At 36.5% G+C, this 72,089-nt stretch overlaps 3 protein-coding genes across 4 annotated transcripts; 2 read left to right on the top strand and 1 right to left on the bottom strand.

Moving 5' to 3' along the window:
- Positions 1-15,880: 15,880 nt before the first annotated feature.
- Positions 15,881-17,545, bottom strand: LOC145099994 (uncharacterized). 2 transcript variants are annotated; one of them, XM_079037442.1, is made up of 5 exons: positions 17,105-17,545; positions 16,929-17,016; positions 16,753-16,823; positions 16,547-16,603; positions 15,881-16,449 (listed from the first exon to the last, which is right to left on the bottom strand). In XM_079037442.1, exons 1-5 carry the CDS (start codon positions 17,210-17,212, stop codon positions 16,204-16,206), a joined length of 570 nt encoding a protein of 189 aa, XP_078893568.1. In that variant the 5' UTR covers positions 17,213-17,545; the 3' UTR covers positions 15,881-16,203. The 2 variants fall into 2 exon arrangements, with proteins under 2 accessions (XP_078893568.1, XP_078893569.1); XM_079037443.1 differs by having other exon boundaries at positions 15,884-16,449; positions 17,111-17,542.
- Positions 17,546-41,192: 23,647 nt separating this feature from the next.
- LOC145101178 (uncharacterized) lies at positions 41,193-43,320 on the top strand. The gene is made up of 2 exons (XM_079038348.1): positions 41,193-41,425; positions 41,819-43,320. Exon 2 carries the CDS (start codon positions 41,896-41,898, stop codon positions 42,979-42,981), a length of 1,086 nt encoding a protein of 361 aa, XP_078894474.1. The 5' UTR covers positions 41,193-41,425; positions 41,819-41,895; the 3' UTR covers positions 42,982-43,320.
- Positions 43,321-43,891: 571 nt separating this feature from the next.
- LOC145101179 (uncharacterized) lies at positions 43,892-45,178 on the top strand. The gene has a single exon (XM_079038349.1). It carries the CDS (start codon positions 44,012-44,014, stop codon positions 45,074-45,076), a length of 1,065 nt encoding a protein of 354 aa, XP_078894475.1. The 5' UTR covers positions 43,892-44,011; the 3' UTR covers positions 45,077-45,178.
- Positions 45,179-72,089: the final 26,911 nt, after the last annotated feature.

The following is a 72,089-nucleotide window of genomic DNA, read 5'->3' on the forward strand; positions in this document are numbered from 1 at the left end:
AATTTGGACCGATAAAGGAAGCATTTTCCTTTCAGCACATACATTTGAAACTCCCATGATTTTTCAAATTGTTTCTAATAATATTATAAATAAGTTACCTAAACATAAAATTATAATTGTTTGAAAAATAAATTTGATTCAAAAACAAAAAAATATATACAAACCGGGTTTCACCACATACATTTGAAAGTCCCATGATTATTCAAATTGTTTATAATAATATTATAAGTTACATAATGTTATATCAATATAAAAAATCTACCTAAACATAAAATTATAATTGTTTGAAAAATCACTTTGATTCAAAAGCACGAAATATATACTCGATTATATTTTATAAATGAATTCATTTTATAATGACATTTTGAATCATGAAAATACATATACACAAACTTTCTATATTAAGTACCTAACTAAATTTATGATTTTAGGATTTAACAAAAAGTTATTCAATAAAAACTTGATTTTTTATAGCAACTTACGAGATTACTGAAAAATAGAACTATTGAACAATAAATTCTCTGGATAACATTTTATTTTTATTATTTAATATTTTATTTAACAAAATGAAATTATTGGCAAATAAAGAAATGAGTTTAATTAAAATTATCATCCCACATTGATTGTGAGAGTAAACAAGATAATATATTCTCCTCTATAAATAGGAAAGATTGTGAAATATTTTAAAGGGACTAAGTCATGAGATCTTCCTTGCATCTAACTTTGTAGGACGTTGAGTGTATTCTTTGGTGAGATTGTCTTTGTCGACAAGTGACCAATTAAATTTCAGAATTTTGAAAATGATTTTGGATCATATCTTTTAGATTTGGATCGAGTTTAATAAGGATCTGAGTGTCTTCTGGCTGAGTTAGGCGAACTCGCTTCCATTGGAGGCCGAGTTTAAGTAACATGTCGCGTATATGGTTGTGTTAGCCAAGTTTTACAACCCTGTATGTAATACAATTTAAAGTTTTAACCTTATAAAACACGTCACTATTATCATATGTTCTACATAATTATGGTAATATTTATGATACAATACATTTTTTTTACTATTTGAGATAAAAAGTTGAACATATTATCATATGTTGTACACAATGATAAAATTTAAGATAGATAAAAAGATGTCTCTGTTATCGTATTTTCTACATAATGATAATATTTAATATAAACGTTTTAATTTAATAATAAATTATTATTTAATAGATAACAATAAAGATTTATTTATTTTTAAAAATTAAATTTTTTTCTATTTTAATCATATAACTTTGTATATGCAAAACAACTTCAAGTTCCAACCTTATCTCTTATAATATAGTTCAACATAATAACAATACTAAAAATCATTTTTTATATTTTTTATGAAATTATTATTTAATTGTTAATAACAATGATTTAGTTATTTTTAATATACAATATTTTTTTTATATCCCACGCAACGCGCGGGCATTTGTCTAGTCATACATACTTATAAAGCTAGCATTTTTTCTTGAATCTTATGCATTTGAAACCCCCATTCTTTTTTCTTTTCACCACATTCATTTGAAACTCTCATGACTTTTCAATTTCTTTATAATAATAATAATTTGGTAGTTAGGTTAAATAAATATCAAATATAAAGTGTATTCATATATAAAGTAAATTTCAATATTAAAATAATATCTTTAATTCTACTTATACAATTATGTTTTTTAACTTTTAACATATTATACTTAATTTATTACTTTTAATATATTGTTGGATGTAAACCATTATCGTTTTAAAGGTATAATTTTTGAACAATTTGTATAAAATACTTAAATTATTAATTAAAATATAACATTATAGGCTCAACTTAAATATAAATTTTATTTAACTTAAACAACCCAAAGATTATTCTATAAATAGTTAAAAGTGATAAATTGTAGTGTCTTTGTAATAATGATTGTAAGTTGGTTAATAAGGTTAAATAAATATCAAACCTAAAGTGTAATCATAAATAGACTAAATTTCAATTTTAAAATAATATCTTTACTTCTATTTATAAAATTATGTCTTTAAATTTTAACATATTATACCTAATTTATTAGATTTAAAATGTTGTTGCATGTAAACCATTATCAGTTTAAAGCTACAATTTTTGAGCAGTTTGGACAAAATACTTAAATTGTTAATTTAAATATAACATTACAGTGTCAACTTAAATATAAATTTCAGTTCCACTAAAAGAACCAAATAATATTTTGTAAATAGTTAAAAGTGATAAATTATAGTGATAAACGCAAAAAACTAAATTGTAATATCAGTTTAACTAAAATATTTCCTAAATATATTTATATAATCATTAAAAAATTTCAAATAAATAGCTTAAAATAACTTATAATAATAATAGTTAAAAATAACTCTATATAAATGATTATATTGTTACCTTTAAAATCAAAAAATAATGTTTGATGTTTTAAATAATTATAATGATAGAAATCAAAACATTAAGCAAATATATTTTAAAAAATTAGTTAAAAATAACAACTATAAATAATATTAAACCATATATAATATTTAATTTTATTGATATGTAACTCGCGAGTAGAAGTCATTCAAACAATTGAGATTATGACGTTATAATAGATTTATATATTATCATATAATTCAAAATAGTCAATATATTATATTAAATTAATATACGAATTATTATATCAAATTTAACAACAATGTTAGTGTTATATTTTAACAAATATATATTTGTAAAGACTTCAACTATATAGGTGTTTCTGTGCATTACAATGTCAACTCAAATATAAATTTTAGTTTCATTTAAAAAAAACTAAAGAATATTTGGTAAATAGTTAAAAGTGATAAATTGTAGTGATAAAAGCAAAAACTAAATTGTAATTTCAATTTAACTAAAATATTTTTTAAATATATTTTTATAATCGTTAAAAGTTTCCAAATAAGTAGCTTAAAATAACTTACAATAACAATAGTTAAAAACAACTCTATATAAATGATTATATTGTTAGCTTTAAAATAAAATAAAAAAAACAATGTTTGATGTTTTAAATAATTATAATGATAAAAATTAAAACATTAAGCAAATAAATTTTAAAAAATTAATTAACAATAAAAACACATATAAATAACATCAAATCATATATTATATTTAATTTTATTCATGTGTAACTCGCGGGTAGAAGTCATTCAAACGATTGAGATTATGAAGTTATAATAAATGTATATATTATCATATAATTCAAAATAATCAATATATTATATCAATTTAGTATATACAAATTATTATATCAAATTCAACAACAACGTTATTGTTATATTCAAAAAATCATATATTTGTAAAGACTTCAACTATATAAATGTTTCTGCGCAACGCGCGGGTATTCGCCTAGTTATATTTATAAAAGAAACATTCTTCCTTTCACCACATCAATTTGAAACTCTCAACTTTTCATATTTCCATATAATATACTTTCTAATTTAAATATGTTATTAATTATAAATATTATCATAAATGGAAGACTTCTTGAATCATCAATAACTTCATTATAGTGTTAAACGCATAACATAAATTAATATCAAAAAAATTTAAAAATATAGTGTAAAATTTAAAACCTAAAGTTAAATATTAAATAAAGTTAAAAAAAACTCAATGTATAGTTTTTTACAAGAGTTAAAAGGAAAATATTAAATATAATAAACATAAAAAACATAAATCTAAAAGTAAAATTAACTAAAACATCTCCAAAAACTATTTTTTTATAATAACTGAAATTCCGTTAAGGTTTTTAAAAAAATAATAATTTATAATAGTAATAGTTAAAATAACATAAAGTTATAAATTAAATTATATTACATCACAAACAATCATCATGGTAAAATTAAAATGTCATCTTATATTAGTTAATTAAAATAGATAAGAAATATAACTAATTTTATACACACATAAAGCTTTTTCTTTTCACCACATCAATTTGAAACTCCCAACTTTTCAAATTTCCCTATAATATATTTTCACCACATAAAGAATCTCGTGTGCGGAAATCATGTATATGATGCACTGCTACCGTACCGACTCCTTTCCCTTCGAAGAAGAAGGACCTGAAACCAAAACTGAAAATCGTAAGCACAAAGCTTAGTGAGTTCCCCCATCATACCACATACCATATAACATACATACTGTCTAACATATCCGGGTACTGGACTACCCCTTCGGTCTCTTTAAACCGGTAATTGCCTAGCATATCAGGGTGCTGGCCTACCCCTTCAGTCCTACGGACCGGTACCTAGCCCAACATACAAAGGTGCTGGCATACCCCTTCGGTCCTTTCGACCGGTACCGGGGACTATTTCACCCCCTACTCTACCACATAACATCCTAGTGCATAAACATATAATCATATACTACCTAGCTTATCTGGGTGTTGGCATACCCCTTTGGCCCTATCGACCGGTATTGGGGTCTATCCTACCCCTCCTATCACATATCCCATAACATCATAGCATACTGGCATATAAACATAACAGATAGTAACATACCAGATAATTATCACAAAGACAATTATCTCTACTATAACTCTTACCATTGGGTCGGCCATGGTGCCTTAGACCCACTTTTACTGGAAGGTAACTCACCTCAATATCGTGAAGTAGCTGAACTATCCTCGGTGTTGGGATCAATTCTCCTCAAACTCATACGCATAACATTTATTTAATTACTCTTTCAAACTTATAACCCTTTTAAGGGTCAACTCTGGCCAATGGTCAAGTCAAAGGTCAACACTCTGGTCAAAGTCAACCTTCTGGTTCAATTCAACATTCTGGTTGACTCAACTCGCCGAGTTGGTCAGTCAACTCATCGAGTTCCATGATTCAAAGAATCTCGAACTCGCGATCTAACTCGTCGAGTTACCCTCTAACTCACCGAGTTTCTCCTCATGAAAAAATTGGGACTTTCTGTTTGAACTCGTCGATTCCTTCCTTGGACTCGTCGAGTTCTCATTCATACAGAGTCGGGGTATTTCACTCACAACTCGCCGAGTTCATCCTTGAACTCGTCAAGTTCCTCTTCATGTATGTTGGGACATTTTGTTCATCAACTTGCAGAGTTCATCCTTGAACTCATTGAATTCCTCTTCATACAAACTGGGTCAATTTGCTATCAACTCGTTGAGTTCATCCTTGGACTCGTCGAGTTCTTTGATCTTCAAGTCCATAAACACATCCAACTCGACGAGTCATCTTCTAGAATCGACAAGTTTGTTCAGTAACAAAAAGGTTAGGGAACCATAACCCAACTCGACGATTCCCTCAAAGTCTAATTCCATACAGCCAATTTTAGTCGGGCCTAATGCATCCAAAACATAGATCTGGCCTCTTAGGGTCGATATAACACATAAAGTTACAAACTTTAAGTTTATGTATGGGCTATTTAGCTTAAATAGCCCAAAAGAGTGGTTCTTATGATGCATGGGACTCCCATGGCCATAAATTTGGCACCTTTATGCCATGAAGTCCCTCAAAGGCTCTGGATTTGAAGTATTAGCCCCAAACCTGCTTGCATCCATGAATGGTTCCAAAAATGGCTCCTTAAAGCCCTAAACTACTCCATGAAGGGATATAATAGATGAATAGACAAGGTATAGACTTTAAATCACCAAGAACACACAATAAAGTCTCAAGAACACTCAAAATGGATTAGGTTTTCGTGAATAAGGCTTGGAGGTGATGGGGGCTGTAGTTGAGGCCAGTTAAGGTGTTTAAATAGGGTGTAAACCCTGAAAATTAGGGTTTCACTCTGGCAGCCCTACTCGTCAAGTCGAGCCCTCTCGACTCGTCGAGTAGGCTTCAATTTCGAGTCCAATCCTTCATTCCTACTCGACGAGTCTGGGGCCTCCGACTCGTCGAGTCCCTTTGCAAAAATGAAAGTTTTAATCTAAAATACATACTAGGAACCGGGCGTTACATTGAATTTGCGGGTGTTACATTTCCCGTAAGTAGCCTTTTAGTAGGGTAATTAATAATAATACTTTTATTTATTAGGCTTAAGGGTTAAACTTGATTAGAGTGTATGCCCTAGGTTATAATCGTAGTTCCTAAGGAATTACTAGTTCGCTATAATTCTATAACCAATAGTTATGATACCATTTCTATCACACCCTCGGTCGGCGGCGGAAGCATCGGGCTGTACAACGATTCATAGTGGTACACAATTATTGAATACATTGAACAATACACAGAAGATATAACACAACCATTACTTTTACATAATTTTTTCTGGTACAAGCACATGACCTTAACTTGACAAGGACTAAACAATAAGAGAACATATAAGGCTTCCATTCACTTCCTTGATAACTGATATTGCCATATTTAAACATATTTTTAGGCAATATTTAAGTACATTTTTATATATATTTTGGTCATTTGCATAGAATGATGATACTTATAAGGTTAAATTATATTTTGCAGCAAAAAAGAAGACATTTTGAAGAAAGGGACTAAAAGCGTTAAATGATGGAACTTTGGAGGTTGAAGGCTTGAAAGACAAGAGAAACACCCAAAAAAGACGTATTCATGACATGAACAGTTGATGGTTCACGACGTGAGTGAAAAGAATTAGAAGATAAGCATCCGGGTGAAGGAATCCTTGACGATCACGATTACTCCGAGTTCATGACGTGAGTTTTAAACGCTCACGACGTGAACGGTGATTTTCTAGAAAATATATATATCCTTCTCCATATCGATTGGGAACAATTTTGGCTGGCTTAGGAGGATTCCTGGAGACGAAATTCAGAGGAAAAGAAGCTCCGGAAGTTGGTTTTAACACCAAGGAAGGAAGAGTTCATAATTTGTCTTTATAGATTGGTACATTTAAATATGTTTTTGATTATAGTATTCGTTTGTTTAGCTGTTAATATGTCCAACTAAATCTAGATGCTTCTGTTAGCTAGATGAAGCTGGAACTCATGGTACTTAGTGATATGCTTGTGTTGATTGATTTTACCTAGCATGCTTGAATTAGTTATTTGATTGCTTTGAATTCTTGTTATGTGTAGTTAGTGAACACAAATCTGCATGAACTTGACTACCTAATAATATAGTGAACACTAGTTTTTTGGAGCTAAGATCAAACCAATCTTAGATTAGTATTTGAATCATTACATCAAGCTGTGTTAGAGAACTCATATTATGACTGTAATTGTGTTTAGATTAATCAATCTTTCATGGCTCTAATCTTATTTAATAATTGATTCTATGTTAACTATTGTATGACCATAAATAGATTTACATGAATTGATTAATAATTGGTAGATTTAGAATTAAATTACTAATACTTCTTTAATTGGTCACTAACAGTAATAGTTATAGCTAATGTATAACCATTGATTGAAAGCAGATTCGAACTAACAGAAGTGCTTTGTTTATTAATTGAGTTTCGTTAAAGGATTAAGTTCATCTAAACTTGCAAAATTAGATAAAAACCTCTTCTTAATTTATGAATAATTAGATTAATTTAGTAGTAAATAGATTAATTAATAACACCGTTCCCTGTGATCGACACCCAACTTACCAAACTATTCTATAATTCGACTAGATACACTGCCTAGGTGCATTTTAGTTAGTTAGTTAGTTAGGTTATAAATTTTAAAATTAGTGGGTACTATCGTGCACATCAATAACTTTTCCCTTCACTTTGCCACTTTCATTGTTAATTTTCCTGAGAATACACATGGTTTGAAAAAATCAACATAATGTTGGTGAGTTCATAGGTTGTAATAGTTTTATACTTAGAATAGTTTTATCTTTTAATTTTTTGATGAAATTCTATTCTTCATGACTTTTCTTTTTAGGATATATCACCCCTTTTGTACTATGCTACAGCTTCTCTTTAAAGAGTGTTTTTACCTCTTTTGCTTATGGTTACATACTATTATCACTTCAAGGCGTTCCCATCTAGGTAATGTATTTTATTAAGGTTAGTTGAACATTTGTTACAATGAGTTCCTATAATTGAGCTTTCGACTAGATATTGGCCCCGCACGATGCTTCATCTGACATCGTAAAATAGTCTAGAAAGTTATGTTTGTTGTGACTTGACCATCGAGGTTATAGCTAGCAACCGTAGGTGGGGGTATTAGCCTCGTATAGATCTATACATATATTTTCCGCTCACTTAAGATTTAACGATTATAGGTCGAGGTTAGCTGAAAACTACAGCTCAAGGATGAATAGTATCGATCTCATTTAACAATTGTTTTGTTTAACCTTATAGCACTCTTTATTGATCTTTTTATTCATATCTTTGGTTTTTCTTTAATATGATTCTCTTACATGATTATACTGGTGTGTGTGTGTGTGTGTATATATATATATATATATATATATGATTATCATAGTTTTTGATGTTCTTGATATGATATTTGGGTAAAATAACAACTAGGTACAATATTTATCCTTAGACTTTCGTCAACGTAAAAACTAGGTATTATGTTACCCTAGAGAATATGTCATCATAACGACTAGGTATAATATTATCGTATAGTTTTGGGCGGAGTTTCTACCAGGTATAATATCATCTTATGGTTTGTGCAGCATAACGACTAGGCATAATATTATTCCTACAATTTTAGCAAGATAACTACCAAACATACTATCATCTTAATGTTTCATACATTTTATAAACTACTGATATATTACAAATAATAATATTTTGTAAAATCAATAATGTAGTATTTTAACATATTTTGCCCCCTGTAAAACTTTTGAAAACTGTAAAAGTGGGGTCGTGAACTCACCCTAGTAACAGGAATCGCGAAAGCAGGGTAGCTTCGGGACTCAAGAGCTCGAGTACTGCTCGTGATGAGACCACTTCGATCGGAGAGAGGTAGAGGCTTTAAGAGGGGTGTAGGAAAGGGTCTGCTAATCATTGCTATTTATAGCAGGTTTTTAGACCGTGTGTCGAGCGATTTGGTGTGCACACCACATAGAGTGCATCGCGGCTGCCATGGGTCACTTTCTTGTTGAGCCACGTCACCTGCAATCTTTGCGAATCCAGCGTCAGCGTGCCGTGCATGGCACGCCTGGTGTGCGCACAAAAATGAATTTGAAAAATTCATATTTCTTGTGGATGAGCTTCGTTCTTTACCCTCTTTATACCCATGCGATGCTCTCGATTAGTACTACAAAGTTTACTTTAGGTTGTTTTTTACAAATTTTAGCTTTTATCTTTTGACCTAACGGGGTATCCATAAATGCTTTTATAAAATTTACAACGCCTTCATACGAGCTCCGTTCTTTGCATTCTTTGTCTCAAAATTCTTATCCTAAGGAGTATTATGACTTTTCTTTTTTGACTTAGCCAAAACTTAACCGATATTCGTACTCTTTTTACATCTAAAATTATTTACGTGGTTGATTTTTATATTCGGTAAAAACCATAAGTTTTTTACACGAAGTCAGATTTTTACTAAATTTATATTTTTCAAATCACGTCGTCGTGTATTTTTCGAATATATTAACCGTTATAGGTGTTGGTACGACTTTTTGTGCATTTATTTTTGAGTCTTATCGCCCAAAATAGTCACGTTCTCACAATCGTGTAAGGTTAACTACAGATATTTATTAATATATTATTGTATTTCTGTAGCACCTGGTTCCTGGTACGTAAATCTTATTTGAGTATTTTACATTTTTAGCTTTGGACTCGACGAGTCATAGGTCCGACTCGTCGAGTAGAGACGGGACCTCGGGACACGTTTAAGTTGGCGACTCGGCGAGTCCATATCCTGGAATCAACGAGTCACCACTGTTGGATGAAATCCTAAGTTTCAGGGGTTTGCACCCTATTTAAACAACATATCCGCCCCAAGCCAGCCCCCATTCACCCCCAGAGCTCCCAACCCTCGTTCTAAGCTTGTTCATTGAGAGTTTGAAGCAATTGTTGTGTGTTCTTGAAGGTTTTGAGGCAAAAGGGGAGTAGATCAAGAGGAAGGGAAGGAATCCAAGCATCTTTGTGCTCTCTCAGCAATTTCTTTGAGGTATAACCCGTTTTCCCCCTGTTTCTATGCTTATTACTTCATTTAAGTCATTCTTGAGCCAATCCCCAAGCTTGTATGTGCAATATAAGTCGTAATAGGTTTATTGGCCTTTAGATCTAGGCAAGATTGAGCTCCAGGAGCTCAGATCTGTTACCTTTATGGACCCATGTTGCTTGTTCACCCTAGATCTACCCTTTTGAGGTATTTTGAGCCCTAAATCCCTCATTGGTGAGTATCGACACGTAAAGTTGGAAACTTTACGTGTCATTCATGTTCTAGGAACCCAGATCTGTGAATGACATAGACTGGAATCAAGCAAAATCGCGTATATAGTGATTGCATGGCGATGACTCGGCGAGTCGTTCATACGACTCGGTGAGTCTCCGAGTTGTCCCCTTTTCGTTGTGTCGAGTGCGAGTAGTGAGTCACGGGGTGTGACTCAGTGAGTTGGAAGCCAAACTCATCCATGGAGGAACTCGGCGAGTCCATGCCCTGACTCGGCGAGTCCATGCCCTGACTCGGCGAGTTCAAGGCAATCTCCTTAGATCAAGAACAGACTCGGCGAGTTGTTCATACAACTCGGCGAGTCACAGCATAAAGTGTTCTTCGGATGAAGATGAACTCGGCGAGTTGTTCATACAACTCGGCGAGTAGGATGAAGGACTTGAACCTCAGTTTAGAAGAAGAACTCGTCGAGTCAACGCCTAACTCGACGAGTAGGGACGGGATCCAGGACAATCGATTGGATAGGGACTCGGCGAGTTGGAGAGCCAACTCGGCGAGTCGGGTCAACTGAAAGTTGACTCTGACTTTGACTTAGGGCATGATCAGGGGTAAAATGGTCATTTTACCCAAAGGACAGTTAGCAGTGTTTGATTGAGTATGTTGTGGGAATTACAGCCGGAGGATTTCCGGAGCAGCAGTAGGCAGTCAGTTCTCTACCATATTAGCAGCTATTTCGAGGTGAGTTTCCTTTCCAGTAGGAACGGGTCTAAGGCACCAAGGCCGACCCGTGTAGACGAGATGTTAGTACTAGAGTGTGGGCCGAGCCTGTATCTTTGGGTTTAGTCAAGTATGATATATGTTTCAATATGATAGAGTTGCTTATACTTGTTGTCTGTGTGATACTTGTATATTATTGATTAGCGGTGGAGTGTGGGCAGGGCCCGTATCTCTCCGCGGTTGGAGTGTGGGCTAGGCCCGTATCTCCCAGATAGTAGAGTGTGGGCGAGGCCCGTATCTCCCGGCTAGCGAAGTGTGGGCAGGGCCCGTATCTTCACAAGTGTGGGCAAGGCCCGTATCTCCCAGCTAGCGAAGTGTGGGCAGGGCCCGTATCTTCCCGAGTGTGGGCGAGGCCCGTAACTCCTAGCTGAACGTTGTTCGTTAAATGCTTGCATGGTATGAGGTATTATGGGGGAACTCACTAAGCTTCGTGCTTACGGTTTTCAGTTTTGGTTTCAGGTACCTCCTCAGCCAGTGGAAAGGAGCCGGCGCGGTAGCAGCACGTCACACACACACACACACACACTCTCTTGTTTCCGCAGTTACGAGCTTATTCTGGGATTGATACTCTGATATTTGTTTGATCGAATGTTGTGGTTTTAATTTGGTTTTCGATGAGAAGTGGTTCAACTAAACAATGTTTTAATTGTTAACGTTTTTTATGTAATGTTTTATAAACGAAATTTTTGGACGTGAAATTTTGGGTTGTTACAATTTCATTATATATATATATATATATATATATATATATATATATATATATATATATATATATATTAAAGGACATGGAAAGTTTCAACAAGAAACTTTCGATGTTTATACTTTTAACACTATATTTTTACTTTTTCTTAATTTTGCCACTAAAGTTTCAATAAACTTCTTCTTTTTATAATTTTGTCATGTTATTAGTACTTTTTCATATTTTTGTCACTAAATTTTCACTTTTACTTCTTTAAAACCCTTTTTCTTTATTCTTTTATAATTTTACCACTTTATTTTTATTTTTTTAAATTTTGCCACTAAAGTTTCAACAAATTTTTCCTGTTTATAGTTTTGGCACTTTATTTTTACTTCTTTATATTTTTGCCACTAAACTTTCACTTTTAACCACTATATTTTTACTTTTTTATAATTTGACCACTAAAGTTTCAACAAACTCTTGCTCTTTAGAATTTTGGCACTTTATTTTTACTTCTTTATATTTTTGCCACTAAACATTCACACTAAAGTTTCAATAAACTTTTTCTTTTTATAATTTTGCCACTTTATTTTTACTTTTTCATATTTTTGTCACTAAACTTTCACTTTTACTTCTTTAAAACTCTTTTTCTTTATTCTTTTATAATTTTACCACTTTATTTTTATTTTTTTTAATTTTGCCACTAAAGTTTCAACAAACTTTTCCTCTTTATAGTTTTGACACTTTATTTTTACTTCTTTATATTTTTGCCACTAAACTTTCACTTTTAACCACTATATTTTTACTTTTTTATAATTTGGCCACTAAAGTTTCAACAAACTCTTGCTCTTTAGAATTTTGGCACTTTATTTTTACTTCTTTATATTTTTGCCACTAAACATTCACTTTTACTTCTTTACAACCATTTTTCTTTATTCTTTATCATTTTCGTCTACCGTATTCTTGTATCATTTTTTTCCTAAAAAGATTCAGTTTTGACTTTTCTCACATGTTTTTTAAAATTTATCAAAAGTGCTCCGTTTCTTTAATCCATTTACAGTTTTGTCTCTCATTTTTCAAGATTATTTTATTTTGATACTTTTTTTTCTTCTATTATCAACCCGAACTTTTTAGCGTTTTTTGTCAAATGTTTTCTAAAATGTTGCTAAAATCAATCATTTTTCTTTATTTTTTGTAGTTTTCATCTATCATATTATTCTACCCTTATTTTTCTAAAAAGAATGACCCGTACAACGCACGGGCCTTTTCCTAGTTCTTATTATATTACATATGTCTTTCCGTACTAAAAGGACCGGAAGAATCCCAATGACCATCCTCACCATATGTACTTTTTATTACACAAACCCTAACACCTTTGTTTTCCAAAAAAAAAACCACCTCTATTACAAAAGAAGAGTTCAATTATAAGCACACAAACTATCCCCAAGCCTACCATCTTCTTTCCTGGCCAACACTTTCTTCCATTTGACCTAAGGCTATGGGGAGTGGTCACACCCATCCCATCGGAAAAGTGTTGTCACCTATGTGTCACGTCAGCTTCACCACCAACCCACTAAACCTTGAAAATGGTTACCACTACACAAATTCCTTTTTTTTATTATTTTTTTTACTTTTTAACATTATATTAAATAAAAAACAAATTACAAACCATAATTTAAAATAAAACCATAATTAATATAAAAAACACAAATTAAAAAACAAAAACACACATTACATTAAAATTAAAAACACATTACATTAATATAAATAACACAAATTAAAATTCTTAAATTCTTAAAAAAAACATAAAAAAATTAAAATCCTAAATTACTTAAAACCATAAATAAAATCCTAAATTTCTTAAAACCATTAAGATTAGAACCTAAAGTCCATATTTTTCCCGGACTTGTCGTTGAATTCTAAGAAATGTCGCAAGATTTTCCGGGTCGAGATCCGGGGGGGGGGGGGGGGGGGCTTCGTGTTTATGATTTGAAGATCGGTAAGAGCTATTTTTTGGCGGTTAGCGGCTTCCGACGAATCGTATTTTTTTTCAAGAAAAACTAGAGCTTTATCTATGGATGTCGCAAGCTCGCTGTCGCTAGTTGCCGGTGCTTTTCCGCTTGAAGACGCTCCTTTTCTCGCTTTGTCCCGTCCCGGTGGTCGACGAAGTTGGACGTTCGGTGGGCCCTCCCCCTCGGTGGCGTCGAAGTCATCGTTGAGGTCGATTCCAAAACCCACGTCCGACTCGGACGTTCTTGCCCTTTTGTTGGAACCGGTTGTAGATCCCGAATGCGCCATTTCCGGATATAGAACCCATTTTGGACCGTTACGACAAACTTCCCACGCTTTTTGGTGGCCGAACGGTTTACGGTTGGTGGTAACTTTGTATTCGTAGGACGCGGTTGCTAAAATGTTGAAGTCGGTGCTACCACTTCTATGCATATTTTTAAGCTTGTCAAATATGTCATTGAATTTGGTGCAAGCCGCTCGTAAGTCACGCCATTTTGCGTTGATCGAGTCGTACGTCCGCTCCGTTTTCTTTCCTAATAACGCGTGGAAATTATCTAAAATACGACACCAAAAACTTTGACCCGATTGTGCGTTGGCGACATCCCCGTCTTGGGATATGAAAATCCAAGCTTTTACTAAAGCTTCCTCCTCGTCTTCGTTCCATGCGGTAATCTTTTTTTTTCTTGGATCTTTGGTTTTTTTTTTTTTGCCTTCGACGAGTTGGTTGTTGTGTTTCTTGGACCCGTTCGTCGTCATTGTCAAGATTTATAGGTTGAGATTGAGATTGTTGAAATTGTTGAGAAGGTTGTTGAAATTGTTGAGAAGGTTGTTGTTGAAAGGCTTGGAATTGGGGTTGATTGAATTGTTGTGGTTGTTGTTGGTAGAAGGTTTGTGGGTATGAAGTGGTAAATAAAGTTTGTTGTTGGATTGGAGAGGTTAGCAATTGCATATAACTAACATTTGCATTTGGAGTGTTTGGAGTGTTGGAGGGCGTTTGGGGTGTTTGGATTTGAATCCATGTTGAGAGAAAAAAAAATATATGAGAGATGAAGTTTTTTTGTAGAAGGTAATAAAATATAGAGAGTGTTTTTTGAAGTGTAAAATGTAAGTAGAATAGTGGATAATTTATAGGTGTAAATATTTGTGTTTAAATGGTAGAAAGTAATTTTTTTTTTATGTTAGAAACGGCTATATAGCCGTTAGTTTATAAAGTTCTGACCGTTACAAATTAAACGAATTGTGATTGGGCGTCTTCTCGCGTCTTTGGCACCACATCACCCGCACCCCACCGACTTTGGGGGCGGTGTTCACGCATGGAAGAGGTTGCCACCTCAGCCCTAGACGCGTGAAACTACCCCATACCGGGTAGCCTAAGTGAGTTTTTTACTCCGCTGTCATTTCCAACAAATAACCAATTTCTCACAGATTAAATAGAATCTATAATTTTTTGTGGAGCACGAAAAATATTCATATAATAAGAGGCGTTGCTTCCAAGAATAGACTTGATGAGTGGTAGCCTTCCACCAATCGAACGAATTTTTACTTTCCATATGAATAACCTAGAAGTGAATTTGTCAATAAGCTCTTTCCCACTGTATTCTAGCCAAGTTGGACCCCGCTATAAGACCAAGATACATGAAAGGTAATTTTAGAGTCACATACCTAATAATCAAAGCTATATGTTCCACTTCCATAAAATTAACATTAATACCCACTAACTTGCTTTTATGAAGGTTAATCTTAAACCCACAAAAACAACTGAATAAGCAAACAATACTTCTGACATTATCTTCGGCCACTCGAGGTGATTACACCCTGTTATCACTACTAGGGCAATAGTGACAAAAAGTTGGGCATTACATCAGAAATTGTCAAAACCTATAAACTCAATTTATGGATGTTACAGCCATCGTGATGAGTTACGTACAAGATTACCACTTCCCTACTAATCTAATCACTCCGATAATCACTCCAATTTATTCGTTAGAAGGCATGATTATATTGAGATACAAAACAATTAGAGATTTCAACCATTTTTTACGTGTTAACTTTTATGAATTTCGTTTTCTCGATTCGATAGTAGTTTGTAAACTGTAAACACATTTTGTGATTAGTTTATGTGTTCAATGGACAAATTCAATTCAATCGATAATTTTTACATGAATCTCAACACCACTACACCAGTAACTTTAACAATAGATAATTTTTCTTTTTCCTTTTTCTGTTTTGTTGTTAGGTGTTCACCGAAAACCCGATTAATTTCTTGAACTAGTAAAAGTTTTTACATCACAATCTTCGCAACAAAACTCATATTTTGCCATGAACATACAACTTTACATGTTCAAGAAAACACATCGACACCATTTACATGGATGAAGCTCCATGGCCAAGCGTTTGTTCTCTTCTCCATCCACATGCCATTCTTTTTCTCAATAGCCAACCATCATCAAAGGTTCGTTCATTGCCATGATCAACTCGGTTTTATTCTATACACACTTGGGTCTCTTGTATACTAATGCCCGATTGATGAAATTTTGGCACTGGGTTTATGTCAGCTTTTGCTCTCTTTGAACTTCTTGAATCATCATCCGAAGTTAACACTTCATGAGACCAAACTGGTTCTTTGTATTCAACGCTATAATCAAAACCGAAAGAGTCTAAATGGTTGAAACTTTGCTCCATCTCCTTGAACATGCTTTGTAGTTCCCCAAAACTGTAGCTTTTCTCCTGTCAAATCCAACAATTTCCGCATGTTAGATTCAAATTCGATGGTAGTAATACAAGTCAAATTTGGATTTCTTGAAATCAAAGAGTAGTTGTTCACCTCTTTCTTTACGTTTTCCATTAAAGATGACATCTCTTGCAGAAAATCAGCAAAACCCTAATCAATTAAAGAAAAACATGATAATTGAGTTAGTACTTCATAATTGCCGATTAATTAGCGAAACTATGATGAAAGATTGAGAAATTGGGAGATGAAATTTTAAGAACAAATGTAAACAGAATACAATCATGAACAGAGGAAATTACCTCGTCTTCTTCATCTTGAGGATCATAAAATCCAGCATCGTACATTGATCTCTTCTTCTGATTTGATAAAACTGTTTTATTTCCAAACAATTAGAAGAAAGGAATATTAATCAAAGTACGTGTCAGTTTGTGAAAACAAATTGTATTCGTAATATAACAAACCGATTATTTATTACCTGAATAAGCTTCCTGAATTTGTTGAAATTTACGTTTAGCTTTCCCTAAAAGCGATGGATTCTTCGTCCACTTATCAGGATGCCATTGCTACACCCACACAAATCCAGTTTCATCGTCAGAATCTGTTCGTATACAAATCATATATTATCAGATGAAGCAAGAACGAGAAGAATACCATTACCATAGCAAGCTTCCGATAAGCACGTCGGATCTGATCGTCGGACGAGTCCATAGAAACGCCAAGAACATCATAATAAGACGGAGATCCTTGTTTCGACCCCATCTTCTAATTTCCTCAAATTCTAATCACCACCAACAACAAATTAACAAACTAAACTCCTTTTCCCCCCTAAATTCGTCTCCCTTTCTTGGTTTTCAGTAATGCAGGTTGAAAATACGTGAGGCAGTTAATGCGGCGGAGGAGAATGGCTTATATAGAAAACCATTAATCGGAAAGTCGGTTTGATGAGGTGGGTCCATTCATAGTTCGATAAATATCAATCAGCATCCCAAAAATATCTACTCTGAGATGTTGTTGTGATAGGTGTGTAGAATGTTCTTTACCTTGAGAAAAATATCTTGGGTGTTCCAAATAGGAGCAGAAGTTTCCAGACTTCATCAGGCTTCTTGCGTTCACAACTTTTGCGCCTAAGTCGTTTTCACTTATATTTCGAATATTTCAATTCTAAACGACACAAATGCTACAATAATACAATTCACAAGTCATCAAATTGTAACTTTACAATTTTTATTTTTATTTTTTATTATACGAGTGAAAATTTCACGTTAATTTATGGTTAATAGTGATTTTACGTAGTTTCTATTATATATTTTTCACCTAACACAATTTTTATATATAGATGGTAAACTTTTTATCTGTTTTTGCCAAAGGCAGGTGGTGGGTGTATGTGTAGCACCACCGCATCTTGCAGTGAGTGCCACATGGCTTGCAGTCGGTGACACCAGCGGTGTTTTACCGCGAGATGCTTTCTTTCTCTCTTCTCTTAGTATTTGCATGAGAGTTAATAAAGCAAGATGTACAAGCTAGTACTGCATATATTGATATATATATTCTTCATGATTCAAGAAGTCTTCTCTCACATGAGCCTCTGATGCCATTTGATTCTTTTCTCTAGACATGACGTGTCTTATTCTCACCCATGTAAAACGTTGCTTACCATATCTTGTACAAGCCTCGATATTTCCAAATTCCAAGCCAGGCGATATGTATTTTTCTAAATGCAAAAAGTGCAAAAAAATGATTACGTATTATCTCTTCTTATAAACAAAACATATCGCATGACGTCACTTTATTAATTTTACGTTATTATGATCGACTTATAGTAAAATTAAGTGAGAGATACCATTATTTAGGTTTTAATGAGTAAAGAGGAATTAGGGAAAAATAGGTGGCATCTAGATTAATAGAGTGAAATGAGAGGTGGGGTTTTTTAACAGAGTGAAATGAGAGGTGAGGGGTAAGACCCGTGAATGGACAGACCACCACACACTGCGGTAGATGAGGTGATATCGCAGTGTCCAGCAAACACCTTACCGACCCCCATATTAGAAATGCAGGATACATGTCGTATGTCATCGGTTTACCGCATGCAATTTTGAAAAGTGTCTAATTGTAGCCGTTGGCAAACGGCTAAAATTTGATTTACATTTTTCTTTGTTCAAAAACCGCTATAAATATATTACTCTCTCTTATATTTTTCACACACAAATAATTCTAAATTCATATCATCTTTAAACAGTAGCGAATCTAAAACCAAAAATCACATAGTTCTTTATGTAAATAAAACTAAAATAGTTAGGTCTTTTAGCAAAAAATAGGTGGGTCTTTTAGCAAAAATGAGATAGGTCCTTCATATTTTCTATATATATTTGTTGTATTTAAAAAAAGGTAGGTCTTAGGACCTACCTTGTTGAAACTTAGCTACGGTCCTGTCTTTAAACGGCTTTCCATTCCAAAAATGAATTCAAACAACTTTCAATTTACTGATCGTAGCAAATCGCATGCAAATGTTCGTTTGTTGGAGCTGTCGGTTTACCCAAGCCCAATCCCAACATTTTTACTATCAACAAATATCACAACACAATATTACACGATGCAACCTCTTAGCCCAACTATGTTTCAAAAAAATTTCCCTCTCTCCGAATACGTTCCCTCACATGAGGCCAACTTTCTCTAGGAAACTCAACCCGATCCCAAATTGATAGATGAGATCAAACCCAAATTGTTCAGTAAACCCAACCCGAACCATCCAACCTAAAAAGACAAGGAAAAAGGAAAAGCATCAATTCGAAAATAGAAGATGACATCTCAACAATGGCAACCGTTCGCAAAGATGGTTTTAACGCAATTATGAGTCGATATTTCAGAGGATTCCAAAAAAGGTAACGTGCAAAAAGATGACCATTTTTGGTGACGCATTAAGGATAGATTTCTTATAATTATGGATCATGGTGACCACACTAAAGACCAGTGCACCGACAAGTTTTCATGAGATGAACAAATATGTCACAAAATTCGTAATGTCCAAAAAAATTCAGAGTAAAATTTTTCATTTTTAAAAACATTAATCCATACAACAACTTTACTCCCAAAACATTCAAAATGGAAAATAGTTATTAAACATTAGAGTAAAGTCATAATTAGCCACTGCACAAATAAACTTTGGGGGATGTTGTGCAGTCACAACGGGCCTTTTCCTTTTGAACTGGAAGTACCTGAAACCATAACATGAAACTGTAAGCACAAAGCTTAGTGAGTTCCCCAAAATACCACATACCATACATATCATTGGCCTAGCCCTGGGGTTTCTTTCAACCCAAACGTACAACTATGAGCCCAACTCTGGGGCCCAGCCCTGGGGTCTATTTCAACCTGAACATACAATTATGAGCCCAACTCTAGGGCCCAGTCACGGGGTCTATTTCAACCCGAACATTCATACAACTATGAGCCCGACTCTAGGGCCCAGTGAGCCGACATTAGTGCCTTCGACCCACAAGTATAGTGAGGAGACTCACCTCAATCTTAAGATAACTGAAACACAACCGCGTTGTTGCTATAGGGCTCCTCACACTGAACATATCTAAAATCATCTTAATCAATAATTAGGGTAATAATCCATTGCCAAAGGTCCAAATAATATTTTATCATGCTAAGGGGCAAAAGACTATTTTACCCTTTCCAAATTTGACCCAACACATCATGGCCCGAAACCCTAAATGACCCAAGGTCCAAAATTGTCCATAAAGGCTTCTGGTAAGTACGTCATGTGTACCACCACTGTACGCCCAACATACTACATGTTCAAAGAGAGGGTAAAGGGTTGAAACTCTCTACGCGTAGAATACTATGAGGGTACACCCAACATACACCACTGGTGCCCAATCTCAACTCCAAGCTCTTAATACCTTAAGACCTAAAGTCCAACTCCTAGATCTGACTCTAAGGGACATCTTAAGTCATAAAGTTCCTAACTCTATGACTTTGCATGTCATAATGGGGTCCAAACCAAATCCCTAAATTCATAACTTTACCAAAGGACCACTAACTCATGCATGGAAGAGATATACCCATCAAGATTTGATTTTTATGACTTAATGACCTTAAAAAATGACTAGAAATGAGGCTCAAAGGTTCTAAAATAACTTCTACTTACAAGATCCAAACCATGGGACCAAAACATGTTGCCATATTCTCGATTGTTAAGCTTCCGACGAGGCTGGTGCCATTGATCAAGGGGCTCAGTAGAGAAAGGGGTGAAGCCCTAAAAACTAGAAGGGTGGCAGCTAAAACCCTAACCGGTAGTGAGAAAGAATGTCAAATTGGAGGCAAAAAAGAAGGTTTTTCTTCACAGATCCGGCGTTTCATTTGTGAAGGGGTTTCTTCACAGATCCGACCATCACCGGCTAATCTCTGGTACAACCAACATGTAACACTCCAAATCAGACATTACCTTTGAAGTCCTTGAAATCTTAAATATTACATAATAAGTCCCTTAAGTACGTTGGGCTTACTTCATGAGTACGGTTAGCGTACCATACATGGATGATCGCGCAGGGTCAGCACGTACGCTGGGCGTACCAAAGGGTACATGGGGCGTATGTGACAGATGTTCAAACCCTAATTTCCGGACTTAAGACCTATATAAGCATCCTTATCTCATTTGAGCTTCACCCTAACCATCCTCATTCATATTCAAACGTCCTTGAAAAACCTAAAATTATTAGAGAGTGTGTTCTTGAGCTTTTGAGTGGTTAAACATCATCCTTGTTGTGTGTTAGCTATAAATAAGAAGAGGAAACAAGCTTAAACGAGGAAGAACTTATAGATCTTGCATTTTGAGCAGTCTAAGAAGCTTAAGGAGGTAAAAAGCTTTCACCTTGGTTATCATTTCCATTTCTAGAGCTAGGGTTTTCTCCTTAGTCCCTTTTTGTGTTCTTGAACCACCTCTTGAGAGTTTGAACAACTCTAGAGCTTAGGAAGGATAGATCTGAAGTTCTTTGGTCCATTCATAGCATAAAATGGAGTCTTGATGGATGTTTTGACCTCATGCATGGATTAAGACTCTTGGAAAGGTCTTAATGGATTGTTGGGAGCATTAGGGGCATGCAAAAGCATAAAGTTGCCAACTTTATGCCTTAGGACGTCTTAACGAAATCGGATCTAAAGTTTGGACGTTAGAACATCGAGTATTAAGCACTTAATGGAAAAAGTGCTTAATTTGTTTGTACGTTGGGCGTAACTTAGATTACGCATCGTGTACGACTCAGGGACTCAGTACGCTGTGCGTACCAGGGTGGTACGCAAGGGGTACGCACAACAGAAGGACTCAGACTTGTTTTGGGCTTGTAAGCCTTTGGGCTTTAATTAGTCATTGGTCCTGGTCACGTTTTGAGTTAGTGGGCCAATTTATCTGTTTTGGGTCATGGATCCTATGTTTGGGCTTTATTGGGTCGTGAGGCCCATTAATGATTTGGACATGGACTTTCGGCCCATTAGCAAAGGAAGACTTTTGGGCCATTGTAAAAAGGACTTGGGGGTTGGGTCGTTTAATTTGGATTATGTCCGAGCTTAACTTGGGATTAATGGTATTATTGTTCAGCACATGTGGTCACGGACTGTTAGGAGAGCAGCTTTTGGATTCAGCAGACAAATGTGAGTCTCCTCACCATACCAATGGGTCTAGGGCACCAATGCCAGCCCATTATTGGTTATGTGATATGCTAGTTGGTTATGGAATATGTGATATGCTAGTTATTTATGATACTTGCATGAAAGACCTTGGGGGGTTCCCAAGGCACCTATGTGTAAGACCTTGGAGGGTTTCCAAGGCATCCTTAGTAAAGACCTCGGGGGTTCCCGAGGCACCCAGAGTAAGACCATGGAGGGTTTCCAGGTCATCCTTGGGCTAATACCTCGAGGGGTTCCCGAGGCACCCGGAGTAAGACCCTGGAGGGTTTCCAGGGCATCCCTATACGTTGTATGCATGGCTTATGTGATATATGTGTTGGAATTTAAATTTTAATGTATATTTAAATTCTAAACCCTAATGTGTTGAAATGTTTCAAAACTTGCCCTCAAGTTTTGGAATTTAAAAGTTGATTAAAAGTTTAATTAGGAATGTTAAATTCTAAAACCCTAGTATAGTTTTGAAAAGGTTCAAATCACTCCCTTATGGTTTTATTAATTAATTTAATAAATCCATAAAAGTTTAGGTTAACCATTTAATTGAATTAAAGGTGTAACTGTTAAAATTAACCACATAGTATTTTAAAAGTTATAAAATACACCCTATACTATATATATAACATTAAAAGTCTAACATTATATATATATGAGTAAAATTCAGTCTTACCGTTAGTAGGCCTCATTCACGAAGCTGGTCTATAAGGGGTGTTTAAGGAAATTGCCTATAAAATGGCGATTGAATGGGTATCCACTCTTACCCACCGCACTCTTGACTAGTGGAGGGTCGTTAACCGAACGGGTAGGATAGGACGAAACCTTCCATTATAAGTATAATAAAGTATAAAAGTAACTAAATGCTTTCATAAAATTCCCAATCTTAGTTACTTAGGCAAAAGTGAATTGATGCAATTCCATGAAATTACACTTTGTGCCATTGCGAAGACGTTAGTGGAGCGTGTGTGGTTTACCGGCACACTAAATGGTTCTAAGCAAAGGTAACAAAGGGTGACTCAATGTTTGTCATAGTTCGGTGGAGCGTGTGTGGTTTACCGGCACATCGAATAGGTGACTGTAACATGTGAGGGCACCATGTAGTTTGCATAGTTATTCACACCCGCTTTGTGATCCTCGGCATCCCAGTCACAAACAAGAGGGGCATATCGAGATTCAAACATGCCATTGAAAGTAAAATGAATCTCAAAGGATCTAGGAGTTTTCATAGATTTAAAACTTAAATTTCTTTTTTCGTTTTTCATGGTGGAAATTAGTGAATCGTCATTCGCTTACCTTCAAATATTCTGCAATTAGGGTTACGACATCCTTCTCCCGAGTTGTAGAATATTGTGTTGGGTCCTAGCCTTAGTATCTCATTTGGGTGATTTACTAAGGACTAAATCAATCAACTAACTTGAATTTGTTTTTCTCCCGTTTTGTAGATGTCAAAGTTCGACAACTATGGTCTTCCCAAATCCCATGGAACAAGCATTCCACATGAAGATGGTATTCCATGATTCAATCGAGGAACGAGAAATCATGCTTCACTTCCTCCTCCTCCCCCTATTGTTCTCCCCCAACCCACAAGATAGGAGAATTGAAAGGTTCAATATCACTAAGGCCCTATTGGAAATGAAACATGAAGATGGTAAACCCGTGTGTGCCCACGTTCTAGGAATGAAATCACACATTGATAGGTTGATAATGTTGGGTGTGTCATTCCCAGATGAGTTGGCTGTAAATTGGGTTTTACAGTCACTTCCTAAATCATATAATGAGTTCAAAAGAAAGTATTATATGATGGATCGTGACGACAACCTCATTAACCTAACTTACATGCTCATTGCTGCTGAATCAGAAATGATTTGGCGAAGCAATGGAGCGTATTTGTTGGAAAAGTCAACCGACCATGCTTCCGAGGACGTTCTAGGAGAACCGACCTGCGTTTACTGCCAAAAGAAAGGGCGTTGGATACAAGTCTGCCCAAAGAGCCTGAAGAGTCCAGAAGATGGGAGAGTTAAAGAGTATCGCTGCGCTTCAGGTAAAATCCACTATCTAACTCCATTAAGTTCCTATTCATTAATTCTTAATACATAATGTAATAAGATTGCATTTGAATGTTTTACAGGATCGGTGAAAAGAAAGGAAGCTTGGTGAAAGAGCAAGATGAATCTAATCACAAGGAATGGATTTTGATCGCATGGACTTGAAGATTAGATTTTGAGCTTAGATAGTTATGATAGAGTTGTTAGAAAATTTTCTTTTGATATACATAGTTTTCAATGGATTTTGCATTGTAAGGAAAAATGTTTTCCGCTGCTTTTATAAATAAAATAAATTTTCGTTTGACTTATTTATTTGTTTATTTCCTTGCAATGAAATCGTTATGAAAATTGGTGTTTGCATATTTCTACAACAAATGGATATGATTCTTATTTATGGTGTTTATGGAAAAGTCGAGAATTTACCAAATAAGGAGAGTTTCTCATCGCCCAAGTTTCAATTGGACAGAAATTTGGAATCATGCAACTTGGTTGCACGATGAATGAGAAATTTCATATTTGGAAATTAGACTAATTCATTGACAAAGTGTCAAGTGAAGGACTAGGAGATCGAGTACACAAAGTTATGTGTTGATCAAGTCCACCATAAGAGTAACAAAGATATTCATCATGATTTACTAAAGTTTAGTAAATGTGATTATACTTACAAGATTAAGTGTAATTCTAGATTGATTAAAAAAGGTTTAAATCAATAGTAGAACGAATAAGAAGAATCAAGTAGGCAGAAAGATAAAAGTTTCTCCATTCTAAGAAGAACGAAGAGTACCTTTTATGCTTTATGATGAGTCTTAATGATTAAGAACCATATCTCAATTGATCCTCTAAGTGAGTCTTAGTACAATTGTATGTCTAAGAAGAGGAATCAAGAATTGAAGAAATGGTTAAATCAAGAAGTCAATCATACTTCGTTCCAAAAACAAGTCTTAGAGCTAAGATTGTGAAATTGAGTGATAAGTATTAAGAAGGTTTATAACATTCAGAAAATGTGGAAAGTTGTGATGTCTTGGATAAGACAAAGACCAACTAGGACCAATTTATGAAGTGTTTGATAAAAGCTACACTAACTCTTGAATATTTGTTTGTCAAGAATTGGTTGTTGACAAGAGAATCTTATATGTCAAGGAGTCAGTGGGAGTCTTAATGGTCTTGAAAGGTTTCAAGAACAAATCAAATAAACCTTATCGATCATCACTAGCACACGAGTTGAGGTTTACAACCTATCGTGTTGACATCATTTTGTTTCTATGCCAATCCAATCGAGTTAATTATGCATGTGAGTTCTATGAGTTCTCATTTTGAACGCATAAAAGGCAAAGCACCTTAATCAATGAAAGGTACATTGATAGGAAAAGGGTGAGCTGCTTAACTACTTGGAAGACGTGGTGGACAGCTGTGCTACCATAAGGCAAGAAATCAAGATTAAGAAAGTTCGGTCCATATGAGTTTGAATTTGTCATAAACTTTAGTTTTAACAAATTACATGGATAGGAACACATACACCGTTTAAATCTAAGTGTCATAAGATTTCCTCCTTCATGAAAATGATTGTGAGGAAATGCTTTCACTAAGAAAGATTTTAAGAAGATAGTGATTGTAAAATTGCATTCTCGAATTCGATTATGGTTACGGTATCCCTTTCCATAATTTGAATTGTGAGGTTTGGCAATTAGTCTTAAGTGTTTAGACTCACATATGAACTATCGAAGGCAAAGGTGTATAAGTTCAAGAAGCCTTGATAAAAGATTATCAAAGCACTAAGTATGAGAAACATGAACTTAAGAAATTCAATAAGCATTGTTTTTCTGAAAGTTAAGATGTTTATGAATACATGTCGAAGCTAGTGGGAGCATAAGTGTTATGTTTTATAATAAATGATAGTGGGAGCATAAATGTTATGATTGTATGATTATTAAGGCACGTATTGCAAGTTGGCAATATTAATTATAGAAAACAAGAGTTATACCTTGCAAAGTCGTAAGAGTTGTAAAGTTGTTTTGCTATAATTAAGCGAGAGAATATTATGCTTCATTTCAAATCTAAAGGATTAGGTTGAGAAATTTTAATAAATTTAGTCAAGGGTACATAGTGTGTTCTTAAAATTTCGATCATGATTACGGCATTCCTCTTCACAATTCGAATTTTGAGAACATAGCAAATAAAACATTATGTGTCGTGTCCCATATGCTTCTGGTATAGGATCGATTGCAAATGCTTTAATGTTTGACCATTCTAAAATTTTCCAAATGTCTATCGTATTTAAAGGGAAAAGGGACTAGAATCGGTTTTGACTTAAATAATTAAACAACTATCAAAGGACAATCCAAAGTTCGACAAGGATTGGTTGCTTGTGAGTAGTTGGAAGCATGGTATTAAATGGACCATATCGACATTATTATGAATAGATAAGATTCTATTAAGAATAAGTTGTCATATGGAAAATGTGGAAATGTATCTATATTGGGAATTGAATATTGAAAATCTATGTCTAGATTAGAAACCTTTATGCAAAAGGATGTTGAAAGGAATATACTTTGAGTGAGAGACATCATATCTAAGGAATTGTCGTGTAACAATCTCCGATAGAGGACTTTGTAATATCATTGGCAATAGTCTTTGTGACTTGGTACAGTGACATTACGAAAGGATAGTTGCATAGAATGTTAGAATCCAGCATATTCTATAAGTAGCAAGAATTTGATATTCTTTAACTTATGGAAAAAGGATTAGAAGTTGTGAAATGAGAATGATTGGAAATGTGTTCAATGTGATCTATTTCACAAAGTAAGAACCATAGGTAAACATTGTGTGCATGCTAGGAGCATGGGACAAGTGTTGTAATTCAAGTAAGAAGTTGATTACCCGAAACGAAAAATAATGAGTAATCAATATGGTGATAAATAAAAGGCGTTTTATTTATACTCAAAGGTTTGAGGCCATATGGGATTAGTATTATTCTTGTGTTTCACATTTGCATGTTTTGACTTCCAGAATAATTGAATTTATTAAGAATAATCGAATTATTTGAACGGGCCACAGTCTTTCATATGTTGGAAGTAGGTATGAATGAAGATTGTCGTGAATTGGTGTGTGAATTGTCTAAATAGCATTAGACATAAGCAAATGTTTGCTGCAACGTTCATGAGTGCTTATGAATATGATTTGAGCATTGGATTAAACCCACGCTCACTTGGATCACTCCATGAATTGTATCAAGAGTGATTGGTGAGACGATAACATCTTATATTCTTGAAACCGAGATGTGTGAGTTGTATCTTGCGAATCGGTTGCACATTGATAATATGTAAACGCACTAGTAACTTGGTGTTATAAAACATATTGTTGTGTGTGATCCGGTGTGTGAGTACAAGCAAGCATTGTATCAAAGTTTATCCATTCCTTTTATTCAAAGTAGGATAAAAGCGATATCTTTGGGCCCCTCGATGATTTAGTGATGACAAATGTAAATGCTCGGCCGGGCTAGGGCTAATTTGATTTGTTCAATTAGTCAGTCGTCATAAATCGGAATCGAGATATAGTACAAAGAGAATGATTTGAAATCATATCTCATATGATATCTAGAATGGAGGAATATATGATCCCTTATCTAAGGACAAGCGTATCTGATAGGATCAGAGTTGACAGCGGCTTTGGAAAGCTACGATTGCAGATCAGGATCTGAAGTCATACCCAGAATAGTTGTTAGACTTATCCAAGTGGAAGACTGTTGGATTAGTGTCTAAGTCCATAACTATTTTGGTATGTACTTGACCCGATGGTGCATGGTCTTTTTGGGTTGCCTTCACCAAAGCAACTTGATTGGAGAAATAAACAGAGAGAGAGGTTATTATGATTTATTAATATGTTATGAGAATAATATATTAAAGGAGAAATCATATTTGTTTAATTAATATTGGTCAATAATTAATTTTGTGATCAAATGTAATTAATTAAACTAGAGGGGCTGAATTGTAATTATGTGATGGTTGCAAAATAGGGCAATGGTTATCCTTGTTAAAGGATGGACGAACTCAAGGATAAGGATATCCTTAAAATCGTCCAAGGTCCAAGAGATAGGGATTTTCAAGGCTTATCTTATGGTTGCTTGATGAGCAAGTAACTAGATAAGGATAATGACTGAAACCCTAATCCCAACCCTATATAAAGACCCCTAAGGCCTTATGATTTCGTGCACTTGATCCCTAGAGCATCTAAGGACGAATTTCTACCTCTCTCCTCTCTTTTTATACCTTCTCCACTTGCTTATGGTGTTTGTAAGCCATTAGAGGAGTGACACTTGTGACTCTAAGCCTTCCAAAGTCAATTCAAGGAGGAATTGGGATTGTTATTGCTACATAACAATCAAGGTAATATCATAAACCTAATTATATGTTAATATCGATTTCCATATGCTAGAATTAGGGTTTATAGTCTTGTATTCAAAGCATGTTCAATAGAGAAACCTAGATCCAAACATTAGGGTTTGTATGAGCACATAGGATGTCTTATGACCAAAACCCATCAATATGTGGCTTTTATAGCTAATATAATATGTGTTATGCGGATTGTGTGTGGGGTATGCTTTGGGAAACTCACTAAGCATTAGCTTACAGTTTGTTGATTTGTTTCAGGTACATCTGAGCCTAGGGACAAAAGAGCAAGGTTTAATCGCGCGACGTGTACTCTCTGACATTTGTTTGATGAGACACTCTAATGTTTTGATTAAAATGTTAATCTTATGAATTTTGAAAACAATGGTTAATGATACTTCACATTTTATGGGAATGTTTGGCTAATATAAAATGAAAAAAAAAATTATTTGAAAATTTTGGGTCGTTACACACCTCCATTGCAGCTACCAAATCAGAACCAACAACATCGATGATTTTAGGGTTTTAGGAACGATAAGGGCGGCAACAAGAGAATGCGAGAGATGTAGACACCGAAGATTTGGGCTCTACAGGTGGCGACATGGGAGATATTAGCAGCATTGGTCTAAGCTTGTTTGAACAATTTTGGAGGTCGATGGGGGTTGTTAGGGTTTAGTATATGTGGAGAGAGAGAGAGAGAGAGATTTTCTTTTTTATTTTTCTTTCAATTAGAAAAATATTTAAATAAATAAGTAAAACTAAAAAAGCAAAAACCAAAGACAAAATCGTCGTTACAAGAATGGTTAAAATAAATTGGACCAAAATAGCAAGAAAATAAAAACATTTGGATCATGAGTGTTAGTCCTAACCAATTTTGCCAAAGTGACAATTTCCACCTAACTACTGTGACCATTTTTTCAATTTTGAATTTTTAACAAAACCTTTCGATCACCTCATTGGAAATGAGCTCGATATGGTTTTGAGGCCTAGAACGGACAGCATGAAAAAAAAATAGTAGTGTTTTATTTACAAATTTCTTTTTTATGTAGTTTATTTATTTATTTAGTGTTTTTTAGATATATAACGGTTTTAATTATTGAAGTGTTTTTTTAATTAAATTACATATTATTCAATAAAAAAGAAAAAATTAAAAAAAAAAATTAAAATTTGATAAATGTGTATGACAACCATATTTTTGTGGGGTAATGAACAAAATAAAATAACGACAGTAGAAAACTATGATATATATATATATATATATATATATATATATATATATATATATATATATATATAGGTTCATGTGAGATGACCTAATTTTGTGAGACCGTGAAAATTTTCGAAATGCAAAATAATTGAAAAAACAAAAACATTTTTTAAAATGCAAAAACATTTTCCAAAAAACATTTTTAAAACACTCATTTAGTAGATAAAACAAAAACATTTTTAAAATGCAAAATAATTGAAAATTTTTGAAAATTTTTTTTCCAATATTATTTTCGGAATATATATTTTCCAAAAAAAATATATTTTTTTACATATTTTAGTAGAATATTCTAAACATTCTAAAAATCATATTAAAATTGTACAGTGTAATATTCTATTAGAATATTTCACGTATTTAAAAAAAACGGTAATTTTTTTAAATTTTTTTTAGTTAAATAAAGTTCCGAAAATAATAATTAAAAAAAAGAATTTTTGGATTTTTCCTTTTATTTTGCATTTTAAAATTATTTTTAGATTTGGTTTCACGGTCTCACAAAATTAACATGGTCTCAAATGAACCTGAACATATATATATATATATATATATATATATATATATATATATATATATATATATATATATATATATATATATATACACACACTAGTGGTATACCCGCGAAAAGCGATGGCGGCGAATAGATTTTTTTCGGCGATATGTTTCTTTTACAAAAATGTTATGTTCCAAAAGAAAATATATGTTTAACACAATAGAATCCAACTTTAACGTATTTGTGACATAGTACATCAAATAATCGATAATAGTAAACTGTTCCATGCGGCACAAAATATAAATTATATAAGCCGTTCAAAAAAATAATAATAGAGTTATATAAAAATAAATGAAATATTAAAATGCATAAAAACAAATAACTAATTATACATTATTAATCGCACAATACTTCTTTATATATCATGTTGGTTGTATAGACTCAATCACCTTTGAAATTTTTGTTAGGCTTTACTAACATTTTTGTATTGCCACGTATGTTGTTGATGACATATAAAAGTGACTTGAACATTAATATCTTAATTCAAAGACGTATATTGGTGTTAAAATGTAACATTCCTTATATTTTTTATGTGACATTGGCTAAAATGTGTTGTTTTCTTGGTTTCTCTTCATAGATAATGACAAAGCTTCATGCTTTTTTTTTATTACAACACTGTGATTTGGAAAATCGAATTAATTAAAGCAATTTAGAAGCCTGTGTAACTATCAGTTAATTTTTTGTATTATGAGCGAAAGGATTTTCTGAATGAACTATTACTTTTATCATTATCTATATCTGATAACTTTGAGCCTGAGGGTAGTATGGTCATTTGCCAAGTTAATTTATCCTAACCATGTGTTTTTATTGTGTTTTTATTGGTCCTCAAACACCATCTTTGTTGGACACAAAATGCATAAAACGATAGTTAGTCTAATGTTCTGTATAAAAATGAAGAACATTGTTTTATCAAGTTTGAACGGTCTAAATGGTAATGAAATAAATGTTATTTTCACTCATTTAATTTAGATAGTTAGAGAACTTATGCATCTTTAAAAAACACATCATTAACACTATATCTTTTTTTTAACACAAAATTTTACAGTTCAATATTTAAAAAACCAAAATATAAAAAAAAAAAATAAAAAAAAAAATTAAAACTCCATTTTATGATTCATATATTATGACTCATTTTGGAAGTCAGAATAAACTAAAACTACACATATAAATTAAATCTGTTAGTCACCTAATCAATTTAGTCATACTTTAAAATATAAGCACTTTTAGCACAAGTATTACACATAACCATCGTCATTGCTTATTTGAATATTTGAACTTCTTGCCGTCAAATGTATATATGACTTTATGTATGATATCGAGTTTGATTTATTTTATAAGTTAATATATTTTCATTAAAAGTTCATTGAACTTACAAACCAAGTATATGTATAGATTGAACTTGCAAACCAAGTATAGATTAAACATATTACAAAACATATTTATAGAAATAAAGCCATAAACATTATCTGTGATCATGTCAATTCCCAGAAGAAATAGAAATGCCAGTCCATGTTTTTGTCTCAGTTACATTCTTCTAACATTGAAGAAATAAGAACCTAAATTAATTAAGTTACATCAAAGAATTGAGAAAAAAAAAAAAAGACATGGCAATGAAACCTCGGCCACTCTGTCTAGAATCAAAGGCCAAGCAAGTTCCTAATCATAATTTTCAAAATTTGGGAAACATTAGGGTAAAACAAAATGAATTTTTAAATTTGTTGTCATATTTTGATTTACCTCATTGCATAATCTATAGAAGCCCATCCACCGATCCATGTTTATGACCGTGTAATCAATATTCATTTGTTTTCTTACTATAGATTATGGACCATGGAAGTCATGTGTTGTTTTTTGCCTTCTCGTCCAAACCCGACAACTATTCATCAAAAGAGCTTCACATTTAAAAACTGAACTAATCTACTTTAATAAATGAAAAAGACTTTGTCACATGTCATTTTCTCATAAAATTAGCCACATGTCATTTTGTCATAATTTGAGATATATATTATTTTCCACTTGTCATTACTTTAATTTTCATTTTCAATATATTATTAATTTAGTTTTCATACATTAAATCTACCATAATAACTATTAATTTCAAATTTCAAATTTTAAATTTAAATTTCAAATTCAATTTCAAATATATTTACAGTTTAAACCTTTATGTTTAATATTTTGTTATAATTAACCCGTTTAATACACACTAAACACATAATTTTAATTTATTTATTTTTTGCATGTTTTTTTTCTCATAATTTTCATTTATTTCAATTTCAAATTCAAATAAAATTTCTATTTAATCGTTCATATTTAACATTTTGTTTTAATCAACCCGTATAATATACGGGTCTCACAACTAGTAGAGGAATAAAAACCAGTTTGTAGAAAGAGAATATACATACCAAAAGTAAACAGAGAAATCTAAAACAAAAGCAAAAATAATTCGTACAGTCCCAACAAAGAAACAAAAAACCCAAAATTATGCCAAAAACCAACCCGGAAATGACATAGCATTTCCAAAATAGATTTAACCATTAAAGAGAAAGAGGAAGAAACAAACTTATGGCAAAAATTCACATTCTAGATTTAGGACCGAGGATTTGAACCCGTTGAAAAAAAAAACTTCTTTTAAGAGAAAATAACAAAAATATATAACATTTAGACGTGAAAACCATAAACACAACTCTTAGATCAGTATATGCCTGAAATCCATTTAGGATGAAGCATCATATAGAAAAAAAGGGACTATCAACCTTAGCAATTTCCATGAAAGTAGGATGCTATCACAAACAAATACAAGAAAGTAGATTGCTATTTCTTGGATTAAAACCTAACCCAAATATGTCTATTTACTCACAAACACATACAACTTCTTTCACAGGCAACAATGCAACACACAACCATTATTTATGTCTAGTAAATTCTATAAAGTACAATGACTAAAAAATAATGAAATTTAAATGATACAATACAAAGAAAGAAAAGTATGATGTTATAGCCTATAATAAATAAAAAGTAAAGTACGAAAAATAATTGATTATTTCATTTAATTTCTAAAAACACCCAAAATCAATAACAAAAACTTTTTTAAACAAACGAACAAAACATAATATTTGATGGGATATACCAAATTATAGAATAGCCAAAATTGGGTAGCAACTTACTTTAGTTTATTCTTCTTATTATAGCATTGTACTCTGAAGGGTATACCAAATTATAAAATAGTCAAAATTGGGTAAATATTACAAAATACAATTCTATAATCGATAGATCTTTCATGGTAGAGTCTTTGAATAAAAAACCTTGTGTTGTGTACAACGCTATAATAGGAGGAAATGAAAGTATGATGCTATAACGGAAAAATAAACTAAAGTAAGTTTCTATTTCATTGCATTTAGACCATCATTTATACCCACAATAAGATTGTGCCTTTAAAAAATTATAATGGACATCAACTTAAAAGTCAAACAAGATCGTGTCTATGTTTTAAAAATAAGAACTTACTAGATGTCGGTTGTCAATTTTGCCAACAGGTCGAGACCCATGCTTTGTTTATGCTTTTGTAAGATCTTTTTCGAGCTATATGGAATAATTTTCCTGCAAGAATACGTAATAAACTGAGGAACTCATGCGAAAAGAATCAACTGTATAACCAATATTGCTATAAATTAATCCTTGAAATCAAAAGGCCCCTAAATTTTCAGAAATTAAAGAGTATGCATTCCAAAAGAAAACAACGTTAGAAAAGAAAAATAAAGAATTAATGCTATTAAAATCAAAAGTGATCCAAAAGGCGATCAACCTGATGCTTATAAGTTGATCAAACTTTTCATTCTCATTTGACTAATCGTATTGAACAGACTATAACAATAATTAAATAGTCAGAAAATTACACAATTAACGTAGGGTGTATTAGAATAGAAACCGACCAAAATGTATGAAATGAGCCAACTCTTGTGTTGTAGAAGCAATCTGTCCAAGAACTGCATTCATCTTAAGTAGCAACAAAAAAAGTTTAAGAATCAAATTTGACCATTAAAGTAAATAAAAGTAATTCTTGGAAAGCATATTAAAATCTTAAAATGTGAAAGGAATAATGTACCTTTAAGTTTTTGGCTGAAAAAAACAACTGTAACACCCTGTTCTGGATTATTTTGTGATTTAAGGCCCGTGCGCCTTAATCCGAGTATGAGAAGGCTTTGAGGCATTGAAAGAGAAAGATTATGCCCTTTTGGGATGTAGGTGAGGTAGGTTGTGTGATAAAAGAGTTCGGTTTGTGCTTTAGAGCCCATATGTATTGTTAAGGCGCTGGTTCGAGCTTTTCATGAATTTTGGATTTGAGTTCGAGTGGGATTTAGGAGGAATAAAGTTGATAGAAGTGTAGGGCTTCTCGTTAGCTTTCCTTGGATATAAGGATCGTCGGAAACAGACTTATAACGAAGAAGTTATGGCCTTCAGAAGTTTTGTGGTTTAGCCGAGTACGTTGGGCGTACTGACCAGGGAGGGTCGCGAATGTTCTTTAGAGTACGTTGGGCGTACCATATGAACGTTGGGCATACGCGAAACAGACCTGAACGCTATTTTAGGGTCTTGGACCCTATTTAAGGTCCTTATCTCATAACCTAACCTTAATACCTTCAGCCTCCATCCCTCTAAACCCTAGAAATCGACCCTAAGCCTCCATTTGAGTGATTCTTGAACATTTTGGTGATTTAGTGAGTTTGTGGTGCATATTGTGGAAGAAGGAGTTTCTTGAGGAAGCATTGCTTGGCTTGGAGCTTGTGGATCTAAGCCCTAATTATGTTGATCTAGCTCCAGAAAGCATAAAGTTTGAATCTTGGTGGTTTTCTCATATGGATCTAGTGGGGTGATGACTTATTATATTTGGCCTTTGAAGAAGAAGGAGCTTTGAAAGAGAATAGCTTGAGCATCTAGCTTTTGGATCTATGATCTACTCTTGTTGGTGCATCTTCCAGAGGTATCAAGTTTGAAACTTGCTTATTGTTGTACTAGTTTTGTTTTGGGTCCATTTTTGGGGTTTTTGGCCCCAAAGATTGAAGCTTTATGAGTTGTTAAGCTCCATAGCCTAATATATGTCCCTTTGAGTGTTTCTAGTGGAAAGGATTCATAAAAATGAGTCCTTGGATGTTGGAATCAATCCATGCATGAGATATGAGAATTTTGGATAGTATAGAGTGAGAGTTTTTGTGTTTGGGACTTGATCAGCCATGCAAAGGCTTAAAGTCACGAGCTTTATTGAGTGTGAGCCTTTATGGAATCCAGATCTAAGAGTATAGCTATGGTCTTAACTGATTAAGACCAAAAAAAGTTGAAAAGGTAAATCTGGGCGTACGCTGAGCGTAAATCTAGTACGCCCCGCGTACTAGGTTGGTGTCCCCGATCAGGATTCGTGTACGATGGAGTACGCTGAGCGTACCAAGGGAGGTACGCCCCGCGTAACCCCACTGTGGACTTTTTGGGCTAAGTCTTATATTGGGCCTTAAGTGTTGGGCCTGGAGTTTGGGTTTGTTGTGCTAGAGATTTGGACCAGAGGAATATGTATATGTGCCTTGGGCCCTTAAGTTGGGCTTGCCTCTTGGACTTGAGAGTTGGGCCTCGGTAGAGTCCATTTATTATTAGGCCTTGGTGGGCCCAATGGGTTTTGGGGTTATTTATGGACTAGTTAGTGGACTACCTTTAGACCTAGAGAATGAGGGTTGGGACTTAGATCCTAATTTGAGATCATTGTAGATATAGCTCAGAGGTAGAGGCTGGTGCGCAACGACGACATTTGTAGGAGCCGTTCATCATTCGAGGTGAGTCTTCTCACTATACGTTACATAGAGTGGTATTTATGTGCTGACCGGAGGGTCTTATGTGTTATGTATGAGATTTGTGCCATGTGCTATATGTATGCTATATGATTGTACAGACCGGACCGGAGGGTCCAACGATACAGACCGGGCCGAAGGCACTAACGAACTATGACCGGACCAGAGGGTCCAACGAGCTATGACCGGACCAGAGGGTCCAACGAGCTACGGGACTGGAGGGCCCTGCTGAGACACATCGACCGGAAGGTCGTACTGTAGCCTCGAGTGGCGTATGTGTTGTATGCGGTATTTTGGGGAACTCACTAAGCTTCGTGCTTACCGTGTTATGTGTTATGTGTTTCAGGTTCTTATCAGGATCGCGGGAAGGCGGCGGCTCAATTGTACACACCAGAGAAAAGAGTCACGAATGGGGATCCTGGATTGTGATAATGTTTTGAAAACTTTGTTGACTATTAAATGGTGTTTATTTAAAGTGACATGTGTTTTATGAAATTAAAAATGAAAATTTTGTTTGAAAAGTTACGGTGTTACAACAACAAAGTGAAATCTAGAAACAAAAATCTGCACGGATGGAAGAAGATTAGGTTTTTAATTGGTTTGGGAGTGAGAGCCATGAAACTTATACCCTAAAATGGGTTTATGTAGGCATTAAAATAGAAATCGAATGCATTTTCACAAACACATGGCCTAGTGTAGCAAATAGGTTCTTGCAAAGCATTGTCACTTACAATTTTCCTCTATTGGCCACTTTAATTATCTTCATCCTAAAATCAAACAAAACAAAATATGATTGCCATCAGTCAAAACCAGGAATTGACGTGCATAATAGAAACCTGATAGATTGAAACTAAAATAGAACATGGATGTAAAATGAAATCAAATTAGGAATTGAGAAAGCATGAACTAACCTTAAGTCCAATAAAATTTTGTTATGTTTTCCCTCCCTATCGAAATCGTCGTCTTGCTCGTTTCTCCGGTGAAGATCATCAGCAAAATTGCAACATAAATTTATTGACGGTGGAATCCAATAGGTTGACAGAAGAACATTTGCGTTTAGAACCCTGAAAAAAATTGAATACATCAATTGAGGCTAAGAACTTGAGAAACATAAATTCAAATATGATTGAGAGAGAAAGAGGTGCAATCAACATAATAGTACCTGTGTAACATCCCAATTTTCAAGGCCAAAAGTTTCATTTTTAGATAAGTTATTACATAAAACCATCAGTGTAAAAACATTCATAATAATATCTCGTGTTAAACCAAAGTGTCGGTAATCAAAACATATTATCATAAAACCATATCAGACCGTAATCCCCAAGGATCTCATGTGCGGAAAACATAGTGTGATGCGCTACGATCAAGCCGGCTCCTTTCCTTTGAAAACGAAGTACCTGAAACCAAAACTGAAAACCGTAAGCACAAAGCTTAGTGAGTTCCCCCCATCATACCATATAACATACATATAATGTCAGGCATATCTGGGTGCCCGACCTACCCCTTCGGTCCTCTCGACCGGATACTGCCTAGCATATCTGGGTGCTAGCCTCCCCTTCGGTCATCTCGACCGGATACTGCCTAGCATACCTGGGTGCTGGCCTCCTCTTCGGTATCTTTCAACCGGTAACCGAGGACTATTTCACCCCTAACACTACCATATAAAAGCATAGCATAAACACATAAGTCATATACTGCCTAGCATATCTGGGTGCTGGCCTACCCCTTCGGTCCTGTCGACAGGTAAGTGGGGATTATTTCACCCCCCACTACTACCACATAATATCATATCACATATATCATAATCTGTCTAGCATAGTTGGGTACTAATCTACCCCTTCGACCCTATCGACCGATAACTAGGGACTATTTCACCCCCTACTACCATTATCACATAACATCATATCATGCTAGCACATAAACATAACAGGTAGTAGCAAACATAGACAATTATCATGAAGACAATCATCTAATAACAACTCCTATTGGTGGGCCGGCATTGTGGCCGTAGACCCACCGCTACTAGAAGGTAACTCACCTCACACTGCTGAAGTCCCGTAGACACAATCCCACACTGCTGATGTCCCGTAGACTTAACCCCATCTGTTGGCTGACAGATTCCCGAACTGTCAACACCAAAATAACACCCAATTAAATATTGGGTCCCACTACATAACCATAAGTACATTCTTTGGGTAATTACTACATTACCCCTAGCTTGGCTTATTCAAGCCCAATGCCCAATCCATAGGCCCAAAGTCAATTAGGAATCAAAGCCCAACACATGGCCCAATTTTCCAAATTGGGCCTAGGCCTATACACGACCTTATTCTAAGGCCCAACCTCATATAATCATTAAGGCCCAAATTATGGCCCATCTATGGCCCAATTTTCCAAATTGGGCCTAAACCCCTTACATGCGCCTTACCCTAGGCCCATTAAATTATTCCAGTTCAATTGCTTGCTCTTGGATGGTCCATTATTATCTCAATCATTTAGGCCCAATAATATACCCAAGTGAAATTAGGGTTTCACATAAAATGATGATTAGGGTTAAGTTTCCTACTTAACCCATTAAGGACATAATCCTTTAAGGACTTAATCCATTAAGTCTAATATCGCTTAGATTAATCTTTGCCAATGATTATTATTTGAATACTTCAAAATATTAAATAATTCCCGTGTGCGTGTCCCGATTAATTCTCAAAATTAGGGTTTTATCGTCATTAGGGTTTCCAACCCAAATACTAGTCCACTTGTCAATTTGTTGGGCTTTTAGGTCCATTAGGGCTTTATTGGGCCTACTAGACCCACAAGGATATCATTAACCCCATTAAGGTTTTATTGGGTCAATTAGGGTCCATTAGACCCATTAGGGTTTGTTAGTCCCTTTAACCAAACATCCAAATAAGTCACGATCCAACAAGGCACACCGCCACCCGACACGGCGGCCGGTGGCGGCAGCCACCACCCTAAGGTGGTGGTTTTTAGTTTCTTTCCATTATTAAATTTGTAATATACACTTTACAATGCTTAAACTAAAAAAATAAACACATACACTACACAACATAAACACACACATAACCACCCTATGGTGGCTGGTGGTGGCGCCAGGCGGCAACAGGTGGCTGCGATGAATTTCCTTCCCGCTCCCGAGGGTTTCCGGTTGCTCATGACCACGCAGCAGTAAAGAATCCGTTCAAAGGTTTAGCCGCCCACCTGGTGGCTCTCGGCGATGGCAACCATAGCAACATAACGTCCGGCGGTGGCAACGGCGCGAAAGGCGGCGACAGTCGCGGTTATCCGCGACATCGAGTCTAGCAGTGAGGCGGCTGGAGAAGGGCACGAGGATGGCAAAGCATCAGCGACCGGTGGCTTGGGATGCAACAAGAGAACGGAGCGGGGAGGAGAGAATATTCGTCGCCGGGAGTCATGGAGGAAGAACCAAGCGACGACAGCGGCTTCTAACTTCGTCGTCATCGACGACGGTTGAGAGGATTCCGGAAAGACGACGGCAGTCGAACGAGGAGGTGGATACTGGTGGTCCTTGGCGTCGTCACTGATCGGAAACATGAATAGGAGGGAGGTGGCGGCTACCGGAAGTGAAGATGGGGAGGGTGACGGCTGGAGAACCCCGACGATGGCGACTACAACATAAAGGGGCTTAGGGTTAGGGCTTGACGGATAATGAAGCTATATACCCCGTCCCCCATTAAATCTTTGGCATAATGACCATTTCGGCCCGTCCTCCACAAAATCCCTTCAAAAGGAGTCTATAAGTTACCATTTAAACCCTGCCCTTTCAATTCCTTTACAAATTAAGTCCAGATTTACTAAAACAACCCTCCCCCTTGAAAATCTTTGCAAAACTAATCCATGGTTTACCTTTTTAACCCCAAACTCCATAATTCTTTACAATATAAATCCAGAATTTAAATTTTATCCATTGGTTCCATAATTCCTTTCATATTGAGTCCTAATTGTTACCAAGCAGCCCATGTCTTCAATATTACTTACCAATTAAGTCTGGCTTTTACACTTTAACCATCAACTTCTAAATTATGCCAATTAGCTCCTCGAAACCAATACCCTATATATATAATTGTTTATTTTAGGCTACCATTCGTTCATTAATTTATTTATTTAACTTAATAAATAAACGAGTGTTACAACCTGATGGGTGGGTGTCTTCGTTTCCAGCCAATCAGATCATTGTTTCTGGCGGACAGTGGTCGCTTAGGGTAGGATTTTTAGTAGAGATAAGGTTTAGAAAGAGAGGCATATGGTTAGAAATCATACAGAAGAAAGATGAACAACAAAACAAATTAGTCGTGGTCTGGTAGTTGTAGCAGAAGGTCGATCTAGGTTTCCTTGATCAAGAGAGGTGGGAGAAGAACACCGACATGATGGTGAATGATCTGGCGGTGTGCTTTATAGTAGGGGAGAGAAACAAAGGGATGTAGACTTCAAATTTTGAAAATTGAATCAAACATACGTAATTTAAGGATATTTGCAGAAGCCTATTGGATCTACAATTCAAATTTTGAATGCACCCGAATACTTGAGAAGAAGTCAAGGGGAAGAATTCAAGGAGATCAGATTTTAGCAGACTTATAAGGGTTCAAATAAGTTATAAAATAATATTATTTTATTGATGATTGGTTGTATTATAAGTCTACAGACTTGAACGTCTTAAAAAATATTATTATTATATTAAAGTTATTTATAGAAATAATAAAATTTGTTTTATAAGACAGTAAAGATATATATGGTATGACATCTACTGACCTAAACCGTGTTTTTTAGTAACTTGGATTTCGTATCGAAAGTCCAAAAGCTATAAAATGAAAACTTTCGTTTGAGCACCAAACATAAAAATATAAAAAGTTTGAAAAATAAGGTGGCTGAATTCAAAGAACCTAAACTATTGGGGCAAATTTGAGAAACACCCAAAGTTTAGACGGCCAAAATTCGAACTCCAAATGGAATTGCCAAAAGTCCAAAGGCTAATTGCGCGACTGAACAGATGAACATAACAACCAAAGAAGATCAACATATCCCACTCATATGATATTTTTTTGTCAATTGCCAATTTCATTGGAATTCTCGGTAGTAGTCCTGTAATCTAATTGACTATTAAGTCGCTGATTTCTATACAGTCGCTGAACCCTAGATCGCAGCATCAACGATTTCACGACACCGCATCTAATATCAGGTTTGAAACCCTAATATTTGTTGTTTTCAATCAATTTAAAGTTAATCTTTGGTTTTTGGGCATATTGACGGAACAATGGAGTAAGACCTCGAGAGGCATGGTTACTATTAAGTGAGAAAATAAACCGTTTTTTATAAATTCTACCTGGTTAATCATAATTTCATGATTTATGTGTTTTGTTCCAATAATGGAGGTACAGTTAAGAGGCGAATCAACTAGACTGATCACCTTAAGATCTCGATTAATGATCTGCATAAGTATCATAATTCAGATCATTGTTAATTTATGTATTGAATTCCATAGCTTTATACTGAAACATGACGTTGATGGAATCTAATCATAATTTGGATTCTAAAAGTAAAACCAACGATGATCTTTCATCTCTGTTTTCAGGTTAAGAGTTATCTGCTTATTTAAACCACTGCTACAACAAAATCCTGATCAAACAGATTGACGATATTTCAACAATCATGTCTTTCACCATAACCAAATCTATACTGATTTTAACTCTCGTTTTCATCTTCTTCCAAGTTCCAACCTTTGCAAGCTCCCCCCATTTAATAAATTTCCGATCACCCAACCTTTACCCTGAGTCTCTCTCGTGGGACCGAACAGCTCAACACTTCATAGTTGGGTCCCTCCGCCACCCAACTCTCCTATCTGTTTCCGATGCCGGAGTCATCAACACACTAGTCTCTGACGATTCCATTCCGGCCAACTCCTCTTTCCTTGGAATCACAGTAGATGTTGTCCACAACCGTATCCTAGCAGTAGTCCATTCCCATTCCCAGCCTTCCAACTCCGCCCTTGCCGCCTACGACTTACGCAGCCCCCACCGCCGCCTCTTCCTCTCCACCCTTCACGACACCACCTCCACCACCACCGCCCCCGCCGCCAACGACGTCGCCTTTGATTTCTCCGGAAACGCGTTCGTGACCAATTCCGCCAGCAACTTCATCTGGAAAGTGGATCTTGAAGGTAAATCTTCTGTGTTTTCCAAATCCAAAACCTTCACGAAAACACCCGGAATACCCGAAATGCCCTGCGGGTTAAACGGAATTGTTTACTGTAGCAAAGACTACCTCATTGTTGCCCAGTCAAACACAGGCAACTTATACAAAGTTGATTCCGAAGATGGGACAGCAAGAAAGATTCAATTAAACAAGGAATTGAATTCCCCCGATGGAATTGCATTCAGGAGGGATGGTGTTCTAGTGGTGGTGTCAAAAGAAAAGCTTTACTTTATCAAGAGTGACAACAGTTGGAGTGATGGTGTGATTTATGACGAGACTGCCCTTGATGCCGAACGTTTCGCTACATCGGTGACTGTAGGAGCGGAGGACAGGGTGTATGTGTTATATGGTCATGTGGACGAGGGTATAATGGGAAATTCACAAAGGGATGAGTTTAGTATTTTGGAGGTAAGGTCGGAGGAGGAGAGCCGGGGTGATGCGGTTTGGGTGTATGTATTGATTGGGTTTGGTTTTGCGTATTTTTTGGTTTGGAGATTTCAAATGCGTCAGCTTTATACAAATATGAACAAGAAAATTGCATGATCATGAGGGATTTCAACAAAAGTTCGAATCCTTCAGGTATATGGTTTTGTAGGTTTTTTTGAAAAAAAAAAAAAAAAAAAAAACCCTTTACATTGTTTTTCATGAAGTTATTGTTTTTTATAGATTTTTTTGACGGATGCTCTTTTTGTGACTTTCTAGAGCAGATATTGTTGGAAAATTTATAGTTTTAGATAGGAACGTTTTTTTTAGTTGAATTATGTTGTAATAACTTGTGTTTTGTGTAGCAAAAGGTTCTTATTCTCTAGCTAAAGTTTGTTATTTTTGTGGGAAACTATATTTCATTTGAAATTTTTAATATCATCCTATATTTAGTTTTTACTTATCTTTCTACACATAAGATAATGAGATAAAATAATAAGATGTCATTCATTATTTTTTTTATTTTTATTTTGACACTTGATCTAAGAAGTAGGAAGATTGGTAGTAAGAAAAAATTGAAGGATATTTGATTTCTCATTCCATTTATATGGTAATTACTAATTGTTGTTTATAAAAAGTTTGACCTAGTATGACATTCCCCAAGGTACATTGGTAGTTGTGGATGGCTTGACAATTTGTTTATTTTGAACATCTTTATTGTAATTCGGTTGGTTTATTGAATTTGATTTAATCGGTTTTTTAGCATTTCTAATTTCTCCGTAACTAAATTGAATAAGATTCAGTTTGAAGGGCGAGTCGGTTTTGTATTATGTTTTATTTATTAAAAGAATAACAAACATAATTAAAAAAAAATGCAAAATGTGAATCAAATAGGCAGCACAGTCTTTTCAAAACTTAACTAGGATCAAATCTGGAATAAAATTTGGCCAAAAAAAAAAAAAAAATACTAAATTCTAACACCCTCATTATCTTGACAAAGAAGTAAATCTATTTTATCTTTGGTTTGAGTCTGACTAAATGCTAACTTCTTTTACAAGAGAGTTCACCCTAGTCATCAAGCTATCTAAAGAAACACTGATCTTTCATCCCTTTTTAGGTTGAGACTTGAAATCCTTCATCAAACACGTTCATGTCTTTCACAATGACAATGTCTATGTTTCCTTTGACCACTCTTATTTTTAGCCTCTTCCAAATTTCAAGTCTTGCAAGCTCTCCACCCGATTTAATCAACTTCCGATCACCCAATCTCTACCCTGAGTCTCTCTCATGGGACCCAACAGCCCAACACTTGATAGTTGGTTCCCTCCGCCACCCAACTCTCCTTTCTGTTTCCGATGCCGGTGTCATCAACACACTAGTCACCGACGATTCCATTCCCGCCAACTCCTCTTTCCTCGGAATCACAGTAGACGTTGTCCACAACCGTATCCTAGCGGCGGTCCACCCCCGTTCACAACCTTCCAACTGTGCTCTTGCCGCCTACGACTTACACAGCCCCCATCACCGCCTCTTTCTCACCACCCTCCATGACGCCGCCTCCACCAACTCCGCCTCCGGGGCCAACGACGTCACAGTTGATTTCTCCGGCAATGCCTTCGTAACCAATTCCGCCAGCAATTTCATCTGGAAGGTTGATCTTGAAGGTAAAGCTTCTGTTTTATCTAAATCCAAAATCTTCACAAAAACACCAGTTCCAGACTCGCCCTACAGCTCGTGTGGACTCAATGGAATTGCTTACTCTAGCGAAGGCTACCTTCTTGTTTCCCAGTCAAACACGGGAAACTTATACAAAGTTGATTCCAAAGATGGAACAGCGAGAAAGATAGAATTAAACCGGGAATTGAATGCCCCTGATGGAATTGCCATCAGGAGTGATGGCGTTCTGTTGGTGGTGTCGCAATACAAACTGTACTTCATCAAGAGTTCCAATAGCTGGAGTGATGGTGTGGTTTATGACGAGATTGTCCTTGATACGCGGCGTTTCCCGACCTCGGTGACTGTAGGAGCGGAGGATAGGGTTTATGTGTTATATGGTAATGTGAACGAGGGTATAATGGGAAATTCACAAAGGGATGAGTTTAGTATATTGAAGGTAAGGTTGGAGGACGAGAGTGGGGATGATGCAATTTGGTTGTACGTATTGATTGGGTTTGGTTTCGCGTATTTTTTGGTATGGAGATTTCAAATGCATTAGGTTTTTACAAACATGGACAAGACGAAAATTGTATAATCATGAGGGTCTGCAACAAAAGTTTTAATCCATGATATACTATGGTTATTGGTAGATTTCCATTAATATTTTACATTATTTTTCGTGAAGTTATATCTATCTGAATATGGTCCGACCATTTCCTATTCAACAAAAAGTTGCTAAATTAGGGAGCATATCAATCACGTCTTGTGAAACCAAAAAAATAATCCAATTTGCTCATCTTTGTTCCATGTTTGTTAACCCTTTCGAATCTACAACCACCCAAAGGAATATCACATAAAGAATAAACAATTATGACTTCATCAAATGAATGATCTGTAACAAAACACCAATCCAAATCTCTTAGAAGTATGTCGAACAACAGTAAAATCTCTAGAAGAACAAAAACACATTGTCTTTGGCACATAATTAAAGAACTAACTGAATTCCATAATTGATGTTTAAAACCCGCACCTTGCGGGGAAATAAACATTAATCATGTAAAATATCGGAATCCATTGCTAGTTGATTCACCTTGCTGGAAATTTTTTTAGAACATACTTTAGCTATGCAATGAGACTGTTGAGGATTGTGGAATCTGAACCCCAATAAAACCCGATGGAAAGGAAGTTATGTTAAGACTCTTTTGTAACAGGAATTGAATAAGCCCGTTGTACCAAATGATCATTGGGTTAAGGTAATTTCAATTTTTTTACGGTTATAACTTATAATGACGGGTTTGAAAAGTAATGATTATAGAAGCACCTTGAATCTTGGGAAAACATTATAGATTCTTTAAGAACCTTCGATTATAAAAATAGATTTCAATCCTTTTAAAAAAAAGAAAGGTTCTCAAGGAAATGATCTTTGGTCGTAGAATATAACAATTTTCAAATGATCTTTGGCTATGGAATATAACATTTTTCTCAAAGATTTAATCCTTTGTTTCTCTTGCGATTAAAACACAATTGTAAGATTTGTGCTCGATTGGATTTAAAAAACAATTGTGAACATTTTGAGGTGGTGTTTCTTTTGTGGTGGTTGATTGCTCGTGGGAGATTTAAGAGCTGTTTGTTTTTGCAAGTGAAAATTTATGAAGTCTGCGGATCATATCTGCATCATTTTATAGCAGATGTGGACCAAACGGCTGCAGTCTGTAATCTGTTTGTTTTTTAACATCTGTAAGCTGTTAAAATAAACTGAAATTTAAATAAATTGATTTACAAACTAAAAATAGTTATCGACATTGAAATTTTAATAATTCTAGTCTTAAAACATTAAAAGAATACTTAAAAAACATATAAAAAACAAAATTTTCAAATTTAAAAGAAAAAAAACAAAAAAATATAAAAAAGTCATCCGTTTTTTTTCTAGAAAAAACTAATTTTAAAGAACATAAAAAAAAATTATAAAAAAATTAAGAAAATATTGCAAACAATGTTTAGAAAATTCGTAAAAGAAGCACACATGTTAAAAAAGATGCAACCGAAACGGAAAATATTATTAAAAGAAATGGTAGAAAAATAAAAAAAAAAAAATCAAAGTTATAAAAGACTATGGAAACTATAAAAAGAAATTGTATCAAATCCGTAAATCAAAGTTTTAAGAAGATCAGTAGTTAAAAAAAAAATCACAGTTTAAAAAAAAATCAAGTTATACCAAATTTCTAAAAAAAATAAAAAAAATCAATTGGAAAAAATGAAAGTTGAAGAGGTTTGAAGAGACAAGTCAAGTATTGTGCCACTCAAAACACGCATTGAGGTTTTGTAGTATGAAGCATTCCAAAAAACAAACTGTTGCGAAATGACAAAGGTTGCGCGTGTGCTGTGCTGTGCAGCAAAAAATTGTATGAAGAAGTTTTTCTAAAAAAACAAACAACCTCTTAGCTTTTTCTTTTCGCGTAGGTAATATACGAGATTTAATGAGTTGATTGGTTACAATTTTCAAGTGCTAAAAAAAGCTTTGATATGGTCTTTCTCATTACAATTTTTTTTGAAATGGCGAAATATATTAAAAATAGGCACCCCGACTAGTAAGAAACTGGAACGGGGGCAGTAAACAAGGTACATATTACAATTATCAAGTTATGAATTCGAAATGGAGAACAATTCCATTATATCCAAGAACAATGATTTAACCTACCCTTGTGTTTACACCACGTATACGGGAGTGAGATGATGTGATCTACAATTTGGATAGAGGAAAAAACAACTTTGTTGGATACCCTTTTGTTTCTTGCCTTCCAAATGCATGTATAACACACAATAAAATATGTTAATAATAATGTCCTTTCTCTTGGACACTTACCCCAATTAGCCGAAAAATGTCATGAACTCTACCACATCAGAGAATTGTTAATGTTGAATTCCACAACAATTGAGAACACGATCCAAAATACATTTTGTTAAATTACACCTGAAACATAACACATAAGGTTTACAATTTCTGTATCAGCCTTGCATAAAACACATAAGGTAGAATGAATGGTTACACCTCTTTTTATAAGTGTATCAGCAATGAGGATTCTACTTAACCTGAATCTCCAGATAAAGCAAAACACCTTGAGAGGGCAATCTTGAACGTGAACATGGTTGATGGTTGATTGGGTACCAAGTTGTCGAGAAGAGAGAACAACTCAAGAATTTCAGAGAAGGCGTCTAAAGTGAAGGGAGTGTGTTTCCAAGCCCACGTGTAATATGAAAAAGAGTATCTCTTAGACAGAAAATACCCTTTAACTGATTTGAGATGATATAAGGCAGGAAATTGGTTTTGCAAACTGCAGGATCCCAACCATAAATCTTTCCAAAATAATATTCACTTGTCTTAACATGCTATAATAGAAAAAATAACATTTAAGTTAGTATTAAGAGTGTTGAGGCTGTTCATGGATTTGGCAATGTTACACCAGATCCTTGTGGATGATTTTTTTGCACTATAATCTACCGGTTTCTTCTTGAGGTTATGAACGCCATAGATCGTTTCCCTCTACATAGTGTTCTTTTCCGTTCTAAGTCACCACCACCACTTGGTGAGGAGAGACATGTTTTGGGTATGGAGAGAGCCAACACCAAGTCCTCTATCATTCTTGGAAGTAAGGATTTCGACCATGACACCCAATGGAATTATGATTTCCCTTCACTGCCTCCCAGGGGAACCTTCTCCTATTTTTTTTTAAGAATCTTGATAATGCATGCAGGACCTTTAAATAATGAGAAGTAAAAAAGTTGGGAGGCTACCAAAGGACGATTTTGATCAATGTTAAACGCCCAATAGATGATAACGTGTTAGCTTTCCAAATTGATAACTTAGATTGAAAATTTTCAATAACGGATTTCCATTTCTTTTTCAATGACATATTGGCACTTACCGGTACACCCAAGTATTTGAAGGGGAAAGAACCGTTAATACATCCAAGAAGTCGAGCTCACCTCTTGTTCTCTGAGTTAGAAGTACGAATACCAAATAAACATCATTTATGGAAGTTAACTTTTAATCCCGATGAGACTTGAAAGCATCTAAGAATTCGGGCAAGGTTACGAATACTACATCCATCCAAATCTCCAACAAAAATAGCGTCATCCGTGTAGAATAGATGGGAGATGGTTGGACCGTCGTAAGGTAACTTAATACCATGAAAAATGGATTTGTTACATGCACCCTTCATTGCAACATTTAACCTTTCCATGGAAAAAATGAATAAAAATGGTGATAACGGGTCACCTTGTTGTACTCGTTTTGTGATAGGAAATTCCTTAGTGAGGGAGCCATTTACTAGAACTGATGCATGAGAGGATATGAGACAACCTTTTATCCAAGGTCTCCATTTGAACCCAAATCCCATGTGCTCCCTTACTGAATCAAGATAGTTCAGATTGATCAGATCGAAATCCTTTTTGAAGTCAACCTTGAAGAAAAATATCTTCTTTCTAACCTTCTTAGCCCATGAGAAAATTTAATTAATAGTTAAAGGCCATTCCAATATGTTTCTCCCCTCTATGTAGGTCCATTGTACAACATCAATAACCGACCCAATTACTTTCTTAAGTCTTGAAGCAAGGGCTTTGATGATAATCTTATATAAACACCCAGTGAGGCTAATAGGACGATAATCACCGAGTGTGAGAAGGTCTTTGATTTTTGGGATGAGAGTAATAAAAGAAGAGTTGTTGCCTCTCACAAATTACCAAAAGACTCGAAATGTTTTACGAAACCGTATGGTATTGTCTTTAATAATGTTCCACTAGGATTTGAGAAATTTGAAAGAAAAGTCATCTGGACCCAAAGCTTTTTTAGAACCATAACCCCAAATGAAAGTATCCCTAGCCTTATCCTACCATGCAAACATTCACATCATATCAACATGAATGGGTATCTTGGGAATCATTTACTTGAGCTCGGTCGATTGCATACACCACACCCTCTTCTTATGTTAGAAAACCTTTTTTTATAAAACTTTTCCTTTTGAATTTTTTTACCAAATCCTCAGTTTGAGTTCAGACACACCCGAGGGTATATCCGAATCCATCAAACTAAGGCTTTGATACCAACTTGTAACATCCCAAACATTAAGAATAAAAAAAATTCAATTTTTAAATAAATAAATCGATTATCCAAAACATCATCATCAAACCAGGGTGGAACAAAGTATACCAAATACATCATAAAACATCAGAGTTATCATATAATGCGGATTGAGATGGTGTGTGCACTGCAATCATCCTTGGCTCTTCACCTTTGAACCAGAAGTACCTGAAAACATAAACTGAAAACCGTAAGCACAAAGCTTAGTTAGTTCCCCAAAATACCACATACCATACATATATAACATATAGTGGGCTCCGCTCAACATCGATCCCCGCTCAATATACAGATCTGTCAGTCATCGTGCCCCGCCCGATATACATACAAGCATATAAACATACAACACATAACACATGCACTAATCACAAAGATAGATAGCACACCGAATGGTCATCAGACCTTGCCTGGTAACATATAAACACAAATCACATGCAAGAGTTACGCAAACAACTAACATACTAAACATACAAATCATGGGCCAACATTGGTGCCTTCGACCCGCTAAACACAATGAGGAAACTCACCTCTAGATGCTGAAACACTCAAATGAATCTCTGTCTGCTGGTCCAGAAAATCCCCACGCTATCATCATCACGTGTAGTCCTATAGATCTACCAGACTAATTACCAAAAGACTCGAAATGTTTTATGAAACCGGAAGGTATTGTCTTTAATAATGTTCCACTAGGATTTGAGAAATTTGAAAGAAAAGTCATCCGGACCCAGAGCCTTTTTAGAACCATAATCCCAAATGAAAGTATCCCTAGCCATATCCTACCATGCAAACATTCACATCATATCAACATGTATAGGTATCTTAGGAATCAGTTACTTGAGCTCGGTCGATTGCATGCACACACCCTTTTCTTATGTTAGAAAACCTTTTTTTATATAACATTTCCTTTTGAATTTTTTTACCAAAACCTCAGTTTGAGTTCAGACACACCCAAGGGTATATCCGAATCCCTCAAACTAAGTCTTTGATACCAACTTGTAACGTCCCAAAAATTAAGTCTAAAAAATTCAATTTTTAAATGAATAAATAGATTATCCAAAACATCATCATCAAACTAGAGTGGAACAAAGTATATCAAATACATCATAAAAAATCAGAGTTATCATATAATACAGATTGAGATGGTGTGTGCACCGCAATCATCCTCGGCTCTTCACCTTCGAACCAGAAGTACCTGAAAACATAAACTGAAAACCGTAAGCACAAAGCTTAGTGAGTTCTCCAAAATACCACATACCATACATATATAACATATAGTGGTCCCCGCCCGACATCGATCCCCTCTCAATATACAGATCTGTCAGTTATCAGGCCCCGCCCGGTATACATACAAGCATATAAACATACAACACATAACACATGCACTAATCACAAAGATAGATAGCACACAGAATGGTCATCAGGCCTTGCCTGGTAACATATAAACACAAATCACATGCAATAGTCATGCAAACAACTAACATACTAAACATACAAATCATGGGCCAACATTGGTGCCTTCGACCCGCTAAACATAATGATGAAACTCACCTCTAGCTGCTGAAACACTCAAATGAATCTCTGTCTGCTGGTCCGGAAAATCCCCACGCTATCATCATCACATGTAGTACTAAAGATCTACCAGACTAATTACCAAAAGACTCGAAATGTTTTACGAAACCGTAAGGTATTGTGTTTAATAATGTTCCACTAGGATTTGAGAAATTTGAAAGAAAAGTCATCCGGACCCAGAGCCTTTTTAGAACCATAATCCCGAAAGAAAGTATCCCTAGCCTTATCCTACCATGCAAACATTCACATCATATTAACATGTATGGGTATCTTGGGAATCATTTACTTGAGCTCGGTCGATTGCATGCACCACACCCTTTTCTTATGTTAGAAAACCTTTTTTATAAAGCATTTCCTTTTGAATTTTTTTACCAAAACCTCAGTTTGAGTTCAGACACACCCGAGGGTATATCCGAATCCCTCGAACTAAGGCTTTGATACCAACTTGTAACGTCCCAAACATTAAGAATAAAAAAAATTCAATTTTTAAATAAATAAATCGATTATCCAAAACATCATCTTGAAACCAGAGTGGAACAAAGTATATCAAATATATCATAAAACATTAGAGTTATCATATAATGCAGATTGAGATGGTGTGTGCGCTGCAATCATCGTCGGCTCTTCACCTTTGAACCAGAAGTACCTGAAAACATAAACTGAAAACCGTAAGCACAAAGCGTATTGAGTTCCCCAAAATACCACATACCATACATATATAACGTATAGTGGGCCCCACCCGACATCGATCCTCGCTCAATATACAGATCTGTCATTCATCAGGCCCCGCCCGGTATACATACAAGCATATAAACATACAACACAAAACACATGCACTAATCACAAAGATAGATAGCATACAGAATGGTCATCAAGCCTTGCCTGGTAACATATAAACACAAATCACATGTAAGAGTCACACAAACAACTAACATACTAAAACATACAAATCATGGGCGGACATTGATGCCTTCGACTCGCTAAACACAGTGAGGAAACTCACCTCTAACTGCTGAAACACTCAAATGAATCTCTGTCTGCTGGTCCAGAAAATCCCCACACTATCATCATCATAGGTAGTCCTATAGATCTACCAGACTAGCATATCAAAACTAGCATAAATTCTCCAACTTTATGACTATATACGTCCAAAAAGTCCTTAATACATGGTCCTAATCCATTAAGACCTTCTACAAGAAGCATGGAGCTAAACTAGCTAAAGGGACCTCATCTTTATGGCTTAAGAGCCTTCCTAGGGTCTAAAAGGACAACTTAAAACGTCCAAAACCAAACATGCATAACAAGGGTGACGAAGCCCATCGAAATCTCAAACTCCAACTCGGATCGACGCTAGTCGGCATAACTCTTCTGCCGACTATGAGCAGTCTGCAATCTCTGTTTGATCTGTTGAGTCATCTCCTTAGTCTGAAGGACCACCTCGGTCCACCCCATAATAGCGTCAAAACCCTTTGCCGTCCTCGGCAAATTGGTGATGAAGTCCATCGAAATTTGCTCCCATTTCCACATGGGAACCTCCAGAGGCTGCAGCTTGTGATGCGGCCTCTAATGCTCGGCCTTGACCTTCCTACAGATGAAGCATGTCTTCACGTACCAGGCAATTTCACTCTTCATACACGACCACTAATAGCCCAATCTTAATTCCCGATACATCTTTGTGGCCCCCGTGTGGATAGAAAAGCGAGACTTATGAGCCTCATCCAACATAATCTGTCTGACCCCACCAGACATATGAATCCATACCCGACTACAATGGGTAAAAAATCCACGACTATCTAGAACAAATCAGTTGATCTCACCACTGATCCTCTCAATCTTGTAGTTCTCTTCCGAAACACCCTCAGCGTGAGCCTCCTTAATCAATCCCAAAAGCGGGGAATCCACGAATATCCTCATACATGATATCGTATCTAAAGACCCAGCCGACTTGCGGCTCAAAGCATCCGCCACCGCATTCGCTTTACCCGGATGGTAAAGGATCTCGCAGTCATAATCCTTGACTACGTCCAGCTACTTGCGCTACCTCTTGTTCAAGTTCAGCTGATCTGTAATGTGCCTCAAACTCTTGTGAATAGTGTAGATAGTATATCGGACCCCATAAAGATAATGCCTCCAAATATTAAGGGCAAAAACCATTTCCCCCAAATCCATATCATGCGTGGGATACCTCATCTCGTGCGACTTCCGCTGCCACGAATCATATGCTATCACCCATCCTCTCTGCATAAGGACCGCCCCTAAGCCAGTGATGGAAGCATCATAGAATACCATGAAATTCTCAATTCCCTTTGGGAGGGTCAAAATCAGGGCCTCATATAATCTTTGCCGAAGGGTATCAAATGTTGACTGCTGCTCAGGGCCCCATCGGAAATCCACCCCTTCCTAATCAGACGAGTGAGGGGTACTACAATCTTGGAGAAATCCTGAATGAATCTCCGGTAGTACCCTGCCAATCCCAAGAAACTCCTGATATCCGAGGGAGATTTCGGAACCTCCCACTGCATCACCACCTTGATCTTGGACGGATCGAACAATATCTCATCCTAGTTAACGAGGTGTCCAAGGAACTGAACCTCTTGTAACCAAAGCTCGCACTTCGAGAACTTAGCATAAATACGTTCTTGCCTCTAAACACCTAGAAGCTCACAAAGATGCTCCTTATGCTGCTCTCTGGTCTTGGAATACACCAAGATATCATTAATAAACACAATAACCGAATGATGGAGCATCAGCCTGCATACCTGATTCATCAAATCCATAAATACTTCAGGCGCATTGGTGAGCCCGAATGTCATCACCACGAACTCGTAATGCCCATAACGAGTCCGGAACGCGGTCTTCTCCACGTCCTCCTCTCTTACCCTGGGCTGATGGTACCCGAACCTCAGATCTATCTTGGAGAACCAAGATGCGCCCTGCAACTGATCAAAGAGATCCTCAATCCGAGGAAGGGGATAACGGTTCATCACTATTATCTTGTTCAACTCCCGATAATTGATACACATCCGGTGTGAACAATCCTTCTTCTTGACGAATAATATTGGCGCTCCGCGTGGAGAACTTCTCGATCTAATGAATTGCTTACCTAGTAGCTCCTGCAGCTGAGATGACAACTCCTGCATCTCAGGCGATGCCAAGAGGTACGACGCCTTGGCAATCGAGGCCGTACCTGGCACGAGGTCAAACCTGAACTCAACCTGCCTCTCATGAGGCACACCGGGTAATTCCTCCTGAAATACATCGGCAAAATCCCAGACAACCGGGACCTGTGAAACTGAAACCTGAACCCAACACGCGTATCCATAACATAAGCCAAATAACCCGCACACACATGCTGAATATACTTCCAAGCCTTTGCTGCAGAACAAAACCTAGAACACATCTCGGTGCCTTCTCCATAGATAACCAGTTCTCCCCCACTTAGTGTTCGAACTACCACGCGCTGGCCCTCACAATCAATCATAGCACTGAAACAGCTCAGCCGATCCATACACACAATCACGCAGACATCCCCCATGGGGATAGGGATCAAATCGATCGGATAAGGCACCCCGAAGATCTCCAAAATACAACACTGATACACTGATGATGCAAAAACCCCATGTCGTTGGCGATAGAGACTCACAACGAACACTCTAACTCCCTAATAGGCATATCAAACTCCATGGTGAACGATCGAGACACAAAGGACCGAATCGCAGTCGAGTCAAACAACACTAGAGCTGGAAAAGAGTTCACTAGGAACGTACCCAAAAGAGGTACAAACATAAGTACAACACAAAACATAAAAAACAAGATAAGGGATAGAAACATATCAGTCACAACATCTGGAGCTGCTCTGGCCTCCTCTGCAGTAAGCTAGAAAGCATGACCTCGAGCCCTCGGGGGCGCCACTCTACCTTGACGCCCATCTGTGATCCTCAAAGTAGCTGGTGCTAGAGCATGCGCCAACTTAGCAGCAAGCGATGGGTATTTGGCCTTTACATGGCCAACCTGGTCGCAATGATAACAAATGCTAGAACTGAATGTTGGAGCCAGCTGGAGGCAATCCCTCGCCATAAGGCCCTGTCATCCACAATTGGAACCTAGATAATGATCGGTAAGCACCCTCATGCGCCTTGCCACACTTCCCACAAGTGTAGCCCTTCTGGCCCCCGGATCTGACATCAGTGGTCTTAAACCGCTTTGGCTCAGGCTGCGACTGCGCCGGGGCCGACCTCTATTCCCTTGTCTACACATTAATCTTAATCTCACGCTGCCTAGCAGCCTCCTACATCTCCAACAATTTACCATAGCGCTGAGTAGAAAAAAAACTTTATGATCTCCGTCTTGAGCATACTCAAGTAACAGGTCATCTGAGACTGCTCAAATGCAGCAAAATCAGGACAGAACATAGCCCTCTCTGTAAACATATCGGTGATCTATGTCACCGTCTCAGAACCCTGCCTAAAATCTAGCTACTCCTGGGCCAACCTCTCTCGCTCTACCAGCAGAACATAGCGGGAGCAGAACATCTCGGAGAACTGCTCACAAGACACAGCAACTCTCTGCTCAATAGAATATGAACTAGTAGCAATCCTCCACCAATCCTTCGCTCTGGTCTTGAGAAGTTTCATAGCGCACCTGACCTTCTGTTCAGCTGGACTTGAACAATATGGGTAGGTGGGGAAGGTAGTATGGGCCCGTACTACTGAAAAGCACAAGACCCGTACACGTATCAAGGAAGTCATAACCCCCAAGGTTTTGTTGGGAGTTGGTTCCCTTGTTGTGATATGTGTGTTATCTGATATCTCCCTGGTATATTCTCAGTATGGTGATGACGAGACAATTTGAGGCTGGATCTGGACCGGTATCAGGAGCTGGCAGCCAGGGTGGGCCAGCTGTGTCTGAGGACAGCATCAGGGAGATCCTCCATGAGGAGGTTGTAGCTATTGTCCAGCGCCAGATAACAAAGCTTTTTGGATCTATCAAGACCGCGGTGATGGAGTTCTTTGATGACAGATATGTTGCTTTTTCTAAGGTTGTTGCTGCTACAGCCACCGCAGCCGTTGCGACTGCAGGGGTTGGTGTTGGGAGAGTTTTTCAGTATCGGGACTTCGACAATTCGAAGCCCCCAAGTTTTGATGGAGTTCAGGACCTGATCGTAGCCACAAAGTGGCTATCTGATGTTGAGGGATGCTTTTCACCTTCTCTTGCCCAGCCGACCCTCTTGAGGTTCGGAGTGAAGGATTGGTGGAGACTTGTTACAGGATCGTATTCTGCTGAGCAGAGAGCTGTTGTGTCTTGGGAGTGGTTCTTGGAGAAGTTTCTTACTACGTATATTTTGCGGGTAGAGCGCGAGAGGTTGACCGAGGAGTTTTTTGGACCTGAGGCAGGGGACAAAGTCGGTGACGGAGATCACCAGGATGTTTACTCAGAGAGCCATTATCTGCCCTGAGTTTGCTTCGGAGCAAGATCAGATGACCCGTTAATTGAGCATTCTCAAGAAGGATATCAAGCAGTTTGTTTCAACCTAGAGATATGATTCGTTGTTGGAGATGCAGGAGGCCGCCAGGCAACGTGAGATTGAGATAAACCCGCCAGGCCCCGACGTAGTCGCAGCCAGCACCGAAGCGGTTCAAGGCGGTTGAATCTAGGTATGGGGGTCAGAGAGGCCGCACTTGTGGGAAGTGTGGTAAGGTTCATGACGGGGTTGTCGATTAGGAGGTGAGTAAGGATGGGCATTATGCGAGGGATTGCCGCCAGTTGGCCCCAGCTCTGAGTACTAGGATTTGCTATCATTGTGATTAGGTTGACCATATGAAGGTTAACTATCCATTGCTTGCTGCCAAGCCGGTGCAGGCCCCGACGCCAACTACTTTAAGGATCACAGTTGGGTGCCAGGGGAAGGTGGAGCCAGGTCGCGCTTTTAGCTCGCTACCGAGGAGGCCAGAGCAGCTCTAGATGTTGTGACTAGTATGTTTCTATATGTTATGTAACAACGTAAATTTCAAAACAAAATTTCATTTTTCATCAACCAAGTTCATATAAAAATATTCTCAAATATTTCCAACAGTAGTTTTTGAAACATAACATATCCCAAGATCATAAAAATCAAACTCTCTCTCTCTCTCTCTCTAGTGTGTACGAGTCATGTCGGCGCCTTTCAACGGTCCTCACTAGTACCTGAAACACATAACACAACATCTGTAAGCATAAATGCTTAGTGAGTTCCCCAAAATACCGCATACAACACGTACGCCACTCGAGGCTATAATACGACCCTCCGATCGATGTGTCTCAGCGGGACCCTCCAGTCCCGTAGCTTTTTGGACCCTCTGGTCTGGTCATAGCTCGTTGGACCCTCCGGCCAGGTCTGTATCGTTGGACCCTCGAGTCTGGTTTATAACATCATACAACATACATATAACATATAGCACATGATCTCATATATAACATGTAGGACCCTCTGGTCAATATGTAATACCACTCTAGGTACGTATAGTGAGAAGACTCACCTTAGGTGTCTCGGTAAGTCTCTGACTCGGTAGAAATATGATCTAGCCTCCGCCTAGTCACATAAAGTAAATTCCCTCATAAATATAACTATACTTAGACCTTTCTTAACACCCTCAGAAGGGTAAAAGACCATTTTACCTCTCTCTTGGCTTAAAGGCCTCACTGTTGACCAAACCCTAAAAGTCAACAAAAGTCAATGGTCAAACTTTGACCTGACTCGTCGAGTGCACTTGGGTGACTCGGCGAGTCTACACGTGTCCGCTAGTTCTTTAGTCCCGCTTGGCACATCGAGTTCCTCCCCTTGCTCGATGAGTCACCCCTAGCATGAATCATGGGGCCACCCCGACTCAACTCGCCGAGTCTTAAGAACAACTCGGCGAGTTCTGCCTTGAACTCCAGTCCTCTAATCCCCCTCTGACTCACTGAGTTATTTCCCCAACTCGACAAGTCTACACATTGAGTGATTTACGGGAAACCCTAACCCTACTCGCTGAGTCTGATCTCTGGACTCGGCGAGTTCATGCCATGCACAAACTCCATAGACCTCCTGAGGTCAGATCTGTTCCTTTAATCCTTAGATCTGACCTTCCCAAGCATGATAATCACGTAAAGTCCAGACCTTGACACTCAAATAGCATCTAGATGGTCTTACTTGGTGATTTAGTCCCAAAATAACATCCTAAGTTCATGACTCCTAAAATAACTCCAAAAAGCCCCAAGGGTTAAGGTCTCTAGACCTCTTTGAGTCCAGATCCAAAGCATGAACTCGAGAAGGGACCAATTGCTCCACAAATCAATCCTCTAAAGGGGTTAGAAAACCCTAACTCTAGGAAATCAACACCACAACTGAAGAAGGTCTGAAAAAATACCTCAAGATGAAGTCTATGAGCTCTAAAATCACCAGAATCACACCTCCTTCAGCCTCCTCTTGCCTTGGTTTTTTTCCTTCTTACAATTACACCAACAAAATGATCACAAATGGCCTCTCCTTCTTCACAAACGCTCTAGATCTCTTAGGGTTTCTCTCTGGAGTTTGGTAGCCGCAAATGACGGCCCTAAGGGCCTTTAAATAGGTCCCAAACCCAGGAAATTAGGGTTTCATTAAACAGCATGGACTCGCCGAGTCCACTCATGAACTCGCCGAGTCTGGCTGTGAACTCAGATAAGAATTCGCTACCATACTCGGCTAGTTTAAACACCAACTCGCCGAGTCCCCTCACAACTTCCAAAAATAAGGAATAAAATATTATACCTGGGAATCCGGATGTTACATGTTATCTTGTTGATTATGTTTTGTGTTATGCTCGTATATGTGCCTCTGTTAGGTACGTTCCTAGTGAACTCTTTGCCTGCTCTTGTGTTGTTTGACTCGGATGCAAGTCGGTCCATTGTATCTCGTTCGTTTAGTAGAGAGTTTGATATGCTTATTAGGGAGTTAAAGTGTCCATTGTGGGTTTCTATCGTCAACGAAGATGGGTTTTCTGCATCATCAGAGTATCAGGGTTGCCTATTAGAGATATTCGGGGCGCCTTATCTGATCAATACAATCCCTATTCGTATGGGGATGTTTGCGTGATTTTAGCCATGGATTTGTTGAGCCGGTTTGGTGCTATGATTGATTGTGAGGGTCAAAAAGTGGTAGTTTGAACCCCAAGTGAGGGAGAACTGGTTATCTATGGAGAGGGCACCAGGATGGATTCAGGGTTTTGTTATGCACCTAGGGCTCGGAAGTATATTCAACATGGGTGTGCGGGTTATTTGGCTTTTGTGGTGGATACACGTTTTGGGAATCAGATTTCAGTTTCAGAGGTTCTGGTTGTCAGGGAGTTTACAGATGTATTTCCTGAGGAGTTTCCCGGTGTGCCTCCCAAGAGGCAGGTCGAGTTCAGGATTGACCTTGTGCCAGGTGCAGCCCCGATTGCCAAGGCGTCATACCGTTTAGCACCGCCTGAGATGTAGGAGTTGTCATCTCAACTGTAGGAACTACTAGGTAAGGAGTTCATCAGACCGAGCAGTTCTACGTGGGGAGCACCAATCCTATTTGTCAAGAAGAAGGATGGTTCACACCAGATGTGCATTGATTACCAAGAGTTGAACAAGTTAACGGTGAAGAACCGTTATCCCCTCCCGCAGATTGATGACGTCTTCGATTAGTTGCAGGGTGTATCTTGGTTCTCCAAGACAGATCTGCGGTCTGGGTATCTTCAAGTTAGAGTGAGGGAGGAGGACGTGGAGAAGACCACATTCCAGAATCATTATGGGGATTTCGATTTTGTGGTGATTCCATTTGGGCTTATCAATGCGCCTACGGTGTTTATAGATTTAATGAATCGGGTATGCAGGTCGATGCTTGATCGTTCTGTTATTATGTTTATCGATGATATCTTGGTGTATTCCAAGACCAAAGAGTAGCATGAGGAGCATCTTCACGAGCTTCTGGGGGTTTTGAGATGAGAACGACTCTATGCCAAGTTCTCGAAGTGCGAGTTCTGGTTACGAGAGGTCCGGTTCCTTGGGCACCTCATTAACCAGGAAGGGATTTTGGTTGATCCGGCCAAGAACGAGGCCGTGATGCAGTGGGAGGTTCCGAAATCTCCCTCGGATATCAGGAGTTTATTGGGTTTGGCAGGGTACTATCGGAGATTCATTCATGATTTCTCTAAGATTTCGGTACCCCTCACTCGTCTGACGAGGAAAGGGGTGGATTTTCGATGGGGCCCTGAGCTGCAGTCGACATTTAAGACCCTTCGACAGAGGCTATGTGAGGCCCCAATTTTGACCTTCCCCGAGGGAATTGAGGATTTCGTGGTATTCTGTGATGCTGCCATCACTGGTCTGGGGGCAATCCACATGCAAAGAGGACGGGTGATAGTTTATGCTTCGCGTCAGTTGAAGCCGCACGAGACGCGATATCCTACCCACGATCTGGAGTTGGGGGGAAGTGGTTTTTACCCTCAAGATTTGGAAACACTATCTTTATAGGTTCTGTTGTACTATCTACACGGATCACAAGAGTCTGAGACACATTATGGATCGGCCGAACCTTAACATGAGGCATCGTAGGTGGTTGGACGTAGTCAAGGATTATGACTACGAGATCCTTTACCATTCGGGTAATGCGAATGTAGTGGTGGATGCTTTGAGCCGCAAGTCGGATGGGTCTTCAAACAAGGTGTCGTGTATGAGGATATCAATATATTCCCCACTGTTGGGATTGATCAGGGAGGCTCAAGCCGAGGGAGTTCGGGAAGAGAATTGGCAAAAATAAAGGATCAGGGGTGAGATTGTTAGATTTGTCTCGGATAGTCGTGAGTTGTTGACCTGATGTGGTTGGGTTTGGGTTCCGATGTCTGGTGGGGTCAGACATATTGTGTTAGAGGAGCTCATGAGTCTTGATTTTCTATTCATTCGGGGCCACCAAGATGTACCGGGATTTGAGATCGAGCTACCGGTGGTCATGTATGAAGAGAGATAGCCTAAAATGTGGAGAGATGCATGACCTGCAGGATCATCAAGAAGCTCCATGAGGAACTGGGCACGATGTTTAAGTTCGCGAGATCGTTGCTCGCCATGGGTTTCCGGTCTCCATTGTTTTAGACCGTGATGTTCAGTTCACCTCCCATTTTTGGCAGAAGTTCCATGAGGAACTCGGCACGAGGTTGTACTTCAGCACTGCTTATCATTCGCAGATCGAAGACTAGAGTGAGCGGACGATATAAACCCTTGAGGATATGTTTCGGTCCTGTGTTATCTATTTTGATGGAAGATGGGAGTCCTACCTACCTCTTGCAGAGTTTTCCTACAACAACAGTTATCACTTTAGCATTGGTGCTTCGCCCTTCGAGCTCTCATATAGGCGGAGATCTTGTACCCCAGTTTGTTGGGGCGAGGTTGGTCACAGGGTTTTGGGGCGGACTGAAGTGGTCCTTCAGACCACAGATCTGATTCAGCAGATCAGGTAGAGACTGTAGACCGTTTAGAGTCGGCGGAAGAGCTATGCCGACCGATGCCGATCCGAGTTGGAGTTCCAGGTTGACGACATGGTATTACTGAAGGTCTCGCCTTGGAAAGGTGTGATACGCTTCAGGAAGAGGGGGAAGTTGGGACTCCGGTATATTCGGCCTTTTCGGGTGATAGCCAAGGTTGGTAAGGTTGCCTACAGATTAGATCTACCCGAGGAGCTCAGTCAGATACACCACACTTTCCATGTTTCGCAGCTGCAAAAGTGCATATTGGATGAGGAGGCAGTGGTTTCCTTGGATGATATTCAGGTAGATGAGTGCCTGAACTATGGTGAGAGGCCAATAGCTTTCCTGGAAAGGAAGGTGAAGGCATTTCATAACAAGGAAGTACCTTTGGTAAAGGTACGGTGGCAGCACCGGAGGGTCTCCGAGTGGACCGGGGAGCCAGAGGCTGAGATGCGGGAAAATTATCCAGATTTGTTTACTGTAGCAAACTTCGAGGACGATGTCTAGTTCAAGTGGGGGAGAATTGTAACATCCCAGAGTTCAGGTACTTCTAAATTCATCCCTATAATTCTATTTTTTGTCAGAGTAGTCCCTAAGTCCAAGAATTATGCTTTGAAGCTCTAATGGAAATTTCATAATTTAGGCAAAAGAAGTACACCAAGCGTACATGTGTGTACGTTGAGCGTACTAGGGCACACCCTAGTACGCTGGGCGTACACTTATGTACGCGAGGCGTACTAATGTCAGGAGGAAACCCTAATTTTTAGGGTTTAAGGGGTATTTAAGCACCATTATGGCTCATTTCTCCCTCACCTTTTCAGCCTCCACATCCTTTGGGACGTCTTTACAAACACTAGCCTTTAAGTGTGTGTTCTTGGTGTATTAAAGTAAGAAGAAGATTCTTGGGGAGGCCTTGGTGTGGAAGCAACTTCTGGATATGGGATTCTTACCTTCTTGAGGAGCTCCAGAAGGTATAAAGTTTTGATATTGACTTGTATTTCTTTAAGATCTTGTCATGAGGAATTTATGTGTTTTTAGTCCCTTTTCTTGGCCTTAATGAGTATGAGCTACTCTAAGACCAAAGGATTTGTCCTTTATGAAGAAATGAGCTGCATTAAGTCATAAAAATGATATCTTGGCTCATTTAGTGCACGCATGCAAGTTATAAAGGTCTTAAGTGGTTAAGACAAACTAGGATCTTGGTGTTGGGCCTTATTAAGACATGCAAAACCATAAAGTTGGAAACTTTATGGTTTGGAACACCTTTTTAGGATTGGATATGAAATTGGACGTTTAGACTTTTTGGATTAAGCACTTCATGGCGATTTTGGGTGGTGCGAGGGTACGTCCTGCGTAAGAGGAAGTATGCCATGCGTACTCGGTCAACCATCCTAATGGTGGTCAATGCGAGGCTTAGAGTACGCTAAGCGTACCTACAGAGTACAACCTACGTACTCGCACTGGGTCAGCTTGGTAGGTGTCATCATTTGGGTTGACTCGACTAGGTTAACTCAGTTGACTTAATGGGTTTCACCAGTTGAATTTGAACAAGTTAGACCTTGTGGGTATTTTGGGTACTTTATGTTTTTGATGGATTTGGTCATTTGATGGAAATATGTATTGGTTTGAGAGCTGAAATTCGGATTCAGGCCTTATCAGTTCGGTTCAGTTTACGAGGTGAGTTTTCCTCACTGTACTTACGGGTCGAAGGCACTAAGGCCGACCCTTTGGATTGTTATCATGGTTTATCGTATGATTTTGTACTGTAGTGATTTGTTGGATCTGTATCTTGGTAGATATGATGATGCCTTGCTTAGTGATCTGTAAGATTTGTCTGTTTGTTTATCGGCTGGTTATTTATATGCTTGTCTATTATGTATGTGTGTCGAGACGGTGTATGTGTGGTTGGGTTGAGGCGGTCCTGCTTTGTGCTGAAGCCCAACATACCCAAGGTGTGTCGGATAGAATGAAGGCCAGTAGGGCATACCAATCAAGCCGAAAGCCCAAAGAACGGTCCAAATAGGCTGAAGGCTCGGTGTGGCGTACCAGTCATGCTGAAGGTTCTGTGAGCGTACCAGCTAGACTATAGGCCGATGGGGTGTTCCAGTTAGACTGAAGGCTCTGTATGCATGTTGGTTACTATTATTATTATGATTGTGTGATGTGTTGGTATTTTGGGGGAACTCACTAAGCTTTGGGCTTACAGTTTTAGGTTATGTTTCGGGTACCTCAGATGATCGCGGAAAGCCAAAGACGTGATCGTGCACCTCATCGTGTTTTGTTTTATGATTTTGGGAAAACTCTGATATTAAACATATTTTGAAAACTATTTTGTAAACAATGATGACTTGTGGAGTGGTTTTAAAAGTTAAAATTGTTCATGAATTTTATGGATGTTACATAGATTGCTTAAGCTAATAAGCAACCCATGTAAAATTCACTTTTTACGACGTGCATAATCGTGTCTGTTTAATCGCAAAACTTCGAAGAAGCATAACTTCTTCATACGATGTTGGATTTCAAAGTTCTTTATATGTACGTTATCCTTGTCACACATACTATAACTTTGTTTAAGATTACTTATTCTAAATAATATTTTATTAAAGATTCATTTTATTGCTTATTTGTCTAGCCAGAATTTGCAGGTGTTACACAATCTCATATCTAAAACACTCAACTTGGTAAAGCTAAAAATCATTACCAAATGATTTATCTTTTCGATCTCTTTTTCTTCTTCTAAGCTCAAGTGGAACTAGGAAACAGGAACCATATCCTTTGGTCTAGGTATGGATGAAAAGCGATTTTAATCAAATATTGCATCTCTTGATTCTATAATATTGTTAACTGAAACAAAAGTATTAGGCCCTGTAACATAAAACTTACATGATTTGGAATGATCTACATATCCAATAAAGATGCAATCAATAATCTTTCACATAAAGTCTACATATTTGGTTCAGTCAGTTTTACAACTGTCCAACAACCCCAAACTTTAAGATATCCTAAGTTTAGTTTCCTTTTGTACCAAAGCTTATATGGAGTTATCTTGTTCCTTTTGTTTGGAACTCTATTTAGAATATAACAACCTGTTAGCATAGCTTCTCCCCAGAATCCATCACTCAAACATGAATATGACAACATAGAATTCACCATTTCCTTTCGAATTCTATTTTTACTTTCAGAAATCCCATTTTGTTGAAGAGTATATGGAGCTTTTATTTCATGTATGATTCCAATAAGTTGAAAATAACTAGGATCATAATACTCACCACCTTATTCAATGTGAAGCCTTTTCACTAAACCATTTTGTTACAATTCAACTTCATTTTTATAAATTTTATATTTATTAAGGGCTTCATCCTTAGAATGCAAAAAGTACACATAGAAAAAACGAGAATAATCATTTATAAAAGTTGTTATGTATTTTTATTTCCTATGGATGGAGTTGAATGAAAATCATATATATCACTATGAGTTAATTCAAGCATAACATAATTCCTTTTAACATCAGAAAAAGGTTGTCTAGTAATCTTTGTTAGCATGAAAGTTTCACATTTCTTTATGTGAATGTCAAAGGTTGGTATTAATCCATTTTAGACATTTCAAGAATTATTTTATAATATACATTTCCTAAACGAGCATGCCATAAAGAAGAATCATCAATACCAGTACAAGCCATATATATATATATATATATATATATATATATATATATATATATATATATATATATATATATATATATATATATATATATATATCGGCAACCTTGTCATTAACATTTAATCTAAGCATACTATTATAATAATATCCAAACCCAAATAATATAACATATTTTGATAAGATATACTTATCATATTCATAAACGTGTTTATAACCACACTTATTAATTACACTAGGGTGTAAACGAGATGAGACAACTCACGAGAAACTCAAGCCTTACTCGGAAAATACTTGAAATCAACTAGACTTTAATCAAGTCGAGCTCGAGCTCGAGCTACTCGAGTACCTTATCGAGCTGAGCTCGAGTAGTAAAATACTCGGCTCATAAAGCTCGCGAGTTTAATAGAGTATTTATAAAATTACATTTTCACCTTTATATATTTTTAAATTAGTAACACATTTCAACACTTTTATCTTTTAGGCATCGGTTAAGGAGTAACGACTTAAGTTGCATTTAAAAACTTTTGAGAATGTTTCTTTTTGGTATTTTGGATGTATGTAAAACATAATGATATAGATGGTTGATGATATATTGACATTAGATGGTTTATTTTGAATTTTTTTTTTGTTATTTTGAACAATGTAAAAGCATGTAGAATGTTTTTAACTTTTGATGCTTTTAACTATTTTTTAATTTTTTAAAATTTTAGTAGAGCCAAAACGAGCTCGTGAGCCGAACTCAATAGTATCGAGTATTTCACGAGTCGATTATGAGCTTCAAATTTAAGCTCGACGCGAATTCGAGTCAAGCTTCGAGCTCGAGTATTTTACGTGATTCGAGCTTCGAGCTTGGCACTACTCGACTCATTTACACCCCTAAGTTACACCACCAGAAACCAAGTTCTTCATAATCTTAGGAACATGTATAACATTTCTAAGAATAAGACTTTTTCCAAAACTAAAACATAAAGACACCAAACCATGACCAAAATCGGGTGCCTTATTATGGTCAACATTGATCCATCATTTATTACTTCATATTCGTGAACCAAGAGCGATCTTTACATACATTACTCGTCGCCCATGAGTCAATCCACTAAGCATGATCGTCATCCTAAACATAAAATGATTCAGGAATAAGTGTTACATGATATATAACAACAATAGAATTTTCAAAAATAAAATTCTGACCTTATGGTTTTGGACCTTGATCATTAGATCCTTGTACAGAAGTGCTTGCACCATTCTTGTTCTTCTTCTTCAAACGAAAATCTCGTTTCATGTTCATGGAATATCTAGGTGTTTCTTTTTCCTTTCATTTACCACTTTCTTAAGCCCGAAGGCCCTTGTCAATTCTCAAGTGACTACCAAGTTGTACCAGAGACAACTATTCTTTTTGGTGTTTCAAAGTGTGTTTAAAATCCTTTCAGGACGGGGAAAATTTTTCAATGACACTTGAGACATAAATGAATTCATCCATTTGCATATTGTGTTGTTCAAATTGTGCCAAAATCCTCATGAGCTCATTGTATTGTTCCATGATGAGACTTGAATCCATCATTTTGTAATTATTGAAATTACTTACAAGGAACTTCTTACTAGAAGCATCACCTTCCATGTATTTGGATTCAAGTGCATCCCACAAATCCTTTGCAGATTCATGATTTTGATAAAGATCAAAGAGAGTCAAACATACCATTTAGAATGTGCCCACAACATATATAATCATAATTTTTTTACTTGCATCTTCTTCTGGTATGTTCAAGGGTTTCATTCTCCATTTTTTCCGGTGCAGGAGTGCTTAAAACGCGAATAAACTTTAGAGTGGTGAGAATGAAGTGTATCTTCTTTTTCCAATGACAAAAATCATTGCCCTCAAACTTCTCTAGTTTCCTGAATTTAGAATTCATGTCCTCGAAAAAATCGACCATTGATATTCTTCACAAAGCTACAGATTTTGAATTTAAATTTTGGGTCATAACAATACTAATATATTTTGATAATTTCTAGGATTGTGATTGCAATCACTTTCCAAAATTTGTGAGTTCGACCCTATATAACCTGGGGTATCACGAAATCAAATTTGGGATAATCCAAGAATGACAATTTAGAAGTTAGGTCACTTCTAAATCTAAAACACGGGAAATACCTTGTTGTTTTGTTTTTGATGAGATAGAGAATTGCTTATGATAAATCTCATATATATGAGAGTTCAACCATTTTCCTGGAACGTTCACGTACCATTTATACAAGGAAGAACAATGGTTAAAACCGGTTACACCAAAAATTGATACCAAAAGAGGGTAGTTTTGGACATAACTGATGCCTACATCATCATGATGTCATTATTAGGTTGTGGTAAGAAAATTCTTGTTCAGAGTCTTTCCTGATATAAAAATTCATTAGGGGCTCTGCCCCTTGGACCCCGCTAGGGGCACTGCCTCTAGACCCCACCGGGGGTGCTGCCCCTTGGAACCTCATACTCGGAGTTGTCTTCGGAACCCAGTATTCCTGAGTTTGCGTTTATCCTGAATGTACATCCCACACCTCTAGTCTCATTGAGTAACTAGAACTCAACTTATCTCAATATTAATAATAACTACAGAAAAATATGTTGATAACACTAAAATCACCAACATTAACAATATCATGGAAAAAAAAATCATAGTTCCCTAATACTTACGTCCTAAAACATTTTTAAAAAATGATCATGCTAGCTTAATGCACTACTCATCTCATCTCAAGTTTGAAAAAAAAGATTGATTAGACATGATAGTAATTATGGGTGAATATATAAGTTACCAATTGATGATCGCACAAAATAATATACAAACAAAAACAATAAATTATACATGTGCAATGTGTTTATAATTCTTATCATCATACGTATTAGAATTCTTATCATCATATGTATTTACATAGATTCTATTTGGTATGGTAAAAAGTTAATTTATCAATAAGCTAGTTATCCTAATATATCTTATTAAGAAACTAACTTATAAGCTAGTTTATAAGTTATTTTAATTGTCTTAATAAATGTTAAATAACAATAAACTAATTTATAAACCAATTTATTTTTGTCAAACAAAAGCTTATAGTTTTGTTATGAAATAACTATTTATGTCCACATTACTCTTTTAAATATACATTTGGCATATTTTGTGCATGATAAACGATACAATGTTCATTTCCTATGATGTTGAAAACGAATACAAATTTATGTTTATATTTTTTCTAATTGTAAAATAAGTACTTTACTCAACATTATCCAAACAAATAATTTTTCTAGAACAATTTTATCTATCGTAAAGTCGTAAACACGTAATAGGACCAACGTGATTACGTGGGCGTATAAAAGTAAATAAGTTTCACTTTCTCTCTTAAAAATGAATGACGCTCAACTGTAAACATTTTTTTTTCGATTAGTCTTTTAATACACCAAAAATAAAGTACTTGAATTTTTAAATTTATTTTCACGTGACCACATATTTGAATCACGAGGTCAATTAATAAACACAAATGTCACATGGTTAATTAATATACTACCCCCACCATACACAAGCAAAAGTAGATAAATTATTTATAATATGAAACACAAAAGAAAGTGTTCAAAAAAATTACTTAAATCCCTAAACTGCGACTTGTATATTTGGATGCTTCTATAACTAAAATTCAAAAGTTTACCACTTTTCCCCATGATTTTAAAGCCAAAAAGAATATGGCACATAAACAAAGAAAAAGTTGCTCATAATGTAACCTTTTCTTAGAATTAAAATTATACAATATATATTAACTCTGAAAAATTAGTATACTGAACAAAATCATTCTGACAGTTCAAATCCAACCACCAACTCCCATCATATCATATCAGATTCATGTCATCATGTGTCATTTTCTATTAGCAAACACACGAGCACAATACAAGATTTTAGCTACAAAAGAAGAAGAGCGGCGGAAGGGGAGAGGAGGAGCAGGGTGAGAAAGAAGAACAAAAAGATGGTTTTAAGGCAATTATTTTGTGTTGTGTTTGTGATCTTATTGTTGTCAATGGCTTCACCATTGATGAGAATCAATGCAAGACGAATACGTAAGCCAGATAATGGAGAGGATGACCAAAAAGGGTTACCGAGTATGCTACCAAGAGGTATCGTGCCACCTTCAGGTCCATCACCATGCCATAACATGCTTTATCACAAGCCAACCCGTTTTGCTCCACCACCACCTCCACCTCCTTTTGATCCGCCGGTGCCATATTCTCCTCCACTTACTCCGCCTCCTCTTACCCCTCCGTTTCCTTTTCTGTTTGATCCTCCTCCTCCGCCTGCAGATGAGATCATCTGTCCCTGAATATGGTTGATCCAGACGTTGGAACTTGCATAGAATAACATACAAATTTTATGTTTGAATCTTGGGTTTGTGTATTGATCAAAGTTGCATCAAAGTATCACCCCATCAAGTATGGTCTCTTGGGCCTAAAGAATAATCGTTGTTGTCACATTTTTTTTTATATCTTTTAGCTTTTTTTTTAGTTTAATTCTTCTTGATTTAGTAATCTCATTTACTGTCTTCTTAATTTATACATCAAGATTTCTTTTTTCTTTGGACGTGAATTTCTGTAGTGAAGGTAATTGTCTTTAATGTATTGTTTTGACTTTATAATCTATCATTTCAAATGATTAGTATTAGTAAGTTTGAGTATTATGTACATGAACAAACGTATTGAGTGAGAAAGTCTATACAACTTGAATCACCTGATAGACTATATATAGAGCCTAGTTTATGCTAATATTTGTCTCCAATCTGTTTAACAAGTTCAAATGGATTTTTCCTTTTTACTAGTTCTAATGTCGGAATTAATAAGGCATCGAGATTGTAGACATCTACTAATCATGACATGTTAGAAAAAATATTCTTTTTTACTAACTCATTTATAAAATATACGATCTGTTCACTTGGGTAAGATTTGATAAAGTACTCATTAATAAAATATATGGTCACTATTTGATAGGGGTAAGATTTGGTAAGCATAACTAACGTTGAAATTCTGGGGATTTAATCATAGGTGGACAGGAGAACCCATTTATAAAATATCTTTTCTGTTTTGTATGTTCCAAAATAACTAATCGTCATACTTTCTTATTTATTTTTATTTTTTTTATAAATAGAATTCTTACTATTTATAGTCCATGTCATAAAATGTTATGTTTTTAATCAACGGAGATGATAGTTTTTCGTAATATATTCATTTTATTTAATGTTATTGTTTTGTTTCTTTTCTTTTTATAAATATTACATATGTGCAATTTATTACATATGTGCAGTTAGATGAGAGAGCTTCGTATAACATTTCATAAGGACGACGGTAACTAGTTAATTTTAAACAACTTTTTGAAAATGATAATTACATATTAATTATAATGACCACATTGAGTAAAAAACTACACAAGAAAACCCTCTCGTTTAATCATTGGCCAAAATCAATCTCGTCCCTTTAAACTCGTTATTTTGCACGTCCTCCTTGCAATTTCATCTAGGATATTTCTTTCTTTCATATACGTTTGTTGCTTGAGATTGACTAATCATCTAACAAATGTCAATTTTTAAGACGATTTGAGAGGACCTATAGTCTTTAAGAGAGAGCGAGAGAGACATACACATATACTTTAGGAATGAGAGACATGAATGATGAATTACATACACTACTAAGACTCGACGGAGTGGCTCGACGAGAACCTAGGCAATTCCGATGTGTACTCGGTGAACACCGGGCCATGGACTCGGCCTGCCGAGCTCAGCTTGACAATTCAGTAGAAACTCACCGATGAGAGAGAGAGAGAGAGAGAGAGAGAGAGAGAGAGAGAGAGAGAGAGAGAGAGAGACTTTGGATGGTTTTAATTTTTTGACCATATTTTGGGTCAAATTTGATCCGTTTTTTCAAAAAATATTCAAACTTTATACCCTTTCAACCTTATATTAATACTACTACATACTATATTTCAAACCACTTTACCTTCTTCAATTTTTCACTCAAACAACTATATTTTTGTGAAAAAATGGCTTCTCCTTCCAAATCCAAAAACTCTAAAAAATAACAAAATAAACACCCAAAACACAAACTCAATCTCACATTTTTCACTACTTTCATCCAAAGTCAATGTAATCGACCGTTTCTTCACCTCCAAATTTATACTATGGTGGTGTTTGCTACTCATATCATGTCTAAAACCAACCTCAATTCCAAAACCAACCTTAAATGAACTTCTCATCCCAACTCTAATCTCAAATAGAAAATGACTTCAACTCATTTGACCATCTTCCTGACTCCGCAATCAATACCTAAACCCAATTCTAAACCTAATTTCAAACTCAAACACAACCCGAAGTCGTTCCTAAAACAGATTTGGAGCCAGAAGAAATTCAACCACAACCCAAGAAAAGTGGAAAGGTGGCTCCAAGACAATGAACTACGGAGGAAGAAATGGTGTTGGCTCGTGCGTGGGTAGATGTTTCTGAAGATCCGGTGGTCATAAAGAACAAAGGTTGTCCAACTTTCTTTTCCAAAAAATTACTAGGTGTTTTCTCGCAGAAATGAAGTTTGGAGACTAAAGGAAAGAGGACCAAATTTACTCGAAGTTGAGATACATCAACAAAGTTGTGATGGAGTTTAATGCAGTGTTTTTGTATGTCAAACAACAATGGCAAAGTGATGCAAATGATGAAAC

Source organism: Lactuca serriola, chromosome 4 (genome assembly GCF_051521515.1).
Source record: "Lactuca serriola cultivar US96UC23 chromosome 4, Lser_US96UC23_V15, whole genome shotgun sequence".
Classification (NCBI taxonomy): domain Eukaryota; kingdom Viridiplantae; phylum Streptophyta; class Magnoliopsida; order Asterales; family Asteraceae; genus Lactuca; species Lactuca serriola.

What these genes read in the sequence shown, in the direction of transcription:
- LOC145101179 (XM_079038349.1), top strand. Translation starts at nt 44,012, where the DNA reads ATGTCTTTCACAATGACAATGTCTATGTTTCCTTTGACCACTCTTATT.
- LOC145099994 (XM_079037442.1), bottom strand. Translation starts at nt 17,212, where the DNA reads ATGGGGTCGAAACAAGGATCTCCGTCTTATTATGATGTTCTTGGCGTT. An exon ending in GGAAGCTTGCTATGGTAATG is followed by an intron (nt 17,017 to 17,104) that starts GTATTCTTCTCG and finishes GTGTGGGTGTAG; the next exon opens with CAATGGCATCCTGATAAGTG. An exon ending in TGGAAAACGTAAAGAAAGAG is followed by an intron (nt 16,450 to 16,546) that starts GTGAACAACTAC and finishes TGGATTTGACAG; the next exon opens with GAGAAAAGCTACAGTTTTGG.
- LOC145101178 (XM_079038348.1), top strand. Translation starts at nt 41,896, where the DNA reads ATGTCTTTCACCATAACCAAATCTATACTGATTTTAACTCTCGTTTTC.